General features: G+C 38.3%; 9 protein-coding genes across 15 annotated transcripts; 5 read left to right on the top strand and 4 right to left on the bottom strand.

Annotated features, from left to right (window-relative positions):
• Positions 1-4,275: 4,275 nt before the first annotated feature.
• Positions 4,276-8,594, top strand: LOC129728431 (protein CLEC16A homolog). The gene is made up of 10 exons (XM_055686870.1): positions 4,276-4,682; positions 4,741-4,880; positions 4,936-5,314; positions 5,374-5,951; positions 6,010-6,219; positions 6,515-6,634; positions 6,694-6,886; positions 6,948-7,213; positions 7,269-7,857; positions 7,920-8,594. Exons 1-10 carry the CDS (start codon positions 4,480-4,482, stop codon positions 8,401-8,403), a joined length of 3,162 nt encoding a protein of 1,053 aa, XP_055542845.1. The 5' UTR covers positions 4,276-4,479; the 3' UTR covers positions 8,404-8,594.
• Positions 8,595-9,760: 1,166 nt separating this feature from the next.
• Positions 9,761-11,316, bottom strand: LOC129728432 (DALR anticodon-binding domain-containing protein 3). The gene is made up of 4 exons (XM_055686871.1): positions 10,656-11,316; positions 10,422-10,603; positions 10,057-10,358; positions 9,761-9,996 (listed from the first exon to the last, which is right to left on the bottom strand). The coding sequence occupies exons 1-4, from the start codon at positions 11,231-11,233 to the stop codon at positions 9,877-9,879; spliced, it is 1,182 nt and encodes a 393-aa protein (XP_055542846.1). The 5' UTR covers positions 11,234-11,316; the 3' UTR covers positions 9,761-9,876.
• A 34-nt stretch (positions 11,317-11,350) lies between these two features.
• Positions 11,351-12,330, top strand: LOC129728435 (uncharacterized). Its single transcript, XM_055686875.1, has 2 exons — positions 11,351-11,866; positions 11,937-12,330. Exons 1-2 carry the CDS (start codon positions 11,681-11,683, stop codon positions 12,141-12,143), a joined length of 393 nt encoding a protein of 130 aa, XP_055542850.1. The 5' UTR covers positions 11,351-11,680; the 3' UTR covers positions 12,144-12,330.
• On the bottom strand, positions 11,692-13,439 carry LOC129728433 (S-adenosylmethionine mitochondrial carrier protein homolog). 3 transcript variants are annotated; one of them, XM_055686874.1, is made up of 4 exons: positions 13,249-13,439; positions 13,080-13,188; positions 12,506-12,665; positions 11,692-12,448 (listed from the first exon to the last, which is right to left on the bottom strand). In XM_055686874.1, the coding sequence occupies exons 1-4, from the start codon at positions 13,306-13,308 to the stop codon at positions 12,337-12,339; spliced, it is 441 nt and encodes a 146-aa protein (XP_055542849.1). In that variant the 5' UTR covers positions 13,309-13,439; the 3' UTR covers positions 11,692-12,336. The 3 variants fall into 3 exon arrangements, with proteins under 3 accessions (XP_055542849.1, XP_055542848.1, XP_055542847.1); XM_055686873.1 differs by having other exon boundaries at positions 11,702-12,448; positions 12,506-12,986; XM_055686872.1 differs by having other exon boundaries at positions 11,906-12,448; positions 12,506-13,188; positions 13,249-13,436.
• A 6,935-nt stretch (positions 13,440-20,374) lies between these two features.
• On the top strand, positions 20,375-21,758 carry LOC129731955 (programmed cell death protein 6). The gene is made up of 2 exons (XM_055692361.1): positions 20,375-20,494; positions 20,574-21,758. The coding sequence occupies exon 2, from the start codon at positions 20,587-20,589 to the stop codon at positions 21,109-21,111; it is 525 nt and encodes a 174-aa protein (XP_055548336.1). The 5' UTR covers positions 20,375-20,494; positions 20,574-20,586; the 3' UTR covers positions 21,112-21,758.
• Positions 21,759-22,271: 513 nt separating this feature from the next.
• LOC129731956 (single-pass membrane and coiled-coil domain-containing protein 4 homolog) lies at positions 22,272-22,914 on the bottom strand. The gene is made up of 2 exons (XM_055692362.1): positions 22,744-22,914; positions 22,272-22,613 (listed from the first exon to the last, which is right to left on the bottom strand). The coding sequence occupies exon 2, from the start codon at positions 22,592-22,594 to the stop codon at positions 22,412-22,414; it is 183 nt and encodes a 60-aa protein (XP_055548337.1). The 5' UTR covers positions 22,595-22,613; positions 22,744-22,914; the 3' UTR covers positions 22,272-22,411.
• Positions 22,915-38,714: 15,800 nt separating this feature from the next.
• On the bottom strand, positions 38,715-39,372 carry LOC129727240 (mitochondrial import inner membrane translocase subunit TIM14). The gene is made up of 3 exons (XM_055684847.1): positions 39,244-39,372; positions 38,942-39,181; positions 38,715-38,888 (listed from the first exon to the last, which is right to left on the bottom strand). Exons 1-3 carry the CDS (start codon positions 39,244-39,246, stop codon positions 38,775-38,777), a joined length of 357 nt encoding a protein of 118 aa, XP_055540822.1. The 5' UTR covers positions 39,247-39,372; the 3' UTR covers positions 38,715-38,774.
• A 46-nt stretch (positions 39,373-39,418) lies between these two features.
• Positions 39,419-45,788, top strand: LOC129727239 (40S ribosomal protein S3a). Of its 5 annotated transcripts, none has more exons than XM_055684843.1 (13): positions 39,419-39,819; positions 39,911-40,220; positions 40,509-40,844; positions 40,903-40,936; positions 41,122-41,206; positions 41,400-41,432; positions 41,888-41,944; positions 43,688-43,732; positions 43,936-44,000; positions 44,292-44,335; positions 44,535-44,585; positions 45,027-45,064; positions 45,272-45,788. In XM_055684843.1, the coding sequence occupies exons 1-3, from the start codon at positions 39,479-39,481 to the stop codon at positions 40,668-40,670; spliced, it is 813 nt and encodes a 270-aa protein (XP_055540818.1). In that variant the 5' UTR covers positions 39,419-39,478; the 3' UTR covers positions 40,671-40,844; positions 40,903-40,936; positions 41,122-41,206; positions 41,400-41,432; positions 41,888-41,944; positions 43,688-43,732; positions 43,936-44,000; positions 44,292-44,335; positions 44,535-44,585; positions 45,027-45,064; positions 45,272-45,788. The 5 variants fall into 5 exon arrangements, with proteins under 5 accessions (XP_055540818.1, XP_055540820.1, XP_055540821.1 ...); XM_055684845.1 differs by having other exon boundaries at positions 40,999-41,206; XM_055684846.1 differs by having other exon boundaries at positions 40,509-40,936; positions 45,272-45,333; positions 45,549-45,788.
• A 4,139-nt stretch (positions 45,789-49,927) lies between these two features.
• LOC129728864 (uncharacterized) lies at positions 49,928-53,280 on the top strand. Its single transcript, XM_055687329.1, has 3 exons — positions 49,928-50,308; positions 50,443-51,795; positions 51,949-53,280. Exons 1-3 carry the CDS (start codon positions 49,928-49,930, stop codon positions 53,278-53,280), a joined length of 3,066 nt encoding a protein of 1,021 aa, XP_055543304.1.
• The last annotated feature ends 2,173 nt before the right edge of the window (positions 53,281-55,453 follow it).

The raw sequence follows: 55,453 nt of genomic DNA, 5'->3' as shown, positions 1-55,453 counted from the left end.
GCCAAAAAAGTGAAGTAAATAAGTAAGACAAAATAATTGAGATAAATAAAATTCTCTCGAATTTTAAATGGCCAGAACTTTACGAAAAATGGATCATTTTTGATAACCGGTTTCATTTCACTGGAAACAGTATTATATTAGCATTACTTGGGAACTTGGTGTGACCAACCTACACCTAAAATGTTTCGGATTTCAAGAGTGTGTGTCAAAGTGTACATTTTTGCAACGCTTTAGGCAACGTTTTAGGCAACTAAATTGTCTATCTAAAATACTTCATTTAAAAAAATATGAGATCACCGATATTCTCTAAAATCATTTTTTGTTTTTAAAATTATATTTTTTTCAGAGTAGGATCTTTAACTCATTTTTTTATATTTTTGAAGGAAAGTTCAGATAATTTTTACTAAGATATATTGATTCATAAGAAAAAGGTTCAAATACAGTTAGGTTTTCTTACGCGGGGATACATGCCTCGTGAAAAAAACATGTTTATTCAGGAATCCGCTTGATAAACCGCTTTAATTCAAAAATTCGCGTAAAAAAATTGCGCGTTATCAAAAAATCATGTGCATGCTGCAGCAGTATTGCTAGTAAAATTCAATGGTGAGCCGTCCGTCAGACATTCAATCAGTTTGGGGTGAATAGCTGTTTCTACAAGCATCGTAGCGCCTTACGGTCTTCAGAAGAGTTTTTCCCAGGAAAATTTCCTACAACTATCAAGTATCGATTAATTTTTAGGACCCAACTGGGAATTTATAGAGAATAAGTTTTGAAAAAGTGAATTTTCCCATATAAAATCGTATGGGAACTTTAAAAATCGGGCGCAAATCGGGCGTTTCACCGATCGATCTGAAAAATTACACAGTTGTTATAGGATCCATAAGGAACACGAAAAGTGCATGGGAGCGAAAAAATAACACCATCGCTTTTCTCCCTTATAACCGTGTCCCAGTCTAATGGACATACATGCAGGAAGCAGTAGTCCCGTCCACTGGTCTCGGAGTTGCAGGCAATGACGCAGCGGTTGAATAAGATGGTCAAGTCGATTTTCCCAGTGAATCGCGACGCGGCAGTGGTATTGGACGACTAGACCTATCTCACCCTGGATGGCAACGACTAGCAGGGCTCTTCGTTTTTCACCTCCCCCACGAAGGAAGTGAGCACCGAGGTAAAGTTTATTTCACACACCAAGTTCCCCAAGAAGATGCGGCTTTAGCTGACAATCAGTGAGAAAGGGATGTCAAAGTTGCTCTTATTTCGCTCCGGGCTGGCCGTGAACGGGGAAATTTATAGTACGAAGTGCCTGACAGAAGTTGCGTCGTTCATCAAGAAATACCATAAGCGCGAAGACACGGTGTTCTGGCCAGATTTGACGTCGGCCAACTACTCGAAGCGATCGTTGGAGGAGATGGAGCGGCTGAATATCGATGTGGTACCGAAGTCGGCGAATCCGCCCAATGTCCCCCACCTGCTTCCCATCGAGAATTTCTAGACAAACTTGAAGCGCAAAATCTATTCCAACAATTTTGTCGCGAAAACGGAGGAGGAATTAATAAAAAAAAAAACGAAGAAAGAGCATAAAAACACGGCTACACGCATGTTTTCGTCCGCCATGGCGAATGTTCCGGTTAACTGCCGGAAGGCTGCACGCAAGGACCGCAAACGTTAGCTGTCAAATTATCGATACTTATCGATAACATCGATAAAAGCGCCGGGATTATCGATTGTTATCGATGTCTGTTTTGGGCGATATTTCCCATCACTAAGTGCTGCATCGACAATAGTAGCGCACTGTTACGGATGCACTTAGGGCATCCTTAACAGTGCGGTACCATTTGAGTTGTTATGGCGGCTGTGTACAGCGTGACTATTTTGCTCACTCACCCGCGTTCTCACCGGTCGTTGCTATCGTCTCAGTTTGACGTTTCATCCAGCATAAACCTTTAGCAGCGCTGTTATCGGGCTGCTAATTTTGAGAGCGCGATGCTTCCCGGATGCTCGGTTACTATTTCTCTAGCGCGTTTAGCAGCGACCGGTACGGTATGAAGTGGGGTATAGAAGCGCACCGTTAAGGATGCCCTTAGATGGATTGATCGGATTGATCCTAATACTGTTCAGCTGAATCGATCCTGAACATCGATCTTTCTCTGAAGATCGCCCAATCCTAAACAGATTTTCAAACTGAAGCGCAGCATACACGCTCACTCTGGATAACCCAAAACTGAGTCAAAACCTAATCAGTTTCGCTAAAACCTTATGTACTCAAAATTGGGTTGTTTAGCTATTCACGAATTTCCGATTTTTATATATCATCTGAAAGACTGTAATTTTCTAAGCAAAACGTGATTTTTTAAAACTTTATATCATTATCCTTCGATTTTAAAATGAATAATTGAAATTCGCTCCAAATCGCTGTAATGACAGTTGGTATATGGGCGAACTGTCATTGTAGCGATTCCGAGCAGTTTTAAGTCTTGATTTAAAAAGCGAAGGACAGCGATAGAAAAAATTTTTCAAATCACGTTTTACTCAGAAAATACAGATCTTTCAGATGATATAAAAAACTGATATATAGCTCAACAACCTAATTGAGTAGTAGTTGTATTACTCATTTTCGAGTACCACCGAATGTTCTAAAAATTGAGTAAATATTACCCATATTATCCCTGATGCGCGATGCGTAAAAGTTACTCATTTTAGACTCAAAAATGAGTACTTTAAGCTTCAATGAGGGAATTTCGGATAATGCCTGTTCGTAATATGCGAACCTCTCTGCTTACGTCAGATTTGCGATTTCTGTAAAATTGGCAACACAAATGTTGCCAGATATATTTTTCTTTTGATAAAATATATGAAGACTTCAAACTGACGTAAGCAGAGTTGTCAAAAGGGTGGGTAATTTATTACGAACTTTGCATTATAGCGTCCGCCATTATGGCGCGTAAAAAGCTGGATAGTCACACCGAACACAGCGAAGCTCTTGAAAAAAATACCGATGGCAGCTATGAAGGACTCGTGGTCGAAGATGACCAGCAAAATCCTTAAGGGGCCATCCACATACCACGTGGACAGATTTTTAACGATTTTGACCCCCCCTCCCCCACCGTGGACAACTGCCCATATAAATTCTAAAAAAATTGTATGGACCGTGGACGTATGATTCTTGGAAAAGGTGTCCTTACGCCTAAAGAGATATGGTCTGCTGAACCAACGAAGGTAAGGAACTTCATCAAAGAAGCCATACCTTCTTGGGGTGAAATGCAAAGTCTGGGGGCGACTATCACTGATACCCATAGAGATGGAACGAACTGACAGTGCATATAAAGTAACGCGGAGTATACCACAATAGCTAACTAATGGTAGCAGTGGTCATAGGCTCCTACAAGGGAAAAAAATGGACCGTGGACATTAGATAACCCCCCCCCCCAAAGCTGTCCACGTGGTATGTGGATGACCCCTAAAGGGAAAAAAGTAAGTCGGTAGCGGAAAACTATTTGGCGTACCACTTTGCAGAATACCATTTCGCAGAATAATTATAAAAAATGTAAAAAAAGTGTTGGAAATTTACCTTTGTTCGCCAGGACACGGGAGATCTTTGAATTTATTCGCCGTATACCCAACCAACGAGTCCTGGTGAAAAAGAAAAATTGGCATTAGTTGCAGTCAATTATTTCAAATTATAAATTACTTACCGATAACAACGAATTTCAAACACTTCTATTTCCTCCTTATTTTCAGACAGTGCTTGGTTTGCTGTTTGTTTTTAATAGGGTGTTCTAGGGGTATTTATATGATTATTTCTTTTGATAAGAAATGTCAAAAGATATACATATTCTACTGACTTTTCTAAATTTAAAGCAGAACTATTGAAAAAATCGATTTCGAATTTTCGAAAATTTAAAACAAATATAGTTTTTCAATTTTAAAATCAAAGAACTTTAAACTCGTAGAGATCTAAGACAAATTACGTAATGCCTACTGAAAGGTCGGTTATCGAATAGTATGAGAAAAAGCAGATTTTTTTTTTTTAAATTAAAACCCTATTGCAAAAAAATAACAACAACAACACGCAAGCACCGATTACCCAATTTTGAGTAAATTTGCCGCCATGATCAATTTAGTTCTACTCATTTTTTGACGTCTTCGAACAACTGAAAAAAAAAATGATTAAAATTCAACTCAGCCGCTGAGTAGCCCAGAGTGAGCGTGTACCTATAAACTTTCAGCTATAAACCATAAAAAGCTATAAAAAAAGCAAAATTAGCACTGCTTTGTTTTCAGTTTTTTTCGTATGTCATAAATTGCAGCTGTCAGATGCAAAAAAAATATTTTTCATTACCTTCAAAGGTTATTTTACTAAACGCTTTACACATAGTAGTTAGCACAGAATTAACGTTGGCTATTTAAAATTGCACACATACACTTTGTTAATACAGTGAAATAAAAAATATCTGAAGCATTATTTGGTTAGAATAACAAATGTTTCGCAGTAGAAGTTGGTTCGGTGGTGGCTGGAATCGACCTAAAAATCGACTCTCACTAGATCACCTGAAATACCTGTATAGTGTTCTTGAACGCAATACCACTGTTTCCGAAAGTAATCGAGGGTTACTGGTAGAATCACTACGATGCATTGCAGAAATTCTAATATGGGGCGATCAAAACGATTCATCTGTCTTCGAGTGAGTAAATCAAATTCATATCTATTTTCCATTTCTATTGATGGGTCGATGTGCGTAGTTTCTTTTTAGAAAAAAATATGCTATCATATTTTCTACACATAATGCGACAGAAAAGCGGAGGATCAAGCTTTGTATGTGTTCAACTGTTACAGACGTTGAATATCTTATTTGAAAATATCCGCAATGAGACCTCTCTTTGTGAGTGCTTATCTTACGTTACAGAAAACAGTTCAATTACTATTCTTATTTACAGACTACTTACTCAGCAACAACCTTGTTAATTCCATAATTGTCCATAAATTTGACTTCTCCGACGAAGATGTAATGGGCTACTACATCCTGTTTTTGAAAACTCTCAGCTTGAAGTTGAATACCCATACGATACATTTTTTCTACAATGAACACACAAATGATTTTCCACTGTATACAGAAGCGATAAAGTTTTTTAATCATCCTGAATCGATGGTACGGATTGCCGTCCGTACCATTACTTTGAATGTGTACAAAGTACAAAACTCAAACATGTTGCAGTTTATACGGGACAAAACCGCAGCTCCTTACTTCAGTAATCTGGTATGGTTTATCGGCAAGCATATATTGGAACTAGATGCCTGCGTTCGTCATGATATAGAGTAAGTTGCAAGGTATTTTTCAATCAAATGTCCAAATTATGTTTTATTTTTTGTTTTAGTCATCAATCACAACATCGTTTAGCAAATTTGGTAGCGGAACACTTAGACCATTTGCATTATTTAAACGATATCCTCTGTCTAGATATAGCCGACCTCAACGCGGTTCTAACCGAACATTTACTCCATAAGTTATTCGTTCCACTGTATATATTCTCCTTGACACCGTCACCGCCCATCTCAATGGCATTGGTAACAAGAAACTTGGCGGCTGTGTTAAATAAGGTGGTCGATATTGATATTAAAGAAATGAATAATCCTCGTGTATCAAGTGTTGTAGCACTGTTCCTATTGTCGCTCGTTTTTCTTGTCGTTACACATAGACCTTTGATAAACGCCTTAACGTGGGTCATTTTAAACGCCGATCATACTGTATTCAAAGAAGGAGCATCTCGAATATTGAATGCCTACATCGATAATCGTGAAGTTGTTGCGCTTGGATTCGTTCAACCGGTTGAAAGTCTTGAGAAAGCACTGGAAAGTTCAGCTGCATCTTCAAGCTCATCTAATTATGATCAAAGTGTGGATGATGCTAATAGTAGTAGCAGTACATCGACCACCAATGAGCCGCCAGTATCTGGTAAAATCACCGTTTGTTTTTTTTTTATTCTGATGTTTAATTACTTCTTTTTTACTAGATTCTCCAAGTCCTCCTACATTATCAGATGAAATGGAAAAAGTGAATATTACAGACGAAGAAAAGGAAAAGCTACTTTTAAACGCATATCGAACCCCAGAATTCAACAGGCCTTTCTTAGATATGGTATTATCATCATTGGATTGCGCAGAAAATGACTATCTAGCTTTGCTTGCACTCTGTCTGCTGTATGCATTAGCAAACAACAAAGGTATTTGATTTTTCTAGCATTTATTTTTCCTAATATACTAGTAATCATTTGATACTGTAGTTTATAAACTACACCACTAAAATAATTCAATTATCGCTTATCATCCACGCTACCCGCCCTGTAACGCATATTTGTTCGCCTTGAATTCCGATTCCGCACCTGATTTTTTATGGATAAATGTGACGTCGATAACGGTAGATGGTTGGTTGAAAATCTTGTACATTTTAATATTTATTCAAAACTATTCTTCAAAAAATTAACAGAATTCGTTTAATGATTCTTGTGTTTTCCGTAGGTGTGAATGCCGAATGGTTAGATATTGTGTTGAACAGATCGTCCCCAAGCGGATGCTCCAAGTACAATATAATTTTGCTCGAAAAACTGCTTCAAATCATCACTCTCTCCAATCAGCCATGTAAGTTGTTCGCTACTATATTCTAATACCATATTCTAGCTAAATCTTCATTCTACTAGCCTGTCGTATTCGTTTGGTTACTATTGAGTTAACGTTGAAACTATTTAGTCAAATTATCGGAGTTGGTACCACCAACATTAATATTTGTGAACAACACAGAAACGCTTTATTTTCTGCTCGAAATCAGAGTATGACAGTTTTGAGAAATTTTTACAAATCTGAGGATATTTTTCTGGATCTTTTTGAGGATGAGTAAGAAATAGAATATTCTAACGAACAATATTTAGTTAATTTAATGTTTCCTATGTTCTAGGTACAACGAAATGGTGAAAAGTTCATTGAATGTAGAGTTCCTATGCAACGATTCAACTATTTTGCTACCTCCAACGGGGACGCCTCTAACGGGTATAGGCTTCACCCGGCGTTTACCATGTGGTGAAGTAGAAAAGGCACGACGGGCGATTCGAGTGTTTTTCTTACTTAGACGAACGTGTCAAAGTATTACGGGTGAGCGAGAAATGTTACTCCCTCTTACCAACCTAAGTCAATGCGTTCAGGTGGAAAATGCACTAGATTTGAGTAAGATATATTTTTATACGCACAAAAAATGCTATTTCATATCTAATCATTGTAGACAATAGTGACCTAATAGCTTGCACTGTGGTGATGCGCGATGGTACCAAATATCGTCGTTTTCTGGTAATGGATATTCTTCAACTTATTCTAGTTGAACCCGATAGTAAACGGTTAGGATGGGGCGTTGCCAAATTTGTCGGTTTTTTGCAAGATGTTGAAGTAAATGGTGATAAAGAAGACTCCAGAAGTTTACATCTAACCATTCATCGAGGTGGAGTTACAAACAACCGTACTCCTATTTTATCAGCAAAGTTTACGTTTGACGATCATATTCGTTGCATGGCTGCAAAACAACGTTTAACTAAAGGGCGCAGCAAAGCACGCCAGAAAAAAATGTTTCAAATCGCTCAACTGTTGGAAATTCCTGGTCAATTGAATGATCCATCGTTTCCTTTTCTTGCCACTGCTGGACCATCGATGCCGCGATCTCTCCTGAGATCAACTGCTGGACGACAACCAAGGGAGCATCGCCCTCTCTTCTCAACTTCAAATCGAGTGCCCGGTTTGGCAACAGCCCTTAGACGAGAAAGTATGCCTTCAGGAAGTGTGAGTCGAGTACAGATTAATTCCAGTCGTTCCATCGACGGGTAATGCTATTGATATAAGCCTTTCCAAACTGATGATAATCAGCCAATTGTAAATTTTACAGTGAAACCAATGGGGCCCGCAGAAAAACTAATCATCCATCGCGCCGAGAAAGTAGTCAACCAATAACTGTCACCACAACAAAACCACGCGATGCTTCCCATAATCGATCGAGCACTCCAAGATCGCGTGAATCCAGCCCTCGCGTTCCAAGACCGCGTTCGGAGGAAATTCCTTTAGAAGATTTTCGTAATTCTCAAAATTCCAGTCCAGTCTCGCGCGGTTCATCGAATGCAGCTTCTCGCTCCCATACACCATCGCGTTTAGGTGTTGAACCAGCATTTTCTATGACGTCAACCAATAATGGACAAAATAGCGGAAATATCAACGTCGCTTCAAAAGAACCTGTTATTCCCTCGGTGATAGCTTCGAATTCAAATCCAGCATCCATTTCTATTCCTGCCGAACTGAGCCCCACTTCGGAGGAAACTTCTTTTATAGCAAACGAAGAGCGACAAAAGAAACGAGGGGCTATCGAGACCGTTTAACCTTTGCCGCATCTTCATATCTTTAATTGCTTCACCAAATCAGCTATCGTTTTATTTTAGGATCACAAGAAATTTTATGTTCTGGTTGCAGATTAGAATTTATGTAGTGAAATAATCGTGATGTTTTTTTTTTCATCTATAGTTTATTTGACACGGCACAAATACAACCCAATGTTTAACGGCGCCAATTATATCTGGTAGCTTACTTTCTAAAGTATCTTAATAACTAAAAGCAAATTTTTTATCCTCGCTGCCGACTACGAGCTGAAACTAAATATAACTTAAAGCTAGAATATTTTGCATTAAAAGCACAGGTTTGCTGTTTGATGGTTTTCATTGCCATAGGTAAGCAGCATATTAAATTTGTTCCGCTGCTGGGCCAAGATATTACGGACTGGCATATTGGGTTGTTTCCATCGGGCCTTGAGAGTATCGTGCGGGTCTGATTGCTGTTTCCGGATCCGGGGTCTTAACGTGTTCTTGTCGTTTGGTTGGATGTAGGCGGAAGGGGATAGGACTAAACTGGGGCGTGGATGGATTTCAGGAAAACGTATATAAGGGACATGTAGGATAGGTCACGGCTCGCCAAGACATCACGAACAGGAACAGTATCGTGATGTTATCCATGTTAATTTAAAAGCGAATTTTTGACCTGGAAGCGCACTAACTGCTGTCAAAACCCGTCTTTATTCGGTCGATATTGACCCAGTTTTGTCCTGGCGTGCTGCCCGAAGCGCACTGTAAAATATAAAATTTGTCAGCTTTAACCCACCACCGCACGTGCTTAGTTCGTAATCAATTATCTGGCATCTCTTTCTTACTTGCGTCGTAAATCGAGATGCCGTTTTTGATTGCTCGGCAGATTTGCCCTGACGCAGTGGAATAAAGAAATTCGCTATAAGATTTGCCTCTTGGTCTGTTGAACGTAAAGCTTCTTGACAAAGTTTCCAGTAACCTCCTTTCTCCATCAATTTATTGATGTTTAACGATTGATAAATTTACTTAACACTTTTGTATTTAAGGATAAAGTTTGTATATTTTCGTGAATCTTATTAAAGAATTCTTTTGCTTCAATTCGGAAAAATAAAATCAATTCAGCAGTTAACTGGTTTAACTAAACGAAAGTTTTTTGTTGGTGAATTTGACATGGATTAAGGTGGCTAAACCTCAACGCTGATCTAGTTCAAACAGAAGTAGCTTAAACTTAGTTTTCCATCAATCCAAAAATTAAGTAATTATTTCAATCAATAATAGCCTTACATCAAGGCTGGGGTCGTGTTTTGAACACCATCGGACTTCAAAGTCACACCCATGGGGCCATTTTAGAAAATAAAATAAAATAATGCAAATGAGAAGATACGGTAAAAACATACATTTACTAATCAGTTTAAATTCTAAGAAATAAGTTTCAGAAATTTCTTAATAAATTTAAAAGATGATGACACTACTTTTTGTTCTGCCTTGTTCACCACATTACATCTCTGTAATAGGCTCTAAGTCCATCAAATCCAACAACGTTGAGAGAACTTTATGCACCGATTTCAATAAATATATTCTTGCAAACATAACAGGTAATAGATGGTCACGATTTTCCTGCAAATATAATGGCGTTTGAAAAATAACAAAAATATTAACTACAGATTGAAACAATACCGTTAGAATTCGTATTCGTCGGTAATATTTGCTGAGACTAATTACTAATCCACAAGCAAAATTTAGTACCAGATGTGGTGCTATTCTTGTTAGTTGACCCCCACCAGAGGCCTGTTGAATAATTGCAGGAAACCCAGCTACATAAACCCAAAAAAGGTGCCATTCATCTTCTTCCGTAAGTAAGCTATAATCAACATCAGTTGCCGGTGGTGATGGTGGGTAATATTTATTATGCTGTTTTTCGGCGAAATTCTTGAAGAGAACTGATAAACGGGCGTAGTTGTATAAGATGAATGCGGCACCTGAATAAAACAATAGTTTTATAACCAAGTATGTAGCAAAAAAATGTTCAACAAATTTAACACCTTTGCTGGATTTATTTTTTTCTTGCTTCATATTTATTTGACTGTTTGCTTTTGATTCCAACATGTCCACAATTGCTGCTGAGCGGCCTAGACTAGCGATTGAAGCTTGAAAACGTTGTTGATCTTTAACTCGAATTCCGTATTTGTGCTGGGCAATTAATTGCATATCATTTGAACGTTTCCTGAAATAAACTACTTGACTAGAAACGAATAGTTATGAACATTAAAGAGTACCTTAAATAATCATTAGCAGTCATGCCGTTTGTTATAACTGGGGAACATATGAGATATGTAACATCACCTAATTTCATAGAACGGGTTTTCCCCACAACGATTTGCGGCACCGTCTTATTTAAACTCGAGCTGTCCAGAATTTGATAACCATTAAATTCTAATATATTACTAACTACTTTGAAAACCGCACGAATTCTAAAATCTGTCATAGACAGATCTTCGTCAGTTGCGACATCACAAATCAAACATATTTGCTGGTTCTTATAAACAGGAACCAGTCCATTTTTAATGATTTGTGTAATCAAAATTCGATAAGCAATTTCTCTGTTCAGAAACAAACTAACTGAATTGTTGATATATTGGCACTCGTTTAACACCAGGTTCCACTTTTTGCTCTCTGTGATCAGGTCATTCACTTCAAACTTTACTTTGCTGTTATCCTCTTGTTTGATTGACTTCAAAACAATATCCCCAGTTTGGGTTAGAAAACTATTTTGGTATTTTAATGAGAACTGATTTTTACTAAACTTTTGAAAATAATCTTGCAACCGTTTATTCCATTCGTCTAAAATATCCATTACTCGTATTGTAGGATTGTATCATTATTGACAACGATAACAAAAAGAAACACGTTACATAGCGTTACTACCAAAACCTAGAGCGGGTAAAGCGGATTCTAGAAGTAACACATTTTTGGTAGTTTTGTTTGACGTTTAGCGGACGCGCATTGCAGCATTCTGAATGCAAACATTTCCAAGTAGAGCAAAGCAACGACGAAAGATAAGAAATTGAAGATAGCAGTAATCTGCAAGCCATATTTTTGTTCTCATTTTTCGTGGCTTCTGGCACGTAAATTAAATTAACAAATAATAAGCAGAAGTTCTGAATGCTTGTTGCAGTGAAACGAACAGTGAATTCGGCATGTATTAAACTAACTTCAAATTCTCGCAAAGAAAAAGTTTGAGCTCTTATCTTTGTGTCAAGAAATTGCAATTTATAATAACTAGCGCGTTAACTTTGTGAAGATGAATTTTACCTTCAACCAAACCATTATCTCGCTGGGAACTGTTCTAAAATCCACACAAAAACCCATATTAGAAGAGGCAATCCCATCTAATGCCAAAGAATCTGGCGCCGGACAATCGGAGAGCCTAAATTTCTTGTTCATTCCACTGGCAGTGCTTATTACGGTGATGTTACTCTCGGTGATGGTAAGCTTTCGTGTTGGTGTAAGGTAAATAAAAAATTATATCTACTTTGAAATTTTTTTTTATATTATAGGTTTACTTAATGGCACGAAGAAAAGATAAAATTTTTACCAAGCGCTCGTACGTCCCCAGCTTTTCATTCGATTCGTCTGACCTCGATGATAATGACGATTTGGAAACAGAACATTTACTAAAAGGTAAACTTCGGCTGGATGATCCTTATTTAAAGGGCATCAATAGTAGCAAAGTTTACTCAGGCAATAACGAGTTATACGCTTGATCAGATCAAGGTGTCAATTTGCCTTGCATTTTTTGTTAAGTTTGTTGAATAAGTGTGCTAGTATTATGAATGATAAATTCACAAATATCTTTCAAATGTTACATATGTGATAGTTTTTTTCGGGTAGAATATTCATTTCTATTTTCACTAGCTTAACCTACATACTAAATATAGTTTAGACTGATTAGACAGTTTAAATTGATTCATCCGAATTTAGTAACCTTGAAGTAAGGTCATAAAACCCAAAAAAAAAGGCACCTCCCAGAGTGATCCATAAAACACGCGGCACAAACCCGGCAAACATTCTAGAAAAAAAATCAATTATAACCATAACATTAGTTTCTATAAAATAATGGTCTTACCCTTTAATTCCTCGCTCTCGCAGAATTCCACGTAAAATGGTTGAAACACTCGACCTGTTCGCAGTATGTTCGTCCGCAAGCATAATTCGCGTTTTTGCAACATCTAAAGGCGTGGTTAAACCGGCCGCTATACCGCCGGCAATCGCTCCACAAACGGCAACTGAAAGAGGTGTTAGAGACGTCCCTGTAACCGCGCTCCAATTCAGCTTAAAATATTCCCACAACGGAAACTGAATAAATGAAAAAGGCACTTCACGCATAATTGTTGTACCAAATCCTCGGTACAACCCTCGACGGATTCCTTCTGATTTCACAGCGTGGTACCAAATTTCTAATGAGGAAGCGCCGTGTTTCATTGACAGAGCTTGCCTCCGTTGCTTGGCAATTTCAATAGGTACACGAATAAGACATGCAACCACTTCGGCTCCAGCAGCTGAAACCATGTGTACATATGGTTGCTGACTCTGACTTACCCATCGACCTAGGTGTGATTTAAGCCCGTCATAAGTACAAAAGAACAGAGCTGCTGTTGGAGCACTACCGGCTGCTGCTGGTGCAAGACCCTTATAAATACCTTGGAATCCACCGGATCTAACGAAGCCTCGTTCGCTTTGTAGTCGTGTTTTGATTGTATCAATTGGGAATAGAACAATGTCTACCACTAACCCAGCCACTCCACCAGACTGCGAAACGAAATGTTGTTACCAATAGATAATGATCAAATGAAACACATGCGTACATACAATCAGAGAAGACCAATATACAAAGGAATTTGATGAAATCGATCTATTATCCAACGACATTGCTTTATGTCATAAGAGCAGATTATAAAAATTACGAAAATTACCTGGTACTTAAGTTTCGGAATTTAAAAATACAAACAAATTATAACTTGACAATCGGCATAGTGCTCGAAATTGAGAATCTCGATTTCGAGCACTATATCATTGTCATATTTGTTTATATGTATCAATGAGCATAAAAGAGAGGTGAGGAGGAGAGTGCATTTTCCTAGTATTAGTAAATGCTTCAAATGTAAACAACTTAGCAATGGGCGATATTGTATCGGTATCGGAAATATCGATACTTTTGAGACGATATTTCGATTTTTTGGATCGATACACAAGCGTCCGATACTCGACCGTATCGATACTGAAAACCGCGATATTTGTATCGGACCAGCTAGCTGACATCGCGCTATGTTTCAAGGGCTAACATCTCAATGTGTACACGAGATCACCGCCACTTTTCATACGCTATGTTATGCTGTCTGTCAGTGTCAGTGGAGCCCACACATCGTAGAACCGCTGCGATGTTGGCTGCGATAAAGCAAAGCAAATCGGATAGAGATGCCAGCTAGTTGATACGAGCTGGAACCACTGAAAAGCTGCCACTGTCAGTATAAATAGCGCACAAGTCTATTTGCACTAGCAAAACTTAAGCCTGTATAACACTCTTTGACCAAGCGTCTAATATTTGGCACTTTTTGACAGATAAAAATTTGGTCGAAGATAATTGTTTGTCACTCTCCAATTTTAACATGAGGCAAACACGGGCAAACAACAACCATGATGTCAAATAAATTTGACCATTATGTCAGAAGGTCAAAAATTTGACCATTAGACAAAGAGTGTACTACAGGCTTTAGATGGAGAAATAGATAGAGAGAATGTTGTGAGCCAAACGAACTGTCAAAATCTGAGCCAAACGCAGCATAGGGCCAAATTCGAAATTTGTTTTACTTAAGCCACACATTTAAAGCCAAAAAGGAGTGCTCAATAATAACGTGTTCTCAAATACTTTCAAAAATAGGCATAGCTCTACGTTGCATTATTAAGCCACAAAACTTATATTGTTTCTCTGACAATTGATTAAAATATTGTTTGTTTACATTTATACTCAGCTTCATTTGTTTTTATTTCAATTAATTCTACTTCTCTATTTCTGCGTTGAAATGCATCCACAAACCCCTCAAACGAAATTCAACGTTATCAGAAATGATGTTTGGCTTCGATTTAGTTGGGCCATAACCCAACGAGCGGGAGCCCAACTAAAACGTAGCCCAACTAAACATAGCCCAACGAGCGAAACTTGACTGTATTTTAAAAACAAATATAAGTTTTCTGGTTACACTGTTCAGATCGAATATTTGCAAGCGGAAACTAACGCATTCGGGTTATTCGCGTTGAAAGAGATTTCGAAGGCTGTTCGCACCTACGTGAACTCTCATATGCAATTGTCAAAATGTGCGTGATGACAAAAGCAAAAATATTTCCTTCCTTCTTTTTCGCATGCAAAAACCAAACAAATATCAGCAACACCGTCAACGCGAATGCTTTCCGTCGACACAAGTTAGAGTACAAGTGAAAAAAAAAATTGCAATATTTATTAGTTAGAAAAATTCAGCGGTAGACTTCACTATCTTATTTTCGCTGACATATCTAACTTTTTTATGTCATCAATTTCCTCTTAAATTAATATGGAAGTGTGTCAATAATTTATACAAATAAAACGGGAGCTTCACAGCCCATTGGGCCAGTGAATACAAATCTTGAAGATATAAGTTGTTTAATTCATTTGTTTGCCAAAGCTCAGAATTTCTGCATTGCCTGTATGTATTTGTTTGTGAAGTCTTTTGATTCATGCTGCTCTAGAGAATGCGGATAGATACCAGAAAAACAACAAAAAGTCGGCACATCAAATTTTCATTGCTGGAAACCAGCAAAATTTTGCTGATTTTTCGTGTGCTGTGCTTCCAGCAATCTGTTCAGCAAAATGAAATTTTCTAATTATTCAGTAGTGCTCAATTGCATAAAAGTGACAAGTCGTTTGCTGCATGTTCGGTAAAACAAAATACAACTTGCTGGTTGTCAGCTATGAAAATTTGCTGTTCGTTCAGCAAAGCATAAATCAATTTGCTGGTTACCCGTTTATTCAATGTTTCCGTCAGGCACCAGATTCCATCCGCCAATCGGATCATAGGCAAATTACTGTTGAACTAGAGATGTATATGATTATCATTTCAACTTTTAAGTTCATCTAGCCCAACAAGGACTTAGCTATGGTCCCATATTCGCTATCAGGAGCTTAGCGATGATCCCGTACCAGCTGCACAGCGATTTGGCGTGTTTTACTAATGACGGCTTGACGTAAATTTTTTGACATATCAATTCTTTTGCTGGATTCCTGCAAACATTCATTTACTGTTTTCTGTTCAGCAAATAGTTTTGCTGTATTTTCGCGAATCACTGAATCGATTACTGGTTTTCAGTAAATTCAGGGTGGCCACTCAATATCAATTTTCAATTTCCCGGTTTTTCCCGGTTTTCCCGATGATATTTAGTGAAATTTCCCGGTGTTTTATTTTTAAAACATATGAGAAAAAAATCAATTTTCACATGCTTATTTGTGCCTTGCAAAAATAGTGTTACAAAACTTTGAAAATCATTCCTCCTTCATCGTGTTTAGCTGTTTGTCGACTTTAGCAAGTACCTTCATGGTGATCTGCTGCACAATTTTCGCCCTCTTTATCTCCAAATCGTTGACAATCTTTGCCTTCTCGCGCTTTTTTGCTTCCTTCTGCATCTTTCTCTGTCAACCTTCTCTCGAGCTTGCAGTGCTTCTGTATCAGGATGCCAATGAAATGCGTGGGATAAATTCAAGAGTTGGGGCATAGAGTTTTTGTTTTCTAGAAAAATGTCCTCAGGCAAAACTTCAAGCGGACTTTGGGAAGAAGAGCCTCAGAGTGACCAATGAAAAAAATGCACATGAACTGTCATGATGCATTTTGCAAAATCACGATCTGTTATTTCAAAACAATTTTTTTTTTCGAAAAACTTCGATCCTGGGATTTTAAAATTTTCGAGCTGGGGTCAATGTATTGTATAAGAAATTTTCTCATGGTCCGTAAAATAAATTCAACTGACACTCTGAATAAACAATTTGAAAAAAAAAATTATTTAGCTACTGTTTGTTTTTGATATAGAAAAAAAAACTGAGAAATCTTTAACAAATAGCTCTTCAAGGTGGCGTCTTTCCCCAACAAAATCAAGTAGTCAAAAGGTCCAACACAGAATGAAAAAATTTGTTTTGCTGCTTTTTGCTGCTTGTGGTTAAAATCATACCAAAAATCGGGACGTACAAACCGGGTAGCTCCGTTCCGGTCCGGTTCGAAATAAAATCGAGACTCGAAGTTTCCGGTCCTATTTGACTTTTGACCGGATTCTCCCCGATGCGATGTCGAACACTATTCACAAGAAGTTTCAATACGCCTCCCGCGACGCTGATAACTTTTTGACTTCTTTAAAATCTGACAATATATGTTACGGAACAGTAAATTTATCCACCTGATCAAGCCTGATTTTATTTGACGCAGATCTTGCTGCGAAGCCGCTGTCGACTTTAACTGAAACCAACAACCAGCTTTCCCCTAGCCGGCAGAATCATGCCAGTTAGGTAAACATGAAAAAAAAACAGGGTCTCATGTTGACATTTCAGCTCTTCAAGGTAGCGTCTTTCCCCAACAAAATCAAGTAGTCAAAAGGTCCAACACAGAATGAAAAAATTTGTTTTGCTGCTTTTTGCTGCTCGTGGTTAAAATCATACCAAAAATCGGGACGTACAAACCGGGTAGCTCCGTTCCGGTCCGGTTCGAAATAAAATCGAGACTCGAAGTTTCCGGTCCTATTTGACTTTTGACCGGATTCTCCCCGATGCGATGTCGAACACTATTCACAAGAAGTTTCAATACGCCTCCCGCGACGCTGATAACTTTTTGACTTCTTTAAAATCTGACAATATATGTTACGGAACAGTAAATTTATCCACCTGATCAAGCCTGATTTCATTTGACGCAGATCTTGCTGCGAAGCCGCTGTCGACTTTAACTGAAACCAACAACCAGCTTTCCCCTAGCCGGCAGAATCATGCCAGTTAGGTAAACATGAAAAAAAAACAGGGTCTCATGTTGACATTTCCTCATAAACTGTTGAACGAATAAAGCGGCAGACATGAAGAAGGATGATTTTCCCGGCGTGAAGCCTAATTTCCCGGTTTTCCCGTATTTTTTTCCCGGTGATTTGAAATTCCCGGCTTTTTCCCGCTTTTCCCGTTTTTCCCGGTAGAGTAGCCACCCTGAGTAAATGTATTTATCAAACATTCAAAAAATGATCTCAACTATAGTATCGATACTTCTGGTATCGATACTTTTCGACCGATATTTTGAGTATCTCGATACTTTTGGTCCTTCGGGTATCGATACTGAAGTATCGATACTCTCCGTCGTATCGCCCAATGCTAAAACAACTAGACGAACTCAATGGTAAACTCAAATAGCTACGTCACTATTTGGCATCATCTCTGGGCAGAAGGGGGCAAGCAGAGGGGCGTGTGCAAGTGTTAGTAGGTTTTCTCCTCACCTCTCTTTTATACTCATTGTATATGTATGTCATAAAGTGTTCTAGCGTAAAAAAAGATCTCGATTTCGAGCACTATATCATTGTCATATTTGTTTATATGTATGTCATAAAGTGTTCTACACTATAAAAAAATGTCACGATTACTTCAAGTGTTTTTGCACTTTACTCAATTCGTCACATCACACTGCAAGTTGAAGTGATTTAGTGTTGATTTCTCGATGATTAACACTTTCCAATGAAATGATTTTGCGTTGAAAACTGGTTAATGGAAATCACCATCGTACTATAATGAATATCTCTTGTATTATCACTACTGTTTAAATCAATTGAATTACAGCTGCAATTCAAATTGACAAACGTCAAAACCATAAAGCGAAATAAAAATAGTGACAATGGCGAACGGTGCAAGCAGCTCATTTATCCAGAGATCGGAAATTTATTTGAGCGTAAGTTTTATTGAATGTTTTAAGTTAAAATAACAATAAAACGACTCGTTTACAGATCCTGAAATCAATTGCATCGATACAGTAACAGGGAACATTTCTAGGATCATTTTGTTATTAAATTAAAAATCTAAAATAAAATAAAATTAAAAATCTAAAATAAAAAGAAGTCTCTTGAATTTATTGCAAATTTATATAATTATCCAACTGACCGACATTCCGTGTCTCAAACATAAGCACATCAACAAAGTTATGTTCAACAACAGAAAATAAAGTGATTCGCTGTTGATTTCATCGTTCTTTGCATTAATATATTTCGAAAGATTTTCATTCAACTCTGAAATGTTAGGCAAGTAGTGCGAATTCAATAGCAAATCACTTTACTTCGACGTGATTTTTATTTACAGTGTAGCGTAAAAAAAGAAATGTATATCTTTTGTAACTATCGTAACGCTTGAATTTTAGAACATCCACGGGGATGGCATCGCTGTCAGCTACCATACATTTGACGCGTTACCAACATCACTGGCACTGGCACCCGAAAAATGGTCAGTTCACCCTTTTCTTATGTCGATTCGGGCAAACCGGTTAAATGTTGACTGCAATTATTGATAGCATATCAGACAGTTTTGAGCAATTTCTCAAGGTTTTTATTTAGTTTATTAATTGTGCCCCAAAACAAAGTGAAGCAAACTGTGACAGCAGAGAAAGTAGTTTTGGGATAAACTGTACAGAAATAGATGTTAGTAACGCTTGAAGGCTACCATACCATTCCCTTGATAACATCTCGCTTTCAGGACGTCACATTATGTTATTGATAACGGTTAGTGGCGAGTGGTGTTATGCGTTTTGACAGGTTTTGACGGAGTTCAAAAAGAATTTGGGAAGTTTGGAAACTATTCGCACTTATGCGAACTCTCATTCCTATACTGCCCATAACCGCATAATTGTAACATTTGCAAAATTGGTTGTTCAAGCAAATGACACTTTTATGTTTTGACCTAAAATGCATTGTTCCCAATATATTTTTGCAAATAGACAGTTCAACTAAACTTAGTATCACGAACAAAGCACTACTTTACACTATGTAAACGTTGACCACTACTTTTGAAGTCAAATTGGTTGAAATTTTTGCAATGATACTTTTATGCCGTTACTTTCAAGCTACTTTTGGAATATATTACAGTGGAAATGAAGTTTTTCTTGTAATCAACAAGCATGAGCTGAACATCAGAAACGGATCACCGGTAGTTGGCTACCGGACCAGAATAACTTCCGAGTTTCAAAGGATGCAGAAGTGGATTTGGATGGAAGCTTTTATGACAAAAAAGTTGAAAAGGTTAGGTAGTGTTACAATTATGCGGTTATTTACGCTATGTGACAAAACAACTTGGTATTTTTTACGACTTTTTTCAAACAAACATTAGCATATTTTTTCAAATGTAAAAAGTACATACTATTTTAAGCATGTCCCAATAAAAAACGCAAAATCTATAAAATGTCGAATGTTACAGTTATGCGATCACAGGCAGTATATGATTGTCCACATGTGCATGATGACAAAATCAAAAATAATTCTTCTTTTTCTTCTTTCTCTCATGCAAAAACTAAAATATCAGCAACGCCGTTAAAGCGAATTGTATCATATGCTCAAATGTGACTTCCGTGGAGAATTATTAAGACGTAGTTTTCATGTGAAGGTTTGCTAACTTTTACAAAGGAACCAAGCTGTTGACTGTATTCTTTCTAAAGGCCCAAAGTCAAAACACAATTGATACGTTGCGGCTGCGTTTGTGCCAATTTGATAGTTTGCTGGGGTCTAAATTTTAAGTTGATAGCGTTTTACTTATTCAAGTTCAATCGGTTGACTTTAAAATATCTACTTCGACCCCATCAGCATAACCTAGCAACACTGATTATCGGCCATTTTTGTAACTAAGTTACGTATGTTACATACTGTGACGTGCTTCAGAGAGCTAAAACTTGATAAAATTTAGCTGTATACAGGTCTTGGCTTAGATGAGTCACAAACGTCATATGGGAAAGTTTACAGTGTACTAGACTGTGTATTGTGTTTTCGTAAGAATACTGTCTATATATTTCACTCATCACTTTAAATCAGTTACTTCGTAAGTACAACTATTATTTTCTAGAATTGAATTATTATTTTCTAGAATTGTACCTATATACTATTAAATACGCCAACAGAAATACAACAAAAATGTCCGGTATGCCAGACCAACAGTTCTTATGGAATATTTTTCAAAAAGTGGATAGAGACCGGAGTGGCTTTATTTCGGCAGATGAACTACAGCAAGCCTTATCAAATGGTACTTGGAATCCTTTCAATCCAGAAACCGTTCGACTTATGATAGGAATGTTCGATAGGTCGAATCGAGGCTGTGTAAGCTTTCAGGATTTTGGTGCGTTATGGAAATATGTCACTGACTGGCAGAATTGCTTTCGCTCATTTGATACAGACAACTCCGGGAATATCGACAAAAATGAATTGAAGTCGGCACTGACTGCGTTCGGATATCGTCTTTCCGATGGTCTGTACGATATATTAATTAGGAAATTCGATCGTTACGGAAAAGGTACTATTCTGTTTGATGACTTTATCCAGTGCTGTGTGATACTGTATACACTCACGTCAGCGTTTAGACAGTATGATACAGATCAGGATGGTGTAATAACCATCCACTATGAACAATTCCTCAACATGGTATTCAGTCTAAAAATCTAAACATGTGTATTCAATGTACCATCATACATTGTTGATTCGAAAAATAACCAACTTTTCCTATAAATGAGTCGTCCGAGCTTTGCCTTCGAATGGTGAAAAAACTAAATGATACTGTCTATTTTTAGTCATATAGGAGGCAATGCGATGTTCTATTTTAAACTATTGTTACTGACTATACCACAAATAATGTCATCAAATACCGATTCAAAACTGAGCAGAATGCATAAATTGGTGTCAACTACAATATAATTCTAATGTTACAAACCGCAGATACTGGAGATGAATTCTAAGCTGTACATTTTTAAATAATTCATCGCATACAACAACAATGTCTGGTCGTGTCGTTTTCCGATTAGCAGTTGATGTAATCATATCAATACCAGCAAAGGCACGGGCGTTGATCAAAGTTTTATACATAAAATTTAATATAAAAAGTTATTCCCACTTTTCGTTTTATGCGTAGTTCAAATAAGCGATTGCAAGATAATCTGAAGTCTGCTAGCCACCAGAGGTGCCGTCGTCGTGCAACAAACGATGATACCAAACACTGTTGCCAAGTTATTACATATACATTGAAGCCGAAAGATCGTTTTGCTCTTTACTACAACATAGTTTATATTATTTGAATACAGGCTGTTTCCTTATTATATTTGTGTTATTGTTTCTTAACATATCCCTCATCATTTTAAGCCATGATCTAGTTTATGTTGAGCTCAGTCTTCAACGTTAAAATGCTGCTATCCTCAACACTGTTTCCTAAACTTTGAACTTTAATAAAATTTCAGACATATTCTGCATAATCAGAACGATACACCTACATTTTATAATATCAGGAAAGCTAGCAAACTGATACCCCTGATACCACAAGTACTGGTTATCAAAGTAGACTTCTCTCGACCACGTATTTCAAATGAGACGAGTTGCTTGTCGAATGCTGAGTCATATTCCACTCGTATTAGATGTAAAGAGAAAACGATTTATCAATATGTAATTTAACTTTACATCGAAAATAAGTTTATAGTTTTCCGGATAAAATAATTTAAGTAAACTTAATAACTGCAGTAGTTATTAGGAGTTACTCATTTGAATATGGAAATCATATCATTTTTTCATGACTTGTTAGCATGTCATTTAGGTTGCAATATAAAGCTGCCTACCAATAAGTTTAAGTTTTTTTTATTGCTTTGTACAAATGTTTTTTCTGGATACTGGTTGACTGGTGTAAATAATGTTTGAATATTGTTAAAAATGCCTCAAAAGACAATAAAATAACGAAATAATGTATATATTCGTTTTGTTTTTAAAGTTCTTCGTAGCGTGGACGTGTTTTAAGGAAGACATATACCACTATACACAGGAAGATCACTCCACAGGTGGGAAGTACGATTGTTTTGAGCTGCTGTTGAATTTTAACATTTTCCCCACGACGTTCCTGTTTTTGCTTCCGCGTTTCACGAGTTTGTCCACCTCTTAGTTTTCTCATATTTGTGGTAGATAAATGGCTAAGTATGGGACACAAAGTAGAAAAAAATCCAAACATTTCATTAAAACACGATACAGTGAACAACTAATGCCACGTAGGAAAATGGCTTTCTACGTGTCCTTATTTAACTTTAGCTGAGCTTTACCGACCTTTTGTAAACTTTTATATAGTGGGTTAAGATACGGTTTAGTTCAAATTATATATTTTTTTAATATCACAACTGTAGTCTTGTTTTACTGTAGGTATGCATATGACGTGTCTGATAAAAAAAAAACAAGTTAAAAACCGGTTATGGGTCTTCGGCATAACATAATAATAACGGTGAAATCAGCTAGAAGCTAAGACAAGACGCGACAGCTGGCTTCTTATTTTTCTTTTCGTAACGGCCGGCATCCCCGTCGAAATTTTTTTGAACGTTCCACACCGTTGATGCCAGAATGATTATTTTTAACAACTTTTGCAGGTCAATGAAAATAAAACAAATTTAAAATGTAATATATATAGGCGAATAATACTCAATTTTTATTAATTATTTTATGTTCAATAAAACATACTTCTTCTATCAATTTTTTTCTTCCTAAGTTTCTTGGTACCCAAATTTTTTCTTCCTAAGTTTCTTGAAATTCAACCGAAATAGTAAAGAACGATAAATCAATGCATTTTTAAAGTTATAAGGTCTTAGGCTAAGACAAGACGCGATAGCTGGCTTCTTATTTTTCTTTTCGTAACGGCCGGCATCCCCTTCGAAATTTTTTTGAACGTTCCACACCGTTGATGCCAGAATGATTATTTTTAACAACTTTTGCAGGTCAATGAAAATAAAACAAATTTTAAATGTAATATATATATAGGCGAATAATACTCAATTTTTATTTATTATTTTATGTTCAATAAAGCATACTTCTTCTATCAATTTTTTTCTTCCTAAGTTTCTTGGTACCCAAATTTTCTCTTCCTAAGTTTCTTGGACTTCAACCGAAATAGCAAAGAACGATTAATCAATGCATTTTTAAAGTTATAACAGTGAAATACATTATTCGGTAATATCATGTACCTTGCATTCTTTTGCATCATTATTTATGAAAAATTATAACAGCTAAATTATGACTCTCCAGCAACACTGCTTTACAGTGAAAAATAACCTCGTTGTATTTTCTACGTGACGATTGCGTTATCGGATTTAGCCAATCAGCAGCCGGTTCAAATTGGTTGAATGTAACGGTGACCAGCTGTCACGTCTTCTTAGGTCTTAGGCTAAGACAAGACGCGACAGCTGGCTTCTTATTTTTCTTTTCGTAACGGCCGTCATCCCCGTCGAAATTTTTTTGAACGTTCCATACCGTTGATGCCAGAATGATTATTTTTAACAACTTTTGCAGGTCAATGAAAATAAAACAAATTAAAATTGCAATATATAGGCGAATAATACTCAATTCTTATTTATTATTTTATGTTCAATAAAGCATACTTCTATTATCAAATTTTTTCTTCCTAAGTTTCTTGGACTTCAACCGAAATAGTAATAAACGATTAATCAATGCATTTTTAAAGTTATAACAGTGAAATACATTACTCGTTAATATCATGTACCTTGCATACTTTTGCATCATTATTTATGAACAATTATAATAGCTAAATTATAACTCTCCAGCATCACTGCTTTACAGTGAAAAGTAACCTCGTTGTATTTTCTACGTGACGATTGCGTTATCGAATTCAGCCAATCAGCAGCCGGTTCAAATTGGTTGAATGTAATGGTGACCAGCTGTCACGTCTTGTCTTAGGTCTTAGGTATAAACGAAAACTGTAACACTTGGTAACGTTGCTGTTCTCTCACCGTTGTACGTTATACATAAGCGACACAGAGAAATAATATTTTGCATCTATTAAATATTCATTGTTAATTTGACCGCCAGACAGAGAGTTTGATTCGTGTTGTTGATAGAATCCATAGATCCTAACCTAATAGACTAAACTAGCAGTACAAACTAACAAACAGACGTAACAATGGAACCCCTAGCAGGTTGACGATATAACCACAGAGAACAGACATTCATGTTCATATAAAAAAAATTAAAAATCGTGTGCAAAAATTTGAATCAAAATTCGATAATACACTAACGACATCTGTCTTGTTGTGCCCCAGTTGCACTGCATAAATATTGCCGTATCGATATTTTATCGATATCAGTGCTTGGTTTGTCAATAACGCCCCATAGCGGGAGCATTACCACTTACTGTTAAATGACGGTTGCAAGTTTTTACACATCCTTTGAAAATAAGATCAACGTCTGATCTCTGTGATAAAACCATCCATTAGCAGTAGCATCCTTAAATGTTTCCCATTCACATGCCTCCCCTCTAGAAAAAATTTAAGATGTATTTTGCGGTGAGAACAGTAAACGGACAATGTTTTATGCCTTTCTCCTAGAAAGGTATAGCCACAGACTAACAGACGTAACACTGGAACCTAGCTCCATCGCCACAAAAAAACGTTCATTTCAAATTTTCATTCAAATAACAGTCATCGCGCGAAAACGTCGTCTGGGGCGCTGTCATGCAATATCATGCATATTTTGTAGTTCCCCATTTGACACATGCAGTAACGCTGGCGCTGATGTCGAAATACATGACGCAACGCGAACACGACAGCAGATGGTGCTAGTGTTACTAACGTAAAGTACTGGAATCATCCAAACGATGATTTTATTGAAAATTTGTTCGACGTGTCATGTCTGTTAGTCTGTGCTTTCCGGTTTCTTAACCTGTCTACGATATCTATCTAGTTCTTCAATTATCGGATCACTGACTCTATCCTTATTACCTGCGATTATATCTCTATCAGTCACCATATCATTTCCTGGGTTTTCCTAATTTCCATTGTCTTCCTCCGTTACATCTTCTTCACTGGTTTGTAGCTTTTTTAGATGAGCACTGTTCCTAAAATAGGTTTTTCCCGATACCTTGGACCTGACAGTTATCATACTTCCATTGACCTCGGCAATATTAAACTCTTCTGCTGCAAACGTCGGTTGCAAAGATCCTATCTGCTGAATGTGCATAATAACCGTATCACCTTCTTTTAATTGATGAGATGTCGCGTGACGCCGTTCGTCTGATTGTTTCTTGGGGTGTGGCATGCATGGCATGCATGTATCATGATCAGTGCTGATAAAAGTCATTTTCCCCAGCAAAATTCTTCGAAAATTACAGCCAATCCTTTTTCAATTTTCACTTCCAATGATCGCTGCACTCTTTCAGATACACTAGATTTTCGTCCTAGTAACGTGCTGTTATACTCAGATGAAATAGATCGCGCTCATCGTTCACGGTTACGGAATAAAATTTGACGACAAATCCAACCAAATGATCTTCACTTCAAGGCGAAAAAGAAAAACAAACAGTCCACTTAACCAAAATGAACCTTACCGAAACACTTTTTCACTGACACTGACCGATGCCTTGACAATCTTCGTTAACTGATAAACTGATTTTGTTGTCTTGCTTTCATCGCATGAAATATAATGAGGTGTTTTGACAGTTCACTTCCATGCAAAAAGCGGGAAGGGAGAACTCTGAAAGGATTGTAAGAAAATAACGTTTATGGATGCTTTTTTTCACTTTCACTCAAGAGTGTCAACAAATATCAACCCTGATCATGATACATGAGCAGGTAACTCATTAAATCATGTTCCCAATCTGTTCCTTGAATTGTGCTGATTTTGATTCTTCGTCCGATGTTCCTCATTTGTCTTTCCACCGCTCCATTTTGTTCTGGCCAATACGGGATGGAAAGATTCAAATGTATGCCATAACTGGTGCAAAACTGTTTAAGCTCCGATGACCTAAACTGAGGACCGTTATCCGCTGTGATCGAACGTGGTAAGCCAAATAACGCGAACATTCTCAAAAGCGCACTGATCACTTTTTGGGTAGTAGCTGGTTTCATGGCTTCAACTTGAATGAACCTGCTTGTGTAACACACCACCACGAGTAAAGATTTCCCCAACGGTAAACCTTTCTTGAAATCCATTGCGAGATCTTGCCACGGCTGTGTAGGAAAACGACGAATGATCGGGTTTAAGCTTTCGGGAATAGACGTCATCTGACAGGGTTTTTATCTTTTTACCACTTGTTCTACTAGTTTATCCATCCCTGGAAACCAAACTTTGGATCTCAGAAGAGCTTTGATCTCTGTGCTGCCCTGGTGCCCAAAGTGAGCTAGTTGTACAACTTTTTCTCTTATTGATGAAGGAATAACATTCCTATCACCCCTACACCGCCAAGTCATTTTTGATTGTTGAGACTGCGTACTGCAAGGAAATGCCATCCCAATCTCCTGTCTCGATGGCCTCTCTTACCTTGCAAAGTTCTTCGTCTTCAGTTGTCGCTTTACAAATATCTTCAACACGTATAGTAACAGCACAGACTAACAGACGTAACACTGGAATCTAGCTCCATCGTCACGAGAAAACGATCATTTCAAATTCCCAATCCTATAGCAGTCTTCGCGCGACAACGCCGCTTGAGGCGCTGTCATGCAATCTCATACATATTTTGTGGTTCCTCATTTGACACATGCCGTAACGCTAGCGCTGATGTCGAAATACATGACGCAGCGCGAACACGGCAGCAGATGGTGCTAGTGTTACTATCGTAAAGCACTGGAATCGTCCGAACGATGATTCTATTTAAAATTTGTTCGAAGTGTTATGTCTGTTTGTCTGTGGTGACAGGTTTCGATTCTTGTACTATCCATTGTACGATATCTCCTTCTACATCTGTTATTTCAGCAGGTTTTTGTCTCCAGGTTCATATCTAACCTCAAAATCGAAAGAATGTAGTCTCAGGATCCATCTTTCTGTTCCAGCTGATGGTTTCGATTGTACACGGTTGAACAAATATTGCAACGGCTTGCAGTCGGTAATCAGAGTGAAATGGTGTCCATAGAAATACATATAAAACTTTTCCATAGCCCATACCATCGCGTAGCACTTTTTCTCTGTCTGACAATACTTTTTTTCGTGAATAGATAGACTCTTAGAGGCACAGTATATTGTTCTTGATATACCGTCTTTGACCTGTACCATGATGGCTCCAACCCCAACAGGACTAGCATCTGTAATGAGTAATGTCTCGTCAACAGGGTTGAAAAATCCAAGTGACTCGACCTTCCCTAGTGTAGCCTTTATCTCCATAAGCTCTTGATCGTGTTTATCCCGCCAAACGAACGGTGTATCCTTAATGAGAAGCTCTCTCATGCAGGCTGTCATTGGTGCTAAGTTGGGAATAAATTTACCGACAAAGTTTATCGTTCCCATCAAAGATTTAAGCTCTGTCATACAGCTTGGAGGCTGTAAATCCAAAATTGCCTGTATCTTGTCATGTGTTGGTCTAATTCCATGCACCGAAACTACATGTCCCAAAAAATTGCCTCTTCAACACCAAAAACTGACTTTGCCTTGTTAATCTTCAAATTATTTGCTTCTGCTCGTTTCATAAACTCATCCAGCCTTTCGTAATGTTCTTTCTCTGTACCGCCGTGAATAAGAGCATCATCGAGAAAAACGATAAGACCATCGATTCCGCGTAACAAGTTCTCCATTTCTCGCTGGAATAGTTCTGGTGCCGATTTGATACCGAACATCAATCGTCGAAATCGATATACACCACTCCGAGATGCGAATGTAGTTATTTTTCTACTATCAGGTTCCAACACAGGATGGTAATACGCAGACTCTAGATCAACTTTGGATAGTTTGGCAACTTTGGGGATCGATGCCATCGCGGAATCTATGTTTGGCATAGGATAATGTTCTCGAATAACCGCTTGATTAGCTACACGCATATCAATACAAACTCGTATTTTGCAATCACTCTTTCTAACAGGAATTATTGGTGAAACCCATGACTGGGGGCCTTCAACACGCTCAATGATCTTCTTGTCGATAAAATCGCGAATAATTTCTTCTACTGCAGCTTCCATTGCGATAGGAAGTCTCCTTGGAGCTTGAATTACTGGCCTGACTGATTCATCAATATGAATTTTGAGTGCGACTCCGGGAATCTTAGGAAACTCAGTCTCCGTATTTTTTGTATTGGAAGTACCAGTAATCATATTGACACTCAGGGCCGGATTTAGACGGTGGGGGGCCCGGGGCAAATTTGTTTGAGGCCCTTTTTTCTTAAAACATTTAGAGGTAACGTTCTGGAAGGTGACGAGCAAAAAAAAAACAGGAGGGTTGTGTGCAAAGCCACGACCGCAAGGTTGAAGTAGAATACTTTTACAAGAAAGATAAGCCGGCTGCTTGCGTGTCAGCCATTTTTTCTAGTAAATAAACATTGACTAATCGAATCAATCGAATTTGGCACTTCAACAAGGATTGACCATTTTCAATAATATAGTAAGTGGCCATCCACATACCACGTGGACAGCTTTGGGGGGGGGGGTTGTGTAATGTCCACGGTCCATACAAAATTTTCAGAATTAATATGAGCGGCAGTCCAAGGGGGAGGGGGGGGGGGGTTTGAAATTGTTTAAAATCTGCCACATGGTATGTGGATGGCCCCTAAGTTGCTTGTCATGGTTGGGGCTTGACAATTTTTAAATTTTGAGATGAAATTTTTTCGGATGTCGTGCTCATGACTAAAGAAAAATATAATTCAGTACGTTTTGAGACACGGAGATGAAGTAAAATTTATAACTTTTACAAATTTAAAAATGTGAATTAACTCATTAGGAAAAATTAACTCTTCAATCAAGTTTTTATTTCATCCTGAAAAGGACAATTTGTTGTTCATTTTAGTATCGGATAAGATGCTGATCACATCTTTGCGTTATCACTGACAGTGTGAATGAAATATTCCCTGTGATAAAATAAACAGTGAAAAACTGATTTAACACTCAAAACTAGACGGCTCACGTGTTGTCAAAATGAATCAACTTTTCATTGAATGCATTTACTAGTGCCCACTATCGCACAGAGCCTGCATTTCACTAGAGTGCCTCACTGCATCAGCCGCTATCGATGCTGAGATCCGCTGCAACTAGTTCGCTATCCATAGCCATGCCACAGTTGTGGCCGCTATACGCTGCCATGCGTATCCACTGTTCCTGCATCAGCTGCTATCGTTGCTGGAATCCGCTGCAACTAGTGCGCTATCCATTGCTACGCCACAGCTGTGGCCGCTTTCGCCATCGCTGGTATCCACTGCACTGCTAGTGCCGCTAAGGGAGGACGACTGCTGTTGTCGCTGTCTAGAACTATTATGAGCGGCTTCGGCTGAAACAGGCTCTTATATAGGCCAAATAGCATGTTTTAAGTTGCAAGGTACATGATTCTGTCGACCGTGCTTGGGAAGCAATCATATAACGACCAATCAGAGGTCGAATTTTTCGTTTTGATAAGGCTTGACTATTTTCAATAGTACAATTGTGTGAATAATAAAATTACAATTATCTTCCTTTGGGAAGAATCTTAGAAGATTTTCCAATCTGTTGCTGCAAGAACGAAAGAAATCCATCGAATACTAACCGATTCATTAGCATTTGAAATTGGACATATTTTTCACTTTTTTCGGTTTTAGATTTTCATTTCACATCCCTATGTAGCCGAACTTCCTGAGAGAAGTATTCTACTTCAAAAAAAGGTCGCCCCAGGACTAGGGGGGGGGGGGGGCCTCGAATCGGGAGGCCCGGGGCATTTGCCTCCTTCGCTCCCCCTTCAAATCCGGGCTTGTTGACACTATATTCAATTCGTAAAACTCCAAGTGCAAATGCAGTTGCTTTGCTTAGCAAATCAGTTTGACCTTTAGGTGCAACGAGAAAATGAGCCCAGATCCTATTTTTCTCTTCTGGTGTTCTGATTTCTGCTTCAAAGGCCATACTGAACTGATTTTTTTCGTTCGACGCAAAAGCTTCCAAGCTTAACGTTTTATCTGCTTTCCGTTCGTTGACAATTTTTGCTCCACTTCGTTGAAGTTTTTGATACGTACTCTCTCGAATTATATTCGCTGGTGATCCAGAGTCAACTACCAACGAAACTGGTACATCCCCGACGATAAATTTCAAAATTTCAGAAGGACCGTTATCATTCACGAAGGAAACACCGTTTCCTGCTTTATCATCATTGGATTCGATAACTGCATAGACCCTCTTCTTATTTTCATTTCGTAAAGAAGGTTCTTCCGCTTTCCTTTTACGACAACAGACTTTGAAGTGTCCCTTGTTTCCGCAGTTGAAACATGTAACGTTTCTAGCGACGCACTTAGAAATATCCTTCGCAATATGGCCGACCCGATTACAATTGTAGCACTTCCGATTATTTCTACCTGTCATCAGGTTTCCCGAAATTTTATTCACATTTCCTTGTATTGCTACACTCGAATTCCTATATTCCATTGTGTGTTTCTGTACTTCTTCAATGGTCTTGCCCAACTGCATTATTTATTTATTTATTGTCCAGGAAAATATAGGCTATAAGCCCGTTATCCACACTTAAGATTAAAATACAATAAATTCAAAAACAACAATACAAACAATTAACAGTCACGAAGTTGTCCTCTTAAATATAAACTTAATCTATTTTTTAAAACTGTTGGAGACATGTCGATATTAATAATGTGCTGTAATTCATTAAAAGATCAACTATCATATCATCAGGGTCAATAAATTTGCAGCGACTAGCCTGTCCTTTTAATCGAAAAACAAAATCTTCGAAAGTTTCGCTTTGTTATTGCTTCAACGCACGGAATTGATGCCTTTCAAACCGTTTGTTCAACTGCGGAGCAAAATGAGTGGCCAAAGCGTATATCGCTGACTCATATTTTAAAATTTGCAAATTGGCCTTATCACCTTCGATAGGGACTCCAATCTGAGCTTTATCAACTTTATCAAAATAACTCTGCAACTCAATTCCACCAATCACTAGCAACAGGTTATATTTTTCCTCATCATCAGTTACTCCGTTGGCGGCAATGAATCTCTCAAAAGCTTTTTTCCACCTCATCTAATCGTTCCTCGGATCGGATCCGACCGCGAACGCGGGCATTACAGCTGCATCTAATAAAATTAAGCAAAATAAAAAAAATACGATAAACTCTACCATAAACTAGGAAAACAGTCACCGACATCATCTATCCCATGTGAATATACATTTTCGACACTTTTGAACCAGAACAAACTCTGAACCATAAAATTCTCCAAATTTACGATCAAATTGCCCCTTTTTGCACGTAGCACGTTCCCTTCTCCATAGCACGAAGCATCTACTCTCATAGCATAAAGCAGTTTATCTCTTAGCACGAAGCATGTAGTCTCATAGCACGATGCTCTTGCATTTCGCATCATAGCACACAGCTCACTTCTCCACGTCGATTTTATTTTGTTCCCACCTCTACTAACGCAACCGAACTGACTAGCATTACGATCCCCCGTAGCACCGAGCACTACTACTTCCAGTTTCTCTCATTCGCATACTCAGCTATCGCGTTAGTCACTCGCCATCTTTCTTAAAAAACGCCAAGAGAAGAAAAAACGGTCACATGATTTTTTTTCTGTCTGCTCTGCGCCATCTTTAAAAATAATTATTACAAGTTTTCAACAATTGTCTCCCCAGAATTACATCAATTCATTTTGGTATTTCTCATCAGTACCTTCCTCGCTCCAAACACAAAAATTGCTTTTCACAAATGTAATGGGCATTACTCCAATAAAACCCACATACCTATTTTCATCCTCGTCGCCATTTGTATCGTTTTAGGGATTGTTTCCAACAGAACGTATCGCTAGACCAACTGGTTGTTTCCGTGTCCGAACTAATACTGAGCTCTCCCCGCAGTACGACATCCGAACCTCATCATCGCGAACACTAGTAATGGGAAAGTTATCGATATTTATCGTTAATATCGATAATTGGGTCCTAAAGCTATACAAGTTTTTATATATCATTTAAAAAAGCCGCGTTTTCTGAGCAAAACTGTTTATCGTTTTCCTTCAATTTTTAAATGAAGAGTAAAACAACTGCTCGAAAGGTCTTAGTTGACGTTTCGCCCATATACGGTATATGAGAGAACTGTCATTTAAGGCATTTCGAGCAGTTTTGGTATTATTTATTAAAAAATCGAAGGAAAACGATAAACATTTTTCAAAAATCACGTTTGGGATCATTCAAATAATACATAACGCTCTAGGGGGTGGGGGGGGGGGGGTATTCAGCGGAGCGTTATATTGCATGTGGCAAACATGTAAAATTGCGTTACATGGGGGTGGGGGGGGTATTGAAAATTGCCAGATTCCGCGTTATGTAATATTTGAATGGTTCCTTTTGCTCAGAAAATTGCACTCTTTCAGCTGATATATAAAAATCAGAAAACAGTTTTAAACTTTAGGACCCAATTGCTCCATGTCGATAATATCGTTAAATTCCAGCGCTAACGATAATTATCGATAATTTGCAGGTGGCAGTTTAGGCACCGACAAACTGACATGAAACTAGATTCTGAAATTTGATCAAAAATCCAAAACCGTCATTTTAAAATGCAGCGATCGCGTATGTCAAAACTGGCTGTCAACCGACGCGACGTTTGATATGACGCTGATATGAATGCTGATCAGTCATCTACAGGGATGCCAGGTCATTTTTTCAAATGTCATCACGCATCACGAAACATGTCATCACGCATTATTAATAAGTGAATACATCTCTACTAAAATTTTTACAGTTACCAAACATCATAGTAAACACACTAAATTGTGTTCAACTAAACTGCCGACTATTAGGCTTTCACGTCTTCATACGACCTCAAATGTCTTCCAAATAGAGACAAGCCTTCACATCTGGCATCTCTGGTCATCTGTAGTACGGTAGAGTTGTTGCGCGAACCCAAGTATGTGTGGCGCTAGTGTTGTAACATATTTAGATTTGAATTTTTGAGCAGAATAATCGTACATTTTTGTTCGAGGATTCATGTCAGTTTGTCGGTGGTTTAGGTGGCACAAAGTATGCGGATTATTTCTTGCACTTGCAAAATATCATATACAGCACTCGTTCGCTAATTGCACGCGATTTAGTTGCACTGCGTTTTAATTGCACGTCCGCTAGTTGCACGAAAGTGCAATTAAAAAGCAGTTTTGCGTCAAACTACACGTGGTTTTTAAAGCTAACGTCTCTCTGTCAAGTTTTGCGAGGGGATATTGAATGCACGAAATATTTAATTAATTGGAAAAAAATAATATCTTTTAATTTTGTTATTTTAGATCTTGATCGTATGTACTAAATAACAAATATACATAATCATATTGCACGTTTGTCCCATTTGTTTTCAATTATAGTCGATAAAATTGATTTCAATTTGATCACTTGTATCGGCTCCTGACTGAAATGTCGCATTAAGCTGTCCACACACTGAACAGCTTCTGAAAACGTGGGATTCTCTGAAATACAGTAATGTTCGTTACACTTCAACTAAGTTGCAATGCATGAAAAAATCTGACTGGCTCAAAATTGGTTCGTAAACAGATACACGAAAACAAAACATTAGCGCACCCCTTAAAAATTTTTGACAGTTTTGAGTTCATGCAATTAAAAAGCCCATCCGCTAATCGCACTGCAACTTTCGTGCAATTAGCGCACGAGTGCTGTAGTAGTTATCCCAAATAGCCAATTTTTGTTCCCAATTCTCTACTGGCCGAATAGACTTTGGTGAAATTGACAAGTGAACAAACATTATCCTTGCTTTTGCGACCTCACGCCACCACCGAAAATTATCGATAATCTATCGATAATATCGATAAAAGCTTGGAAACTATCGATGTTATCGTTAACGATTTATCTTAGAAACTACACAACCGATCTGAACAATGTTGATATCAGATGAACAGGCTAGTTAAAAGTTAACTGATGAATTATGATTGAACACGTGGTTTTAAAGTTTGGCTGCCCTATACGTTCCCTTTTTTTTTTTGATTATAATCGAACTTAAGCAACCGTTATGTATTAAATTGTTAAAACAACGAAAGTCTATTATCTCAAAGATTACACGACTCATTTGAACATAACTAGTGTCATATAAACGAGCCATCTCTCAAACATACAAATAACAAACTTCATAACAATTTGATAAAGTTATGGAAAGGATAGAAATTCAAAGACTATTTAAAACAATACCTGCTTTGATCAATTTATGTGGCCTCAACATAATTTAAATGTGGTATCGTACTATTTGAACGTTCCCGGTATCGCTCGTGATGAAATTGTAAGAAATTCATAGTCATTATTTTTATTTCGCTATTTCTTAAGCACTAAGAGCAAGCGCACCGGTGAGTTGCCATTTGAGTTGCTACTTTCACAACGCTGGCCGTTGCTATTTTGGATAGCAACCGATTTTCGCACCGGTCGTTGCTAATGGGGATTACCAATTCCACTATTTCTTTTTCACACCGGCAGTTGCCAATTTCTGAAGACCGTCACTAGCCAGCGTTGGCAAAATGTTTGTTTGTGATGTATTTCGCATATTTTTTGCGTATCTAGTAATAACCAACCTATCCGTCAGTCAATCTTTTCCGGAATGATCTACGTTCTTTCTGCTTCATAAAATGTTCCCTCCATTTCACGCAACTTTGTTTTAACTTTGTTTCCGTTTTCCCAAGTTATCGATAACATAATTCTTTTGCAGGTTTTTTTACTTGTGCGTACATGGATTTTTTCATCCTTACATGTTTATTTAAAGTAATTTCGTAAAAGTGGGCACGTCCCGCAACGTTGGCTTAAACGACTATTCTACTGAAAGCTGGCGAACTTTCATTAGTTGTATTCTGTATTCTATGATGTCTTGGTTCCCACAGTTTGCTATTAATATTTGAAAATTTGCCACCAAAAAAAGAAACTTGAATATAGAACGCGGAAATTGTTTTCGAGTATTTGGTTGATTCTAGTGATGAAGAAAGTGATTTCGCCAAACAAATTTCCTTATACGCGATTAAGAAAAGGGTTTTTGGAAAGATTCGGGGCGGCTCTCAGCCTAGTAAATAGCCAAACATTGACCGCCATACGGAGGAAGGTGCCATCCAGCGTTTTAACAATGTTTTCATGGGAAACACCGGTCAATACAGATGACCATTTCCAACGCCGCTTTCGAACGCAGGAGAAATATGGTTTTTTTATACAACGACCGAACTAAACGGGAATATAGTTGGTAATACTCCCGAGCAGATTTGCCTAAACCTTCCAGGTATATTGAATAATATTGGCCAATATTGTGAGGATTTGCGCTTTCCGCATCGTGTAGGTTGCACACCAAAATGTCAACCAACCAAATTGAGTTCACGCCGACACTTGCGTTCTACGACGTGTTTAACAAGCGAGGCAAAACATCTCGTCTTCCGTGGCCGACCAATTGAGGCCGCATTCGAAACACTCATCATCTTCGTAATATTATTACGAACATTCACTATCGAGCACAAAAAAAACAACAGTTTGACATTTCATCAAATAGCAACGATTCGGCTCTGGCATCACTGATTTGCCGGCAACGATTCGGCTCGTTGCTATCGCGTTGCCAAATTTAATAACTCGCTATTACCCGAGATTGGGATTGCTATTTCCCAAACCAACATAGCAACGCCCGGTGCGGTTGCCGTGTTATGGTGGGAGTTGCCAAACTAGCTTTAGAAACTTCAATTTAGCCACTAGTGGGCTTGCTCTAACATTACGTCAAATTTCATATTTTATACTTCTACTAGCTGACCCGGCAAACTTTGTCTCGCCTATTTTAGTGTTTAATTTAATAATTTTGAACATTTCAAATTCATTGATTCCATGCGATTTGTTTATATCGTTTGAAATTATTGGTTTTATCGGAATGACTTTTTCGACTTTTGGCTCTGTACAAACTTTGTACAAATATATTGGGTGCATGTAAGGTATTTTCGTTGTTTTCAAAAAACAAAGTGAACATCTTCGAATTCAAAATGGTGTCCAGGGTCAATGCTTGGCTTCTTTACATCATTTCGATTACGGACATATCCATATGTAATAGTATTCGGTGATTTACGGCTGTTTCCCAGAAGTTGCCATTTTACAATTCAAACTGGCGTCTGAGGTCAATTTTTAGCTCTAGCATCATTCTGGTTCCGGAGATACTCATATTGGGTGGTATCTGGTCACTTTAGGCTGTTTTCCGGACACCGGAAGTCGCCATCTTACAATTCGAAATGTTGTCTAAGGTCGATTTGTGGTTTCAGTGCATCATAACAATTTCGGAAATACCCATATTGGGTGGTATTTGGTAATTTGCCACTATTATTCAGAAACCGGAAGTTGCCATCTTGGATTTCAAAATGGCATTTGGGAACAATTTCTGGCCTTAAAGCGTAAATCTGCTTAGAGAAACACTCTTATTGGGTGGTGTTTTGTCATTTGTGGCTGTTTTCCAGAAGTCGTCATCTTACAATTCAAAATGTTGTCTGAGGTAGATAGGTCGATTTGTGGCGTCAGTGCATCATATTAATTCCGGAAACACCCATATTGGGTGGTATTTGGTCATTTGCCGCTGTTTTTCAGGAAGCGGAAGTCGCCATCTTGGATTTCAAAATGGCATTAGGAGACAGTTTTTGGCCTCTGAGCGTCATCCTGGTTAAAAAAACACTCATATTGGGTGGTATTTGGTAATTTTCGGCTGTTTTCCAGACACCAGAAGTCGCCATCTTACAAAAAATGTTGTCTGAGGTCGATTCGTGGCTTCAGTGCATCATAACAATCCCGGAAATACCCATATTAGGTGGTATTTGGTCATTTGCCGCTGTTTTCCAGAAACCGGAAGTCGCCATCTTACAATTCAAAATAATATCTGAGGTCGATTTGTGGCTTCAGTGCATCATAATAATTCCGGAAATACCCATATTGCTATTTGGTCATTTGCCGCTGTTTCTCAGAAACCGGAAGTCGCCATCTTGGATTTCGAAATGGTATTTGGAGACATGCCAGAAGAAGGAAGTGTGTCGAAATATTATGGACATGCTTGTTGCACCTAAAAAAATCAACTTGCCAAGTTTGGTTATATTTGCTTGACTGGTTCTCGAGCTGTGCGAAATTTGAGTTTCATTTGTATGGGACCCTTCCCTTATAGAAGAGGGAGGGGTGTCAGACCATTATGGATATATTTGTTACCCCTAAAAATATTCACCTGCTGAATTTGGTTCCATTTAGTTGGTTAGTTCTCGAGATAAGCAGAAATTTGTGTTTCATTTGTTTGAAACCCCTTCCTCAAAGAGAGGGAGGGGAGTTGAAATATTATGGACATATTTGTTACCTCTAAAAACATTAACATACCAAATTTGGTTGATTGGTTCTCGAGCTGTGCGAAATTCGTGTTTTATTTGTATGGGACCCCTCCCTCATAGAAGAGGGAGGGGTGTCAAACCATTATGGATATATTAAATTTTGTTACCCCTAGAAACATCCAACTACCAAATTTGGTTCTATTTACTTGGTTAGTTCTCGAGATGTGCAGAAATTTGAGTTTCATTTGTATGGAACCCCTCCCTTCCAGAATAGGGAGGGGTCTCAAACCATCATAGGAACCTTTCTCGGCCCCTAGAACTCGTTCATACAAATTTTCACGTCGATCAGTTCAGTAGTTTCCGAGCCTATATGGATCAGACAGACAGACCGGACTGCATTTTTATAGGTATAGAAGATAGATAGAAGCGTTTATGAAAATCTATTTTTACAAATAATAAGTTTGAATGAGAAAGGTTGGGTCTGACCGCTAGGTGGATTAATTAAGGTTTTATTATAACCATAAGAACATGTAAGCTTGCAAACGATTTTTGCCATTACCATGTTTCAACAACGTTTTTCGTTGTTGCATCTGCCACCGACAATATTTTTACCATGAAAACATCGTCAGTGACTTCTAAATGTATGGAAAAAATGCTTGGAAAAATGCTGTTAAGATATATAACAGCCCCCCTTTTTCATGGTAAAAATGACAAAAACATTTTTTATTGTTCTGGACAATGATATTTACACCCAAGCACTTGGCACATGAACAAAATACAGAGAAATACAGTTTTTTTTCAATGGGTGCATACAGATTTTTCAAAATAAAATCTGGCAGCTCTGCTACACTATTTATTAAAATTTCAGTTCAATATTTACAAATTCTTTGCTCGTGGTAGCTATTTCGCATTATCCAAGAAATCTTTTGCCTCATTTATTTTAGCAGCTAAATATGGTGAACCTCCACGATCTGGATGATTTAGTAACATAATTTTTTTATGAGCATCTTTGATCTAAAATTTCCGTTCGATAAAATAATGTTGCATCATTAGCAATAATTACGTACCTTCAGCTTTGATGCCGACGGGCTAATACCTAGTATAAGAGCGGCCTCTCTTTTATTCATTTTTGGATCAAAGCCTCCGCGATAGTATTTGGAATTAGCCATCGATTTAGCGTCAAATTTAGGCAAACTTTGAAGCGCTTCCTGCATTTTGCTTGCCGCATTAGGCATTTGACGCAGCAAAGCCCGGCCACCGAAACCAATTGCGGCTAGTCCCAACCCTGCTAGAATTACGGATGTCGACTATACATAAACACCATTTTGAATATAAGGTCATTGTCAATCATTAATAAAATTAGATATACCATTTTTGATGAATAAAGCACCCACAAAAATATATTTCAGCTGACTTTTGATTGTAAACAAACAGAACAGTGGAACACTGTCAATCAGTCGGAAGTGAATTTACGTGCGTTACCAAAAAAATGATAGCTGTATGTTTGACAGCTGCGTTGTACTGAAATTTCAGTTCAGCGGAAATTCAGCGTCAAACTGTCAATCGAGAGCTGTTTCCGTTCTTTTTGATCGTGAAGTGTAATCATGGCGGTCGGCAAAAATAAAGGCACCTCGAAAGGAGGCAAAAAAGGGTCGAAAAAGAAGGTTGTGGACCCGTTCACTCGCAAGGATTGGTACGATGTGAAAGCCCCAAACATGTTTTCAATTCGCCAGGTTGGTAAAACCTTGGTAAATCGTACTCAGGGCACTCGAATCGCTTCCGATGGTTTGAAGGGCCGCGTGTTTGAGGTTTCGCTAGCTGATTTGCAGAATGACAGTGATGCAGAGAGGTCCTTCCGTAAGTTCAAGCTAATAGCTGAGGATGTGCACGGTCGGAATGTCCTGTGCAATTTCCACGGAATGGATTTGACCACGGATAAACTGAGGTAAGCGTAACGAGCGTTTGATTATATGCTATTGTTGACAATTGATACTCAGTAGAATTGTGTTGACGCGTTGAATTTTAATGTATTCCAGATCCATGGTCAAAAAATGGCAAACGCTGATTGAATGTTCAGTCGATTGCAAGACTACCGACGGTTATCTGTTGCGTGTTTTCTGTATTGGTTTCACCATCAAGGATTCGGCATCTCAGCGTAAGACTTGTTACGCTCAGCATTCTCAAATCAAGGAAATTCGAAAGAAGATGACTACTATTATCACACGCGATGTGACGAGTTCCGATCTCAAAGAGGTCGTTATCAAGTTGTTACCGGACTCGATCGCTAAGGATATTGAGAAGGCGTGCCAGGGGGTATACCCGCTACATGATGTCTACATTCGAAAGGTAAGTGATCCGTATCTTCCGAAGACGTTTTTATACCCAAAAACTTACTAAAGCATGCTGGAGAATAGCGTGCATTTTCTTAAAATTATTTTATTTGTTCGAGATATGTATATGTCAAGTGTTAAACTTTATTCAATGTTAATTAAGTAAGAAATTCATATTTCTTTTGGTGTTGGAACGCTGCTTCGCGCGATAATTTTATTAAAAATGCTAAACAAGTACGTGTCTTTCATGGCCACTAACAACAGATTTAATTTTTTTTTCGTCGATTTCTTTACACTTGTACAGGTAAAAGTCCTCAAGAAACCTCGTTTCGATCTGGCTAACTTGCTTGAGCTACATGGCGATGGTGGTGGCAAAGGTGCCGAAGTTTCGACTGGAACCGCTGAAGGTGGCGTTACAATCGATCGCCCAGAAGGCTATGAACCGCCAGTACAGGAATCGGTTTAAACAGCATTAGCATTATAAATGAATAATTTCCGCTTTGAAACCAGCAAGTGAAGCGTAGGGTGCGTTAATGTGGGAGAAAAGTTCGTAAATACAACTTACATCTGTTGTACATGGAAAAAATTGTTGTTATTCTTAAATGTTCCCCTTAGTGTTGTCTTGATAGCGTTAATGGCAGTAAGTATCGTTGAAATTTACATTTTGTTAACTAGTTTTAATTGCAATTTCTTTACAGATTACATTAAGCAAACATCTCTTAAGAATAAAAGGTAAATAACTGATATTGTTTATTGTTGCATTTAAATTCAATGATGAATCAATCTTAAATTAGTTATTTCTCGTCTCTGACTATTCGAATGTGAAAGAGATAAACGATATCGACTGAAAATTAAGTTAAGCAGTCTATCTGCGTCATTTAGTTGAAATAACTCGATTTAAAAAAGATTTTTTTCAGAGACCTGCGAAATGTGAAGAGCTGACAATTAAATTATGAGCCAGTACAAATAAAGAAATTAGCACCTTGGTCTACTAACAAAACGGTAAGGTTAAACATTTTATTAGATTATTATTTCAATGCATGCTTCCCGAAACTAACATGTTTTATTGGTAAATTATTTACAAAAAAAAAATCCAGAACCTTTATTTAATACGGAACAATTTATACTTTTACTAATACATCTGTCGATTTCAAGATGAACTAAATTAAACACTAATAACAATTTTTTTTTTCAGAGACCGCTGACTGAAAAAACATTTTTGCAAAAGGTAAGTAAACGTTCGCCTCTACTTTATTAATTTATTTGGGGGACTTGTTAACCCTGGAAAGATAGTCATATTGTGATGTGCGTATAAGATAATCATAAGTCAAATTGATTCACAACTTTCAAATCATTGAAAATGCAAGTTTTTCTTCATAATTCTTCCTTTCATAACGAACATTAGATTTTGTTTTTTTTTATTTTACTGATTAAGAAAAAACAACGCGCTGTTAGAAACGAGTGGGCAAAATTGCTGAAAGTGGAGAGTCAAATTTACGCAGACTATCTTTCCAGTGTTAAAATGACATATCAATGATGATCACCAACTCAGCTCGCTATGATAGAAACATGAAGAAAACTTGTTCCTATAATTCCTACGCATTAAATTTTCACTGATGACAACAGATTTAAACCGAAGTAAAAGCGTTAATTTCCGATGATTATATGATGATTTTTTTGCAGAAACTCATTTGGATAAATATGGATAAACATTTATGAGATTTTGTTTCGCAAACACGGGTAAGAAAATTGTAAATAGGTAACACTAAAATAATTTCTAAGCAACGTGAACACATGTACATGTACATTAGACTGGGACACGGTTATATGGGAAAAAAGCGATGCTGTTATTTTTTCGCTTCCATGCACTTTTCGTATTCCTTATGGGTCCTAAAACAACCGTGTAACTTTTCAGATCGATTGGTGTAACTATATTTTTGCGCCCGATTTTTAAAGTTTTCATACGATTTTATATGGGAAAATCCACTTTTTCAAAACTTATTCTCTAGAGATGTCCAGTTGGCTCCTAAAAATATATCGATAAATGATATTTGTAGATAATTTTCCTGGGAAAAACTCTTCTGAAGACCGTAAGACGCTACGATGCTTGTAGAAAAAGTTATTCACCTCAAACTGATTGAATGTCTGACGAACGGCTCACAATTAAATTTTTCCAGCAATACTGCTACAGCATGCTGCTATTGCAAACTTGCTTAAGGATGAGAAATAATTTCACGTGGAAGTAAGCTTTAAAGTGTAATTTTTGCTCATAGTATCTTCGAAGAAGCCTCTAAGATAAATTTTACACGAGATCATTTCTTATCACATGATTGAATTTGCAACAGCAGCATCCTGCAGCAGTATTACTAGTAAAATTGAATAGTGAGCCGTTCGTCAGACATTCAATCAGTTTGAGGTGAATAACTTTTTTTACAAGCATCGTAGCGTCTTACGGTCTTCAGAAGAGTTTTCCCAGGAAAATTTTCTACAAATATCATGTATTGATATATTTTTAGGAGCCAACTGGACATCTCTAGAGAATAAGTTTTTGAAAAAGTGGATTTTTCCAAATAAAATCGTAAGGAAACTTTAAAAATCGGGCGCAAAAATATAGTTACACCGATCGATCTGAAAAGTTACACAGTTGTTATAGGACCCATAGGGGCCGTTCCTAAACCACGTGGTCATATTTTGATGACTTTTTATACCCCTCGTACCCCGTGGTCTTTTGGCCAACCCCGCCCCCCTTTCCGGCTTTAACCACGTGGTCTTTTCATTTGTCAAGTGCCAAAAATGCACTTTGCTCCATGGTAGGTAAATTTTTAATTTTTGGTATTAAATTTCTAGTACATTCTATATTTCGGAGTAAAAGATGCAAAAGCTTCATTCTTGACTTGGTGGCAAAAATAAATTATAAGTCAGGAAAAAAGACCACGTGGTCATTTCGTTAACCCCCCCACCCACGTGCGTGGTCTTTCGTGGTCTTTTGACAGCCCCCCCCGTCACCCCTTTTATTGACCACGTGGTTTAGGAACGAACCCATAAGGAACTTGAAAAGTGCATGGGAGCTAGAAATTATTTTTTGTCCCACCCTAATGTACAAATTGCAAATACCATAGATTAATCTCTAGAGGAACTCGTTTTATGACGTTATCTTGAACAGTGTCCATTATCGACAAAGCTGCTTTTGAAGTTGAAAGACACTGATTGCTCATTTTACATTAAATGGTTTTGTTGTAGTAACCAAGACTAGAATATTTCAATTATTGGTTGGCGTTATTTTTCTTAAAAACTAAGCAGAAGCAAATAGGAATCGTGAAAAAAAAGAAGCGGTTCTTTCAATAAAATAAATATTTTAAAAGCTCATTTTAAGATTTATTTTGAGTTTTCGCATCAAAAAGTATCATACGTGTTACTTTTGTTACAAACGAAGATATGCCATTTAATATGTAAATCGTGTTACTAATGTTTATTTTTTTACAGGTGGTGATTCAACAAATCAACATTTTGATCAGTCTTCATATAAAAGTAAGTGTCCTAAAATACAATATCAACTTAATCGCTTTAATAACGTGATGATTACATACTCAGCTCGCTATGATAGAAACATGAAGAAAGATTGTTCCTATAATTCCTACGCATTAGAATTTTTCTGAGTTTTTTTCAAGAAATTTATAATTTAACGTGAGCGCATATTTTATTCACATGATTTTTTATGTTCACTTTTACAGAAATCACAGAAACCGTAAAAAAATTTAAGTTGGAAAAAAAACGTATCGTCCAAAAAGATTATAAGGTAGGTAAATTTAACAACAATTGGCCTTTTTTTTATTACACTGCTCACACTGTCAAAGTTTATTTGAGTTTTATTTAATTGAAAATGTGTGTAGTTTCTAATGATGATACCGATGACGAGACTTAACCCAAATCAAATGATGTCCAACGTTTTTGTCTTTTACAAAAACGCGATATTACGGTCCGGGTAAAGATTATACTGGCGACTGAATCGTTGAATTTAGTTAGATGAACACAAGAAATAATATTGGTCATATAAATTGATTATATATAGAACTATTATTTTTTACAGGTGTGGATTCAACGTTTGTACGCATGGATTACTCATCAACAAAAGTAAGTATTCGGAGATACGGCATCAACTCAGTTACTTAATCAACGTGATGATTACCAACTCAGCTCGCTATGATAGAAACATGAAGAAAACTTGTTCCTATAATTCTTACGCATTAGAATTTAACTGAGTCTAATCGTTGAAATCGCATACGAAAGTACTTCAATACTTTTGCTTATATGATTATGTTTATATTTTCAGAAATTACGATGGAAGTAGCTTACAATATGTATCCTGCATGTAGATGATAAGGTAATTGTTCAATGATATCATAAATGCATTAAAACTGGTTTATTTTCGACGTCGTGTTGAATGAATGAGTAAAATGATAGTAGTAGTTGAGTTAAAAATGTAGTTCGCCAAATTATTTTCTATAGATTCAAAGTTTAAAAGACTCATATTTTTACATTATGTATTATCGATTTAAAATCGAAATTGAATCAACTTAAATTTCATGTTAATATGGTATAAGAGCAGTGCAAGGTGAAATAAAACTTGTTATTTCCAATGTTGATACCGATGACGAGACCTAACCCAATTAAATGATATCCAACGTTTTCGTCTTCTACAAAAACGGGATGTTACGGTTCGGGTGAAGATTATACTGGCGACTGAATTGATTTATTTCGGATATAAAGAATGTCAGCCATATGAATTGATGATTTTCTAAGTATTTTTTGTTTTCTTTTACAGATTCACGGTTAAATATAGTGGTTACTCTTTTTATAAAAGTAAGTATTCGAAAACACTATGTAGTCAGTAAAACTTATATCGTGATGATTTCAACTCAGCTCGCTATGATAGAAACATGAAGAAAACTTGTTCCTACAATTCCTACGCATTTCAATTTTACTGAATCAAAATTATGAAATGTAAAGAGGATGTCGCATTGATTTACAAAGTATATAACAAAGTACTTTTTTATTGAATGTTTTCAGAACATACTAACAGACGTACAAGGCGAAATTCTCACTGTATGAACAGTCATGCTAGAGTAAAGGTACGTAATTTTAATCAATATTTCGAAACATTTGCTCTTTATTGATGATACCGATGACGAGACTGAATTGATATTTGGTATCTGATATATTCGTGTTTTACGAAAATAAGATATAAAAAACTCAATCAAGATTATACTGGCAGCTGAATCCATTTTATTTTATTATTGCTCAGCACCTGAAAATAAACTAAAATTTAACATAGGATTTTTTTCAGATTTTCAGTATTGATATTGAATTGTTAACAGTGGAAACGACAACAGCAAGGCTTGTTAAACCCGTAATGATATGATCAGCGAGGTGATTTGTCAGAATGACAAAATAAACATACGTTAATGGAATATTCGACTGTGTTAATAGGTTCGTTAATATGGAGCAAGTGTAATATTGAACGATTGAAAAACATTTTATATAGTTGATAGCTATTCTTCTTAAATATAAAATATATTCGCGAATACGAAGTTAGTTTATGAATCAAACCGTGATGATATTGTCCAGTAAGGTCGAATGGGTGAACATCTCGATTAGATCCGATTTGAACAATAATTTCGATACGAAATATTCATTAGTACCGTTCGACCTCCATTTACTGCTCACTTTTTACTTCAAAAAATTTTTTCAAGAGAAATGTAATGTTACATTACTCTACGTCCATTACATCAACCGATCGTGTGGAACGTTTGTTGTAAATCTCGTGTCTAAATATAGCGGCATAAAAACCAAAGAAGTGAATCAAAAGAAAATTGCTGACAAGGTTTAACGAAATGTCAAATTTTTATTATTATTGACATCGCCGTCAACATTTTCGCGTTTGTTTGTTATTAATAGCGATCCCAGGGCCTCTTTTTTGCATCGTAAATCGCAATATCGTTTCTCTGTTCTGCATAGGTTGGCCTGACCCACTGGAATAAAGATATTTGCTTTAAAAGTTTTGGCTATGAATTGTTGCTGATTTTTTTTTTTGCAAATCATCAAAATCAACAATTCAGAATTCAGATGAGTCAGATCATTCAATTTATGCTAAAAATAGAAAAATAAAGCCTTGGTTCTATATTCCGATTTTGAACTCGACCTTCTGTTTATTAACCCTACCCCCGCGGAGAAAAATCAGTTTTTACATCGAAAAATGATAGTCAAACCTGTTTTTGTGCGACTCGTTTTTGTGCGAAATTTATTTTGTGCGTCTTTTTTTATGCGATTTTTTTTTTTTTTGAGCGAATTTTTTTTTGTGCGGCATATGAAAAAGGACCTCTTCCGACAACATTTTCAGCCATTTAGTTTTTCCGATTCTTGGAATGAATTCCAAATTCCAAGTGTTGCGTCCAAAAATTACTATTTGAGCCAGTTTTACGTAGGAAAAGTCACGAATTGCTTGCCTACGAAGGAAAGCGGTTGAAAGGATTAGTATGTTTAAAAAAGTTTCGTTTATCAATCCGATGTTTTAAAATTGTTCTTATAGGTGTTCTAAATCAGAATCAAAAACTTTCGAGTTTTTTTCAACTGAAAATTTTTTTCATGCGGTCCCTATCCACCGCATAAAAAAAGTTTTTTTTTTCAATAATGCTGTGGAAATATTATTTTGTATCTGCACGTGGAGTTTCAAATGATTTTTTTATGCGATTTTTTTGTGCGGTCCCTATCCCTCGCACAAAAACAGGTTTGACTGTATTCAAACTCTTATTACTCAGCAACCGCATGCATAATTGGCACAAACAATATTGCATATTGAAGATCAATCTGGTTCTATATTCCGAGCCGAGACTCGAACCTACGACGAATGGCTTGTTAGGCCAGCATCGTACCTCAGGACCAGCGGGGAGAGCTAAAAATGCTAAAAATATGGGTTTCAAATGGACTGACAACGAAAAACGAGCTAAACTTAACTAAAATTGCAAGAAATAAGAAGAAAATAGAGAGCTTAAACTGAAATCGCATAAATGAAGCACTTCTCTTCGATTTGATAAAAAGTTTTTCACTAGAAAATGCTACTAAATTTTAAATGAATAAGCTGAACAATTCGAAATACCATTTGATGTTATTTTATATCGTTTAAAACCATGTAAACTTTCAACTAGATCTTATTAAATCGTGAGCGGTAAAGGGAGCCTGGTGAGCGGTGAACGGACTCATATGTATTTTATTAGCGGTGAAAGGGGCCCCTGGAAGTAAATACGTTTCAACTTATTCACAAAGAGTTTTCCGTTAATTAATTTGGTCGGTATTCTTTTGTGAAAAATACGTTTAACTGTACTAGCATTTGAAACAGGCTAAAATATTTTTGATAAATCGACATATCTGAATCAAGTTGAAAGTTTTCGAAGAATGCATTAGAAAAGTGTCTAAACTTGCATTGAGAACTATTGACAAAATTAAATTTGAGATTGTACACTAAAAAAAATCATTTTAAAATTTTATTTAGGAAAAAATCGGTCAGCAGATTTTTTTTTTAAATAAGTTTTTTTAAATAGAAAATTTTGTTGCCTGAAATTCTTCTTAACTAATCACAGTTGGCTCGAAATTCTTAACAAATCACAGTTCCTAACAAAAACATTTTTATATTAAACGTAGTTTCGAAAAAAGTAGGAGATTGTACCCAAGACACGACCGCATACTGACGTACTATACAAACTCTTAACAAATACTTTGTTAAGAGTGTTGCATTAATGAGTCATAAAGTGTTGGCAACTTCGATAGTGAATATCACAAAACCCACCGACACACCCCTGTCGGTATTTAACAACATTTGCTGCATGGGAGGGCCGTGTAGTGACAATCAACAACACACGGCAGAGCTGTCATCATCACCAGTGCATCATCGAGGTCAATATCCGAAAGCTAACAGCGGCCGAGTTTCGCGATGTTTCACCTGAGGAGGAGCGGAGTTCGTTGGCGCCGGTGGCGTCTTATGCAGAACAAAACCAACGAGACGACGGAGAAAGAAGCCATTACAACCCACTACTTGCACCAGGAAACAGCTAGGATGCTGAATACCCAAAATTTGAATTATTAGAAAATATGTAATTTAGTTAGTTGAATAAAAGTTTTTTGCTTATGTAAAGACTGTGCTTAAATAAAATTGTAGTTTTCGGATAGTGAAGTGACATTCATTTTGGTAGCGAAAACCCCCAAGAGAAGCAACGGTGCTTCTAGCAGAAATAAAGTGAAATTGCCGCCAGAAGAAATTGTTCACGTTTACGGTTTTCGGATACAGTCCACCTTAAGGAAACAGAACCAACCCCGGGAATCTTTGGAGTTGTTCCCAAACATTTTGGTCCTTCGAACCGGATCCTAGGGAGGATTTCGGAGGAATTAAGGCGATTAAAATACCGCGCAAGGGCGCCATCGTTATTTTCGCACAATTGGAGGTATAAGGTGAACAATTACCCGCCATCGTGATTGCATTGGAGCAAGGAAGCGTCCTTTACTTGGCGACAAAAGTTAACTTTGAAGGAGTTCGGATTACACTACCAGCAACTAACGCAATTATTCAACGAGCAGCGTGAAGTGGCTGTTCTGTTTCTGTTCTGTTTATTCACACTTCACTTTACGCTACGGATCTGCAGCGACAGGAAACCTACTCGGAACGGGCTTGTTGTCCTGGTTTGTCCAGGTATTTAAAACCCAACATATATGTCCTGCCGTTGCTAGGCTTTCTGCAAAGTCTACACAAGTATTTTCCTCTATATTACATACGTTTGCCGCAACCCAATATTCGACGGGTGCCGACGGCACGAGTGGTAAAAACGCAAGGTGTATAGTTTACCACCATAAGCTAAAAGGAAAGGATACAACGAATCAAATTCACCTTACTATCCCAGTAAGTAATTTGGACTTACCTGCGTACAATCACTTAGCTGCGACGGCGACTCTGCTGATTGAATTCGACACTACCAAGCTACGGTTGTCACTGCATCGATCAGCTGTTCTACACAAAGGCGAGCAGCAGCACACAGCGCGCACTGAGAGATTGATTGGTATCGTCTCGACAGCTGTTTTCTCAGGTCAGTTTTTTATTACACCAATCGTATATGTCTAGTCGAGGCTAGTTGTCTGTTTACTACAACCATACTTTTATCGGCACGGTTGGGTTGACTGTATCAATGTATTGGATGATGTCGATCTCACTGTTATCTGAGTGATTTTGAATTGGATATTAAGTGCGACCACTGATAGACTTGGAGCATTTTTTTGGAAATAAGCTGCAATTACTGCTTGTTAAGGTCAGTTAAGCCGGTATATGTCCGGCCGAGGTCGGACTTTATATTGTTACTACATATAATATTTCTTTCGACACTGTTTGGATGGGAATTATCGTCGCGCAATTGGAGTGAGTGACTGCATTACATTAATCGCAATTTAGGCGTTAGGAAAATTGACTCACAATAAGGCAGGTGCAATAGCGGAAGATTGATCGCACTGGGTTTCGCTAAATTAAAATCGTTTTCCCGTTGGAGTATTTTGTAGAGATCGCAACAAATCCTGTTTCGTCAGGTAAATATAGAATAGCTCTACAGTATATGTTCAGCCGAAGTTGAGACTCTGCAGATTACTGCATCCAATTTACCGTTTTTAAATCCCTCTGTTAAAACCGTTGCAATGCCGTCGACGACATCGTCCAATTCTAAAAAATCTCCAGCGCTTAAGACGCTTCAAACAAAATTGAAATCGTATCTCCACATGTTTAAAGATATCGGTGAGTTTGCGCAAGCGTTTAGTGTTGAAACTACTGCTAGCCAGGTGACGGTGCGACTCGAGAAGCTAGAAGAGTTGTGGGAGAAGGTGAATGACGTCATCATTGAAATTGAAATTCACGAAGACTTTACGGCAGAGGATGAAACATATATACAGCAGCGGTCGGAGTTTGGTAATGAGTATTATAAGGTAAAATCGGTACTGTTGGACAAGCTTAAAGAATTGGAGGCCATTAATGCTTCCCTTCGCGCCAATGATACGACGCAGCAACCTACCGTTGAGCATGTCCGTCTCCCACAAATCAAGTTACAAACTTTTGATGGAAATATTGATGAGTGGTTGAGCTTTCGGGATCTGTACACTTCGTTAATTCATTGGAAGGCTGATTTACCCGATGTTGAGAAGTTTCATTATTTAAGGGATGTTTGGCTGGCGAGGCGAAGGCGCTGATAGACCCACTTTCTATAACTAGGGCAAATTATCAAATTGCATGGGATACGATTACGAAGCGGTATAATGACAGCAAATTTCTCAAACGAAGGCAGGTGCAAGCACTTTTTGAGCTACCATCGTTAACGAGGGAATCTTCCGCCGAGTTGCAAGCCTTGTTGGAAGGGTTTGAACAGGTCGTACAGACATTGGATCAGCTTATTCAACCAGTAGATTACAAAGATATGCTGCTGTTGGACATTTTATCCACACGATTAGACAATGCAACGAGACGGGCCTGGGAAGGATATTCCTCAACGAAGGAGAATGACACGGTGAAAGATTTAACTGAGTTTCTGCAAAGAAGAGTACGAGTCCTTGGTGCATTACACACGAAGCCCACGGAAACTAAGGCAGAGTTTTCGCGGCAGTTCAGGAAGGTTTTGAATCCACCTCGTCATAGCCACAACGTAACTCAAAATACGACTGAGAAATGTGTGGCGTGCTCAGAGTCTCATCTGTTGTATCAATGCTCAGCGTTTCAGCGGCTAACGGTTTCCGTTCGGGATAAATTAATTCGTACGCACTCTCTGTGTAGAAATTGTTTTAAAAGAGGGCATAGGGCCCTGGATTGTCCATCAAAATACGTATGCCGCACCTGCAAGGAAAGGCATCACACCTTGGTGTGTTTCAGAGCTGAGAGCAATCATGCTGCTAAGGAAAGAGTGGGCAAGGATAGTGGTACTACTAAGGAGGCTAGTACATCGGTTACTCAAGTGTCTGCTAATGTATCGGGTCATCGAATATCGTCCGTGCTGCTAGCTACAGCGGTCGTTTTGGTGGAAGACGACCAAGGCTTTCGTTTTCCAGCACGAGCCTTGCTGGATTCCGGTTCCGAATGCAATTTTATGACAGTAGGTTTGGCGCAGAAAATGAAACTCAAATGTCGAAGGTTCGACGTGGCAGTATGTGGAATTGGCGAATCTACTTCTAGGGTAAAACAAACGACAAATACTACCATCAAGTCTCGAGTATCAGAATTCTCGCGTAGGATGGAATTCCTACTGTTACCGAAGGTCACAGCAAATCTCCCAACAACAAATGTGAATTTGGCTGGATGGAAAATCCCGACAGGTGTCGAACTAGCGAACCCAGCCTTTTTCGTATCGAAGGCGGTCGACTTGGTGCTTGGCATACAGCATTTTTTTGCATTTTTTAATACCGGAAATGAGGTTCGGTTGGGTGAAAACCTCCCGATGCTTACTGAGCCAGTCCTTGGATGGGTAGTTTCCGGGGCGGTGGATAATTTCCAGCATAGTTCGGTTACTTCCTGCAATATGGCGGTCGGTCTGGAAGAATTATTAAGTCGGTTTTGGTCCTGTGATGAGATTGGGTCTCCCACAAATTATACTCCGGAAGAGTTACGCTGCGAGGAGCAGTTTGCTCAAACTGTGTAACGAGGATCCGATGGTCGGTACACAGTTTCCCTACCCAAGGTTGAAGGCGCATTGGCAAAGATTGGCGAGTCAAGGGACATCGCATTTCGGCGACTGCTGGGATTGGAACGTAGGTTACTGAAGGACACAGAGCTGCGGCAGCAATACGATCAGTTTATGGAGGAATACCTACAACTGGGACATATGCGTAAGGTAGAAACGCGTTCCCTAGAGCAAGTAACTCGCTGCTATTTACCACATCATCCGGTGGTTAAGCAAGAGAGTACTACTACTAAGGTTAGGGTAGTATTCGACGCGTCCTGTAAAACGGCAACCGGAGTGTCGCTAAATGATGTACTACTGACGGGGCCGGTAGTACAGGAGGATCTTCGATCGATTATTTTGCGGAGTCGAACGAAGCAACTCATGTTAGTTTCTGATGTCGAGAAAATGTTCAGGCAAATTGAAATTAACGCAGCGGATAGGCCGCTTCAAAGCATTCGGTGGCATACAGATAGCAGCAAGAATGCCGAAACCTATGAGCTAACCACGGTGACGTACGGGACCAGGCCCGCACCGTTTCTAGCAACCAGGACTTTCAAACAACTCGCTATGGATGAGCAAACACATTTTCCTCTCGCAGCAAGGGCTGTGGAGCAAGACGTGTATATGGACGACGTTTTGACTGGGGTCGATAATGAGGAAACAGCATTAAATTTAGGAATGCAGTTAGAGGAAATGCTAGAGAAAGGCGGTTTCCGATTGAGGAAATGGGCCTCAAATTGTCCCTCAGCCTTGCAAGGCATGTCAGAGGACAATCTAGCACTGATAAAAACTGAAGGATACCAATTAGATCCCGATCCAGCGGTGAGAACGTTAGTGCTCATCTGGCATCCAAACACGGACGTTTTAAAATTTCGGTTCAAGATACCCGATCTAATTAAAGGCGAAACATTAACTAAACGAAAGGTCCTATCGACCATCGCTACACTTTTTGATCCGCTTGGCTTGATTGGAGCGGTGATAACAACTGCTAAGGTGTTTATGCAGTTGCTGTGGTGCTTGAAGGATGAAAAGGATAACCGATTGGGGTGGGATCACCCCCTACCAATGAAAGTTCAAGGTGATTGGAGATATTTTCACGGTCAGCTACTATCGTTGAACGAGCTGGTGATAAGTCGTTGTGTGATTCGACCAAAAGCAGTCTCTGTGAAGCTGCACGTGTTTTCAGACGCGTCCGAGCGTGCGTATGGAGCGTGTGCGTATGTAAGAAGTATAGATACAGGAGGAAATGTTTCAGTCGCACTACTCACTTCCAAATCTAAGGTGGCACTGCTGCAATGCCAATCCATACCAAGGTTGGAATTGTGCGGGGCACGCATGGCGGCATAACTGTCGAACCAAGTGGTTGAGGCTATAAAAATGGACGTGGAAATGACCTTTTGGACAGATTCCACCTGCGTCCTACAATGGATCAAAGCTGCGCCGTCAACATGGTCAAATTTTGTGGCTAATCGGGTAGCAAAAATCCAAGCGCTTACCGAAAACAAGACATGGCGGCACGTTCCAGGATTAGACAATCCTGCCGATCTCATCTCTCGGGGAATTAATCCGAATCAAGCTCGAAACAACGAATTATGGTGGGAAGGCCCGGCATGGCTCAAGGCAGAAAGGGATCATTGGCAGCCAGCCGAGTCAATCGCAGAGGATGTAAGCAGAGAGGCTCGTCGTACGGTAGGGCATAGCACAAGTCAGCAGGTTGCATTTAGCTCTTGGTATGTGCGGAAATTTTCGACTTTCACGGCGCTTGTGAGATGTACCGCATACTTCTGTAGACGTTTGAATCGTTCCAAAGGAGTTGAGCGAAATGAGCAGAGTGGCTTCTTAAAGGCATCGGAGCTAAAATTGGCAGAACAGGTGTTAATGCGTTGCGTGCAGAGGTTTTTGTGGACGAATGGAAGGCACTCAAGTGGTTCAGTCGTACAACGAAACTCGCCGTTACGCTGGTTTAATCCAGTGATGTCAGAGGAAGGGTTGATTCGAGTTGGAGGACGGCTAGCTAATGCATCGAAAAGCGAGGACACTAAACATCCTGTAGTGCTACCAGCAAGACATCCATTCACGAGGTTGCTCCTCGAATATTATCATCATAAACTACTACCTGCAGGTCCGCAGTTACTGCTTGGTGCAGTTAGATTGAAATACTGGCCATTCGGTGGTCGTACCGTAGCACGACAAATTATACACAATTGTCAACGATGTTTCAGAGTGAAACCAAAACCAATTCAGCAGTTTATGGGAGAATTGCCAGCAGCACGCGTGACCGCTGCCCGACCATTTTCCAAAACTGGAGTGGATTATTCTGGGCCTATTCATGTTCGCCCGGGGCCTCGCCGCACAGCTGTTAAGGGATACGTCGCAGTGTTTATTTGTATGTGTACAAAGGCAGTACATTTGGAGTTGGTGACTGACCTTTCACCGGAATGTTTTTGAAACCATTGCGCAGGTTTATCGCGAGGAGAGGTAGATGTTCGGGAATATTCCCTGATAATGGTACGAATTTTATTGGAGCCCGAAACCAGCTAAAATTATTGTTCGAGCTGTTATCGCAATAAGGAACATCAAGAGCGCGTGACTAAGGAATGCGGTAACGAGGGAATTTACTGGCACTTCAACCCACCTAGTGCCCCTCATTTAGGCGGTTTATGGGAAGCGGCAGTCAGATCGGCTAAATTTCATTTAGTGCGTGTTCTCGGAGAGCATGCTGCATCAATCGAAGACATGTGCACTCTTCTGGCTCAGGTTGAAGGTTGTCTTAATTCGAGACCGCTGACACCCATGTCTGATGACCCTAACGATTTTGAACCGCTGACTCCAGGGCATTTCCTAATTGGAACGTCTCTACAGCAACTCCCAGACCCAGATTATGCCACTATACCCATTAACCGACTTAGGCATTGGCAGGTTATTCAAAAGTAGCTGCAGGAGTTTTGGAAGAGGTGGCACTTGGAGTACCTAGCCCAGCTGCAAGGAAGAACCAAGCGTTGGCGGCCGGCAGTTTTAATTACCGAAGGGCAGTTGGTCGTGATACGGGAGGAAAACCTACCACCGATTAAGTCGAAGCTTGGTAGAATACAACAGGTACATCCTGGAGACGATGGAGTTGTGACAGTTGTCACATTAAAGACTGCAGCTGGATTATTGGAAAGACACGTCGAGAAAATATGTTTACTTCCCTCATCAACAGCAGTAGAGGACAACGCCCAATAGTGTTGACGCAGCATAGCCCGTTCACCTGGTGCGCAAAAGGTTTTCTTTTTTCTTTCAGAACACACGGTAGAGCTGTCATCATCACCAGTGCATCATCGAGGTCAATATCCGAAAGCTAACAGCGGCCGAGTTTCGCAATGTTTCACCTGAGGAGGAGCGGAGTTCGTTGGCGCCGGTGGCGTCTGATGCAGAACAAAACCAACGAGACGACGGAGAAAGAAGCCATTACAACCCACTACTTGCACCAGGAAACAGCTAGGATGCTGAATACTTAAAGTTTGAATTATTAGAAAAT

Source organism: Wyeomyia smithii, chromosome 3 (assembly GCF_029784165.1).
Source record: "Wyeomyia smithii strain HCP4-BCI-WySm-NY-G18 chromosome 3, ASM2978416v1, whole genome shotgun sequence".
In the NCBI taxonomy this organism is placed as follows: domain Eukaryota; kingdom Metazoa; phylum Arthropoda; class Insecta; order Diptera; family Culicidae; genus Wyeomyia; species Wyeomyia smithii.
The sequence above is the reverse complement of the archived record's forward strand: the minus strand, read 5'-3'. Positions and strand labels throughout refer to the sequence as shown.

Excerpts from the sequence above, each read along its gene's own strand:
- LOC129728432 (XM_055686871.1), bottom strand. The coding sequence starts at position 11,233 with ATGGATATTTTAGACGAATGGAATAAACGGTTGCAAGATTATTTTCAA. Across the intron at positions 10,604-10,655 it reads ACTGCTAATGATTATTTAAG|GAAACGTTCAAATGATATGC; the intron begins GTACTCTTTAAT and ends AGTTTATTTCAG. Across the intron at positions 10,359-10,421 it reads AAAAAATAAATCCAGCAAAG|GTGCCGCATTCATCTTATAC; the intron begins GTGTTAAATTTG and ends TGTTTTATTCAG.
- LOC129728435 (XM_055686875.1), top strand. The coding sequence starts at position 11,681 with ATGAATTTTACCTTCAACCAAACCATTATCTCGCTGGGAACTGTTCTA. Across the intron at positions 11,867-11,936 it reads TGATGTTACTCTCGGTGATG|GTTTACTTAATGGCACGAAG; the intron begins GTAAGCTTTCGT and ends TTTATATTATAG.
- LOC129728431 (XM_055686870.1), top strand. The coding sequence starts at position 4,480 with ATGTTTCGCAGTAGAAGTTGGTTCGGTGGTGGCTGGAATCGACCTAAA. Across the intron at positions 4,683-4,740 it reads AACGATTCATCTGTCTTCGA|TTTCTTTTTAGAAAAAAATA; the intron begins GTGAGTAAATCA and ends CGATGTGCGTAG. Across the intron at positions 6,220-6,514 it reads TGCATTAGCAAACAACAAAG|GTGTGAATGCCGAATGGTTA; the intron begins GTATTTGATTTT and ends TGTTTTCCGTAG.
- LOC129727240 (XM_055684847.1), bottom strand. Across the intron at positions 38,889-38,941 it reads CGTCGGCATCAAAGCTGAAG|ATCAAAGATGCTCATAAAAA; the intron begins GTACGTAATTAT and ends CGGAAATTTTAG.
- LOC129728433 (XM_055686872.1), bottom strand. The coding sequence starts at position 13,308 with ATGTCGTTGGATAATAGATCGATTTCATCAAATTCCTTTGTATATTGG. Across the intron at positions 13,189-13,248 it reads TATATTGGTCTTCTCTGATT|TCTGGTGGAGTGGCTGGGTT; the intron begins GTATGTACGCAT and ends TTCGTTTCGCAG. Across the intron at positions 12,449-12,505 it reads CGAGAGCGAGGAATTAAAGG|AATGTTTGCCGGGTTTGTGC; the intron begins GTAAGACCATTA and ends TTTTTTTTCTAG.
- LOC129728864 (XM_055687329.1), top strand. The coding sequence starts at position 49,928 with ATGCCGTCGACGACATCGTCCAATTCTAAAAAATCTCCAGCGCTTAAG. Across the intron at positions 50,309-50,442 it reads AGCAACCTACCGTTGAGCAT|GGATGTTTGGCTGGCGAGGC; the intron begins GTCCGTCTCCCA and ends TCATTATTTAAG. Across the intron at positions 51,796-51,948 it reads TTACTTCCTGCAATATGGCG|GTTGAAGGCGCATTGGCAAA; the intron begins GTCGGTCTGGAA and ends TCCCTACCCAAG.
- LOC129731955 (XM_055692361.1), top strand. The coding sequence starts at position 20,587 with ATGTCCGGTATGCCAGACCAACAGTTCTTATGGAATATTTTTCAAAAA.
- LOC129731956 (XM_055692362.1), bottom strand. The coding sequence starts at position 22,594 with ATGAGAAAACTAAGAGGTGGACAAACTCGTGAAACGCGGAAGCAAAAA.
- LOC129727239 (XM_055684843.1), top strand. The coding sequence starts at position 39,479 with ATGGCGGTCGGCAAAAATAAAGGCACCTCGAAAGGAGGCAAAAAAGGG. Across the intron at positions 39,820-39,910 it reads TTGACCACGGATAAACTGAG|ATCCATGGTCAAAAAATGGC; the intron begins GTAAGCGTAACG and ends AATGTATTCCAG. Across the intron at positions 40,221-40,508 it reads ATGATGTCTACATTCGAAAG|GTAAAAGTCCTCAAGAAACC; the intron begins GTAAGTGATCCG and ends ACACTTGTACAG.